Source organism: Cynocephalus volans, chromosome 1 (assembly GCF_027409185.1).
Source record: "Cynocephalus volans isolate mCynVol1 chromosome 1, mCynVol1.pri, whole genome shotgun sequence".
NCBI lineage: Eukaryota > Metazoa > Chordata > Mammalia > Dermoptera > Cynocephalidae > Cynocephalus > Cynocephalus volans.
The window spans coordinates 301,817,282-301,878,229 of record NC_084460.1 but is presented as its reverse complement, the minus strand read 5'-3'; the positions used below and the strand labels follow the sequence as shown (position 1 = coordinate 301,878,229).

General features: G+C 57.3%; 1 protein-coding gene and 1 long non-coding RNA gene across 2 annotated transcripts; one reads left to right on the top strand and one right to left on the bottom strand.

The window, feature by feature from the left end:
• Nucleotides 1-8,988: 8,988 nt before the first annotated feature.
• On the bottom strand, nt 8,989-37,713 carry GPC1 (glypican 1). The gene is made up of 9 exons (XM_063103852.1): nt 37,326-37,713; nt 16,441-16,599; nt 14,308-14,699; nt 13,385-13,550; nt 12,343-12,473; nt 12,137-12,256; nt 11,890-12,023; nt 11,424-11,599; nt 8,989-10,962 (listed from the first exon to the last, which is right to left on the bottom strand). The coding sequence occupies exons 1-9, from the start codon at nt 37,489-37,491 to the stop codon at nt 10,730-10,732; spliced, it is 1,677 nt and encodes a 558-aa protein (XP_062959922.1). The 5' UTR covers nt 37,492-37,713; the 3' UTR covers nt 8,989-10,729.
• A 443-nt stretch (nt 37,714-38,156) lies between these two features.
• On the top strand, nt 38,157-47,941 carry LOC134364581 (uncharacterized). Its single transcript, XR_010021854.1, has 3 exons — nt 38,157-38,307; nt 38,674-38,799; nt 47,801-47,941. It is a non-coding gene; the product is annotated as an uncharacterized LOC134364581 (long non-coding RNA).
• The last annotated feature ends 13,007 nt before the right edge of the window (nt 47,942-60,948 follow it).

Sequence of the window (60,948 nt, the reverse complement as noted above, 5' to 3'; positions counted from 1 at the left end):
CCAGGAGCTGGGAGGTGGGGGCTTGGAGTCTGGTAGGGAGCAGGGAGGACCCACCATCCTTCCCTAGCCCCACTGTACCTGGTTTCCCAGGAGAGTGGACAGCTGTCTGGGGGACAACCAGGTGGCCATCAGGAGAGCTTTGGGAGGAGAGGCTGGGGAAGCTGGGCATGGACGGTGGTGTCAGGGTCTGAGAGGGGCACAGAAGCCAGGGGAGGAGGCTGTGGGAGGCTGAGTGGGCGGCTCAGCTGTGACCAGGAAGGTTGTGATGGAGACAGAGGGCCTGGAACGTAAGGCTGTCAGGGTTCCACCTGCAGCCAGGGAGCTCCCATGTTCTCTGGGGAGGTGGGGGTGGGGGTGGGGCGAGGGTGTGTACTGAGGACAGTGTTGCTGAGGCCAGGAGCTGCAGGTTTCCTTCCCGGGACTCACACGGACAGAGCTTGTCCCAGTCGGCTCCCCTTGGAGCCTGGGGAGGGGGCCTGGCCTCCGTCCCTCCTTTCCACCACCTACCTGCCTGAGGCCTCCTGTTCCTTTAGTTGGCTGTGAGACTGGGAAGCTCACGGCCAGGCCAAGCCTCCATGCTGATTTTGTTTGTGGTTTGTGTTCTTTTTCTTAAAGAGACTGCCCACCAGCAAGAAAGATTCAAGGCTGTCCAAAACCTGGATCTGACCTGGTGCAATATCGCACATTAAAAAAAGAAAAGATAACAATAATCAAAGGAGCCCCGAGCCGCCACCACTCAGGGGACACAGAGGTATACACCGTGTCATCCTGTTCCGATGCCTGGTTTTCAAAGAACGGGAACGAGACGCAGCCGAGCCCACCACCTTCATCCTGTTTTGTGAATTTGCTTTTCATCTGCACCTCCCTGCATGGCATGTGGAATATCTCCCCATTTTAAGATTTTACACACATGATCCATTGGAGCGTTTCTTTTTGCTCTTCCTGGCTAAGAAAAGTTGAACCTTTTGTACACTTATGTATTGGCCATTTGGAGTGCTGTGTCTGTGAATTACATGTGTGTGTGTGTGCGTGTGCGTGTGCGTGTGTGCGTGCGTGCGTGTGTGTGTGTGTGTCGTCTTCGCCCCTTTTCCTGTGAACCGACCTTCCCATTGCTAGTGGGAGCTGCTGAGATGCTCTGCGGCCTGCGTCTCACCGGGCCTTTCTCGTGCGTGCCGTTGCCGCTGTCCTTTTCCCTACGGCTCTCGGTTGTGTGTCTCTGGGAAGCTTGCTCCACCCCAAGGGTGTGCGTGCTCTGCTCTGCTGTCGCCTCCATGTTTTGAAGCACCACTTTCCACATTTTGGTCCTTATTCCATCCATTACATATTTTTGTTGGTAGTGTGAGGTGGGGGCCCTGTTGTGTCCTTTCCACACGTCTAGCCAGGGGCCCAGCATCGTTTATTTGAGATCTCTTCTCCCATCTGCTCTTGTCCCCATCAATTCACCGTGGTTCCAGAGTGTGCTGCAGATGGAGTCAGCGCGAGGTCTTTGGTAGGCTGGGGCTGCGCTCAGGCTGCAGACCTGTTGGGTGTTGGCCAGCAGGCTTTCATCTCTCTTGTGGGGGTCTCAGTTCCGATTCCCACCTCAGTGGGTCTGAGACCTCCTGTGCTCCTTGGTTCTTATGCCCAGACTCCTGCCTGCACAGGCGAGTCCCCAGTGACCCCTGCTCCCATGTGGGGGTTCTGCCTCCCACTGGGGGGTTGTCCCCACTTCAGTGCCACTTGGTGTTTTTTTTCCAGCTTTATTGAGATATAATTGACAAATAAAAATTGTGTCTATACACGGCAGACAACATGATGACTGGATATACATGTACACGGTCAAATGATCACAACCATCCCGCTGATTGACACATCCGTCACTTCGCATCGTCACCTTTGTATGCGTGTGAGTGTGCATGGCGAGGACACTTACGATCTACTCTCGTAGTAAATTTCAAGGACTCAGTGCAGTGTTATTAACTGTAGTCCCTGTGCTGGACCTCACATTCCCAGAACTTACTCGTTCTCAGTGAAAGTTTGTGCTTTTGACCAACCTGTCTCCACTTCCAGCCCCACCCCGGCCGTTGGCACAGCTGTTCTACTCTCTGCTTCTACGAATTCGACTTTTTTAGATTCCACATAAAATGAGACCATGTGGTATTTGTCTTTTTGTGTCTGGCTTATTTTGCTTAGTGTAGTATCCTCCAGGTCATCTATTTTGTTTCAAATGGCAGGATTTTCTTGTATTATGGCTGAATAATATTCCATTGTGTATATGCCACATTACAGTATCCACTGTGTGCGTACCACTGTTACACCATCCGCTGTGCGCGCGTACCACCGTTACACCACCCGCCACGTCTATACCACCATTACACTATCCAATTGTCCACAGACAGGCATGTAGGATGTTTCCATGTCTAGGCGATTGTGAATAATGCTGCAATGAACACAAGAGTGCAGATATCTCTTCAAGACACTAATTTCATTTTCTTTGGAAATATACCCAGAAATGGGATCACTAGATTGGATGGTAGTTCTATTTTTAATTTTTGAGAACCTCCCACATTGTTTTCTATAATGGTTGTACCAATTTACATTCTCACCAAGAGTGTACAAGGGTCCCCTTTTCTCTAACCCTCAACAGCACTTGTTATCTCGTCTTTTTAATAATGGCCACTCTTACATTCAAACAGGTCAGCTAATAGCTCATTATGGTTTTGATTTGCATTTCCAAAATGATTAGTGATTTTGAGCACTTTTCATATACCTGTTGGCCATTTTCTTTGGAAATATGTCTGTTCAGATCCTTTGCCCATTTAAAAGTTAGGTTATTTGGTTTTTTGCTATTGAGTTGAATGAGTTTGTTATGTATTTTGGATATTAACCCCTTATAAGATATATGGTTTGCAAATATTTTCTACCATTCTGTAAACTGCCTTTTCATTTTATTGACTGTTTCCTTTGCTTACAAAGAATTTTTAGTTTGATATAGTCCCATTTATTTATTTTTACTTTGGATGCCTGTGCTTTTGGTGTCATGTTCAAAATATCATTGCCAAGATCAATGTCAAGGAGGATTTTCCCTATGTTTTCTTCTAGGAGATTTACAGTTTTAGGTCTTACATTTAAGTCTTTAATCCATTTAGAGTAATTTGTTGTATGTGGTGTAAGATAAGGGTCTAGTTTTATTCTTTTGCATGCATGTGGATATCCAGTTATCCAAGCACCATGTATTGAAGATAATCTTTTCCCCATTTTGTATTCTTGGTGCCCTTGTCAAAGTATATGCATGGGTTTATTTCTAGGCTGTCTATTCTGTTCCATTGGTCCATATATCTTTTTTTTTTTTTTTTTTTTTTGCCAGTACCATACTGTTTTGGTGACTTTACCTTTGTAATACAGTTTGAAATAGGAAGTGTGATAGCTCCAGATTTGCTTTTCTTTCTCCAGATTGCTTTGACTATTCAGGGTCTTTTGTGATTCCATATGAATTTCAGGATTGTGTTTTCTATTTTTGTGAAAACTGTCATTGGAATTTTGGTAGGGATTGCATTGAATCTGTAGATTTCTTTGGGTAGTATGGGCATTTTGACAGTATTAATTCTTCCAATCCATGAACATGGGCTATCCTTTCATTTATTTGCGTCCTCTTTAATTGCTTTCATCAATATTTAATAGTTTTATTATACAGATATTTTACCTCCTTGGTTAAATTTATTCCTAAGTATTTTTATTCTTTTTTATGCTATCATAAATGGAATTTTCTTAATTTCTTTTTCAGATATTTCATTGTTAGCATATAGAAATGCCACTGATTTTTGTATGTTGATTTTGTATTCTATAAGTTTACTAAATTCATTTGTTAGTTCTAACAGTTTTTTGGTAAAGTATTTAGGGTTTTATTATGTATGCTATATATACATATAAGATCATGTCACCTGCAAATAGAGATAATTTAACTTCTTCCTTTCTGATTTGGATGCCTTTTTGATTATTTTTCTTGGCTAATTGCTCTAGGTAGGACTTCCAGTGATATGTTGAATAGAAGTAGTGAGAGTGGGCACCCTTGTCTTGTTCCTAATCTTGGAGGAAAAGCTTTCAGCTTTTCACCATTGGGTATGATGTTAGCTCTGGGCTTGTCACATATGAACTTTATTATATCAAGGTATATTTCTTCTATACCTAATTTGTTAAGAGCTTTTACCATGAAAGGATGTTGAATTTTGTCAAATGCTTTTTCTGCATCTATTCAGATGACCATATGATTGTTTTCCTTCATTCTGTTAATATGGCATGTCATGTTTATAGATATGCATATGTTGAACCATCCTTGCATGCCAGGGACACATCCTACTTGATCATGGTATATGATCCTTTAAATGTGCTGTTGAGTTTGGTTTGATAGTATTTTTTAAAAAATTTTACCTCTCAAAATACATTGTAGTTGATTTTCATGCCCCTTTACTCATGCCTCTCTCCCCACCCCACGTCATATCTGTTCACTTGACTTAAATAGTTTAAGGAATTTTTGTGGTTATTCCATCTTCTCCCCACCCCCCCTTTATTTGTTTGTGTGTTTATTTATTTATTTTTAGCACCCACAAATAAGTGAGAACACATGGTATTTCTCTTTCTGTGCCTGACTTGTTTCACTTAATATAATTTTCTCCAAGTCCATCCATGTTGTTGGGAATATTAGTATTTCATTCTATTTTATAGCTGAGTAGTATTCCATTGTGTAGATGTACCGCAGTTTCCTTATCCACTCATCAGATGATGGACATTTGGGCTGGTTCCAGCTCTTGGCTATCGTAAATAGAGCTGCAATAAACATTGGAGTATAGGTATCTCTTCAGCATGATGATTTCCCTTCCTCTGGGTATATTCCCAGCAGTGGGATAGCTGGGTCATATGGCAGTTCTATCTGCAATTGTTTGAGGAACCTCCATACCATTTTCCATAAAGGCTGCACCACTTTGCAGCCCCACCAACAGTGTATGAGAGTTCCTTTTTCTCCACAACCTCTCCAACATTTATCATTCTCAGTCTTTTGGATGTTACCCATCCTAATTGGAGTGAGATGGTATCTCAAAGTGGTCTTGATTTGCATTAAATCCCAGATGCTGAGTGAGGTTGAGCATTTTTTCATGTGTCTGTTGGCCATTCATATATCTTCCTTTGAGAAATGCCTATTCAGCTCCTTTGCCCATTTTTTAATTGGGTTGTTTTTTTTTGCTGTAAAGTTGTTTGAGTTCCTTGTATATTCTGGATATTAATCCTTTGTCAGATATATATTTTGCAAATATTTTCTCCCACTCTGTTGGTTGTTTTTTTACTCTGTTGATTGTTTCCTTGGCTGTGTAGAAGCTTTTTAGTTTGACATAATCCCATTTGTTTATTTTACCTTTAGTTGCCTGTACTTTTTGGGTCCTATTCATGAATTCTGTACCCATTTCTACTTCCTGGAGTGTTTCCCCTATGTTTTCTTTAAGGAGTTTTACTGTTTCAGGACGTATATTTAATTCTTTAATCCATTTTGAGTTGACATTGGTGTATGGTGAAAGGTATGGGTCTAGTTTCATTGTCCTACATATGAGTATCTGGTTTTCCCAGCACCACTTGTTGAAAAGGCAGCCTCTTCCCCAGTATGTAGATTTGCTGTCTTTGTCAAGGATAAGATGGCTGTAGGTGTATGGACTGATTTCTGGGTTCTCTATTCTATTCCATTGGTCCATTTATCTTTTTTTTTTTTTTCCAGTACCATACTGTTTTGGTGACTTTACCGTTGTAATAGAGTTTGAAATTGGAAGTGCAATAGCTCCAGATTTGCTTTTCTTTCTCAGGGCCACTTGAAGATCTGCAGTGAGATCGAGGTTGGCAGGCCTGCAGGTCTCTGGGAGGGCTGGGCTGCTTTCAGACTGCAGCTGGGGCTGGAGCTGAGCTACAGGGCTATTTCAGGATCTGTGGTGGGACCAAGGTTGGTAGGCCTGCTCCAGGGGTATGGGCTGGCATGTCTCCTAGCAGATTTTGGACAGTGGTTCTGATGGCAGGACTAAGGCCAAACAGGGCTGTAGCTGAGTCCATAGGGGGATGAGGCCAGGACCCCCTGGGTACAAGCCTACCTTCTCAAGATCCCCTCCTCAGTCTCGAGCTCCATCAGTGCTTCACGACCTCCTACTTGAGTTCCAGGGCTCCCACAAAATCACTGTGTCTGTGGGTGGCTACCAAATTCTCATTGCTATGGGGTAGACAAGTGGCAGTCTCCTCTTCTGCCGCCATGCTGCCCTCCACTTAGTGCTTTTTCCAGTCTTTTTTCTTTTTTTGTTAATTTGAGCTCGTATCGCTGGGGCTTCCTGACTCTGTTTCACCAAGGGAATCTCACTGTAGGTGAGCCTCCCTGGTGCTGTGCTGTCTGCTCGTTATCCACAGTCACCAGCACTGATTCTCTGTGGGTCTGACTGCAGATCGCGAAATGGCCCCGCTCCTCGGCCTCACAGGCTGCATGAGCTTCCTTGGCGTCTCCCTGGCAGTAGGGAGAGTTTCGTTTCTTCAAGTCATCCAGGTCACCGGGGTCTCAGCTCCAGCTTCCAGCCCCCAGCTCCTGTCCGTGTATTTCCCACCTGAGCCCCTACCCTGCAGGGATATTTGTGTCTGATACTCACCCCCAATCACTGTGGCCTCTCAGGGTTTCAATGTCATTTCTTCTTTTAGCACATGGGGTTTAGCCCTTCTGTGACCTCAGATAGGTACTGACTTTGTGAAAACCTGATTTTGCCCAGCATCTTGATGTGCTCGTGAGGAAAGGGGTTATTTTAGCTGTCTGCCGTGTTGCTGGAACATTTGTAAACTAGATGTTTCCTAATGTTTCCTCCCGCTTCTTGTGATTCTCACTTCAGGTTTGACTCCCCAAGTTGGTGCTGCATATTTTGAGGCCTCCTATATGTTTTTGGTGGGCTTGATTCTGTGCTTTCCCAAATTAGGCATAGAAATCGGTTTGTGCTAGAAACTGTGAAGGTCTCTGTTCATATTTTCAGGGCATGTGAAAGGAGGAAGTTTAGATTCACTAAAGTTTCACTTTCTGGGTGAGTGAATCCTCTGTCCGTGGGGTGTGGGGAGGGTCCCTGTGTGCAGAGGAATGGCCGCTGGGCAGTGACTACCGCTGGCTTCTGGCCATGTGGACCTGGTATCTCAGTGAAGCCTATAGGGGTCACCGGCCCCTGGCCCACCCTCTGGCAAGCTCCAGCGGCCTTGTTGCTGGAATATCTGGGTATCCCACCCCTATGCCCCATGTCACCTCCCCTACACTCTGCCTCTTCTTTGATGGCTCCGACATATGCCTGGTTACCTGTCTTCAGTTTCCAGCAGGGATATGAATGACCCGGTGATGATCCTTCTGTGACTGAGGCAGTGATGTGGGGTTGGGGAAGGTGGACTTAGAGGTGGGAATCAGTCCTCCATGCTGAACTAGAGGGGCTCTGGATTGTAGATGATGCTTCTCAGCAGAGGGTCTTGCCCCCAGGGAAAGGAATGCTCAGGGTCACCTGGAGGAGCAGTGTGCATCTGTGCGTGCCTGTGGGTGTGTCTCCGTGAGCACACGGAAGTGTATGTGCACACGTGTACAGGTGAGTGTGTGTGTGTGTGTGTGCTGCAGACACCCATGCTGCCTGCCAGGGCCGCCCACTGCCACTGGACTGGAACGCGCAGGGGAAGCTTTCTGAGTAGCTGGCTGCTCTCTGCTTGTCCGTTTAGGTTGCTAGGATGTCAAGGGCTTCCCCAATGTTCATGAGGAATGCAGAGGGAGCCGAGAGCCAGTGAGGGCAGGGAGAGGCCTCTCCCTGTCTTGAGAGCACCAGGGTGGGTGGGCAGAGCTGAGGAGCTCGAGGGGCATCCAGAGTCTGGCCCAGGTTAGGCAGGGCTGTGAGATAGTGAGGCAGGTCCTGTCCCCGCCCTTCCAGCTGTCCTGTACCAGGCACCCATCTAACCTGTGTCCTTTCCCTTACAGGGAAAGCATATTTGTCCCAGAAAAAGAACACAGAGAATGTGCGGAAGCCCTTGAAGCATCTGGGCAAGGGGGCATCCCAGAAGCCTGAGGTTCTGCTGGGCTGGACGACACGCATCTATTCCTACAGCCACCAGTGAGCATGCAGTCGCGCACCTGCCCCCACGGGTTCTGCTGAGCCGCCGAGGATGCCTCCCATGGGAAACAGAACGTCCCCCCACCCTCACCTCCCAGGGGAGTGGCTGGGCCACTGGGTACCAGGCTTCTCTGGAACTCATGGAGGGGCAGGCGGGTGAGGACACGGCCACCACCGTGGGCCTGACGCTGCAGTGCTAAGCCCCAGTCCTGCCAGAGCGGTGACCCCCGGAGGAGCCACCCTTAGCAGAGCTGTGTTTGCAGCCACGTCTCCCTCTCAGGGGCACGCTGCCCACCCTCTGTGCTTGGGGAGGCCCTGCTCCTCACACTCACATGGGGATAGAGGGTCCCAGCCGCTGGGAGCCCTCAGCACTCCAAGGTCCCAGGTGATGGAAACTGTTAAATGTTTACCAGGCACACCACTGTGGGCTGGGACTCCCAAATAAAGCAGCCCTCCAGTGACATGTGTCCAGGACAGGAGTGCTGCTTTGAGTGCTGCTGTGTTGGCTTTCCAGCCTCTGGCCAAGGACTGAGGACAGGCAGTGTGACCGGAAAGGAACAGGGGCAGGGTCACAGGGCATGCCCTCAAGGCAGTGTGGGGGCTGGCAGCTACACCCCTAGGAGTTATGCAGAACCCTCTGCCTGGGGACACAGGGTGACTGTGGACACACTGGACCATCAGGATATCCCACCAGACCCAGTCCTGCAGTCTTGGGGCCACATGGCTGGGTGCCACCCGTGTCCCAGCCCCTCCCTGCCTCCCAGCAGGCCCTGAGTCATGCCCTGCTTTGCATAGCCACAGGCACAGGCTCACACACGCACATGCCCCGTGGGGGCTGCATGAGGCAGGATCAGAGCGGCTGCACATAGCCTTGTCCTGCTATGGGTCTCCAGCCTTTTATTCACACAAGGACTCAAACAACACACGTCACCGCTGACACCAAGTGGTGGGGACCTTGTGGAGGAAGGACGCAGCAGGCCTGGCCACTGCCCTGACCAGTGGCCACCCATGAGCCGCCCTCTTGTCCCAGAGCTGAGGCCTGGCTGGTTCACCTGAGGGCAGGAAGCCCCAGCCTGCCCGGCACCAGGAGGGTAAGGGTGGGTGTGCCTGGGCCCAACACATCCAAGACCAATTCCAGAGAACACCTGTGCTGAGCCAGGGGACCTGACCTGTGGCCGGAGACCAGCATGCCGTGAAGGGCCTCCCAGCCCAGTGACAAAAAGCGAAGAAGCACTAAGCGGCCTTCTCAGGCCCGCACAGGTCAGGACGTGGTCCCTGCCTCGGCGGCCCACAGCCCCAGGCCCTCGAGGGCTTTCTTGCCTGCGCAGGGCCACTTGCTGCTAGCACACCAGCCCTCCCTGGGCCTAGGAGGGAGGGCCCTGACCTGAGTGGGTGGGGTGCACCCAGATCCCAGGGCCACAGGTTGCCAGGGTCCACAGTGGGCCCCAGGTCTCTCCAAAGCTATTTGGCAGAGCTGAGGCAGCAGCTCAGCAGACAAGGACAGGAAGTGTCTGTAAATGTATGCATGTTCAGAAAAGCCCTTAACTGTCCTCTGCCCACCACAGCTGGCCGGGGTCAGGAGGGGACCCAGGCATCCCCTTGGGCTGCAGTACCAGGTCTCATTGGCCCTGAGCTGAAGTTTCACCAGCACCCAGCATCCCGTGGCCAGGGGTCAGCCAGGGGTCTGGGCGGGGATGGGGGCAGGGGCAAGGAGCAACCAGGCTGCTCCTGGCAGTCGAGGTCCTCATGCAGGCTTGGACTCCAGCACGGCCTAACTCAGTGAGCCTGTGTGCGAGGGGACAGCCCATACCTGCAAAGGGCCCGTGCTGCTGTTCTGAGTGTTGGGGACAGCACCCCACCTCAAACAAAAGCACGACACAGAGCAGAGGCTGCAGTGGCGTGACTGTGCTGGCCACACCTCGTCTATGCATCCAGGGACCCCTCGCAGAAGGTCCTTTGCCTGGAGCCTTCTCAGGATGACCTCGGGGCAGGCTCTCACCCCGATGCCGGGGCCCTTGGTGGCACAGGGAGGCTGGGGGCCTGGCTTTGGAGCCCTCGCAGCATTGGAAGGAATCATGCATGGTCTCAAAGGCCCCACGAGACCTGGAAGAGCAGATACCCCCCGTGGCCCTTGCAGGGCTTCTTGGGGGGCTGCAGGGCAGGCCTCACTTTCTGACGCCTGAAGCAGGCGGGGTCTGGTGGTGAGTCCCCAGTGAGAGGAAGCAGGAGAAAGGCACAAGCTCCTGTGTCTCCAGCGGGACAATGCTAGGCCGCCTCCTCTGCAGCCTGCGGGCCCTGGCGGGGCCGCTTCTGCGGTGGTGCAGGGAGCTGTGGGAGGGGCGGGCAGCCAGAGGTGCCCCTGAGGTCTCTGAAAGACATGGCTTTTGGGGACACTGGCTCCCAGCTGACCTGAGGGCTTCATACAAAACTCTAAGCCAGGCTGGCAGGCGAGGCCAGGCCTGGGGGACCATGGCCCCACAGCCCTGTCCCCAGTACACACAGCCACTGTTCCTCCGGGCCTGCCCCCAGCTTCTTTAGGCCAAGGGAAATTAAATATTGTCTGTTTCTCATTTTGGCAAAGTCAGCCCTTGGCCTCAGTCCCTGGGGTGCAGTTACCGCCACCGGGGCCTGGCCACTGCGAGGACCAAAGTGAGGAGGAGGAGCAGGAGGAGAGTGCAGGGCTGGGGGCAGCCGGTGGCCGAGGCATTGTGCCCCTCCCGTTCCGACAGGCCGGGTAGAGCGTGAGTCAAGGGCGTCCGAGAGCTGGAGCTCTTCTTGCTGGCCCGCCGGCCGCACAGGTCATCCGGGCAGCCTTCGCCGCTGCCTGAGCCACTGCTGTCGTCACCTGGGGAGGAGAGGAGGCTCTGGCAGGCCTGTCCCCACCTGGACACCCTGAGTGCAGCATCCCTCCATGTGGCGCATGTGTTAGGTGACCCCAAAATCCTTGTGGCATGGACGCCTAGAGCCAGCTGCAACCTGACCACAGCATCTTGACTCATGGGAGCCCCAAGGACTCTCGCTCCCAGGGTCTGTCTCCCAGTGGCCCCACTTGAGCCAAGGCTGGACAGATATCCTGGCCCCCTTGCCAGGCCTCAACAGCACCGTGGGACACGGGCGCTTGGTGGCCATGCCCAGGAAGCAGCAGCAGCACCCTTAGGGCCACTGTGGGATCCCTGGGTGGGGGGTCCTGGAGGGCCATCTGCACCCTTCCTCTGCTGGTGGGGCTGTCACACCCCTGGGCCAACCCATGGCTCTCGGTCCCCCAAGACCCTTCCCCACCCTAGCCCCGGTGGGGCCCGCCCTCACTGGCGTCCTGGAAGTCCACATCGTTGCCGTTATAGGCACCGCGCAGCCGGTTGGTCATGATCTTGAGCTGCATGATCTGCTGCCGGATGGTCATGTCGGGCTTGGTGATGTCCACCTCCACCTCGGGGTTGTTGATCTGGTTGGCCAGCCCGTCACCCATCACCTCGGGGAGGTACCTGGGGCAAGGAGGTCAGAGCCCAGGTAACTGTGCCGGCCCCTGCCAAGGTGCACTGCCCTAGCAGGACACGATCTCTGTAGTCCGAGACCCCCAGCAGGCCTCCAGGCAAGGTGCGTGCTGCGGGGAGCCGGCATGGGCGAGGGCTTTCTAGCCCAGCTTTCTGCATGTCATATGTAGGACACGGCCCTGTGCACACAACTCCTGGTACCTTGGGCCAGGCCCAGGGCCCCACTGAAAGCACACAGGGTCAGGGGGCGCGACGTTCGCACCAGCCAGGCAGGCACCTACCGGCCCTTGGCCATCCCATTCCAGCAGCGGTCGTCGCTGGCGGGGCTCATGGCCATCTTCTCACTGCACAGTGTTCCAGGGAGGCTGATCCAGAAATCCTGGACATCACGGAGCTGGGTCTTGGCCTCAGAGACCTGCCGGGCAGCAGTCAGGCCAGTGGGCTGCCTGGGGCCAGCCTGCTCCACCTGTCCTGCCCTCCCACACCCAGGGCATGCCACGGCCAGCAGGCGGGTTGAGGGCCACTCACCAGCTTCTCCAGCGCACCCGTGGATGGCTTCTCCTGCAGTGTCAGCTTGCCCCGGCGCCGTTTCTCCTCGGGCCCAGGGCCCTGGGGATTGACTTTGGGGTTTCCGCAGCCCTGGATGACCTGAGGGGACACCGCAGGGTCCTGCAAGGGCAGCAGGACCATCACTGGGACACCCTTTCCTGCACTTGCCACGCCCTCCTGCTCACCTTGGCTGTGAGTGTGTCCTTGTTGTCCTGGAGGGTGTTGATGGCCTCTGCCAGCCACATGTGCACGCTGCCGATGACGCTCTCGGCACCGGATGGGCCCCAGAATTTGTCGGTGATGATCACCATGGAGTCTGGCACAGGTGTTAACACACGTGCACACACACACACACACACACATGCGTGTCACCATATGTGCAAGTGAATAATACAGTCTTGACAGCATGGGCCAAAGGCCTGGGTTGGTATGAGAGACCCCATGAGTGCACATGCAGGGTGGCCCAGCCTAGGATCACATATGCAAGTCACACGCACTTGTCAGCATGGCACACACCCACCTGTGTGCACATGTGCCCAGGGGCACAGGCTAACATGAACACACACAGAGGATACCAGGCATGCTCACAGGCCTGCTGTATGTCTACATGTGTCTATGTTAACTCATGCAGGTGCTGATGTGTGCTTGTTTGCCCACGTCATATCATATACATGTTAGCCCACATGAGCTGATGTGTTTGCATGTTGGTTCGCCTTGTGCCAGACCGTGTACCCATCAGCACGAGTTAGCTCAGATGCACGCAACCCTTGTGTCACCACATGTACCCACTAACACATGTGTTAGCTCAAATGCACATTGACCTGCCTCATGTCAGCACATGCACATGTAAGCCCCTCCATGTTAGAGCACATGGACACTGGCTCATCGCATCAGTATGTGCACATGCCAGCTTGCACGTGTTGGCACGCATGTGTGCTAGTCTGTCACGTGTCAATGTACATGTGTTAGCTCGCACGTAATGACACGTGTGTATGTGCATGTGTGTATGTCACAGACACATTGGCATACATGCATGTTGGGCCACCCACTCAGTGGGGAAGGACAGGGAGCTGTGACCCCACAGGGCTCCCTCCTGGCAGCTGCCCCAAGTCGCACACCACTCAGGACATTCAAAAGGAATCTCTGCCCTTCAACCCTGTAGCCCTTCCCAGGTCCAGGTGCCCCTGTGACAGGCCAGGCCGGGCCGCTCCGGCCGTGGGGGCTCACCCAGTAGGTTTCTCCACTCAGCGTCCAGGTCGGCCTGGTTGGCGAGGCAGCCCTTGAGCACGTTTCGGCAGTAGTCAGGGCAGGGCCGGGCGCCGGGGACCCCCAGGCAGTGAGCGCAGTAGACCAGCTTCATGACGGCCCGTGAGCACTCAGGGCCCAGGGGCACCTGGGGAGGGAAGGCAGCCTGAGCCTGGCTGCAAAGCCCTGGTGTGTCTGGGGAGCCCCAGTGTGGGAGGCTCTGCATGGAGTTAGAGGCAGTCTCGGCTCTACCTCAACTTGCAGTGGGATCCTGCCTGGCCCCAGCCCTTGTGGGAGCCCTTAGTCTCATGACCACAATGGTCACAGGGACTCACCGTTGTCACTAATCTTCACAGGGAAGCATGAGGACCCACTGGCCATGCAGACGAGGAAAACGAGGCTTGGGGGTAGAGGGTGACTTGCTAAGGACTGCAGCTGGAGGGCGAGGCAGCTTGCACCCACTGAGATTGACCCGCCCCTATCCCCAGGTGGGTCCGGCATGGGCTGCCCAATGGGACGAGGCACCCCACTGGCCCGCCAGCCTCAGGAGCCCCAGGGGTTCCAGCCCCAGCTCTTCTGGTCCCTCCCAACCCTCCCCACTGGGCTCAGCGTTCTGCCCGGACCCTTCAGCCCTTCCCATCCTGCCCTGGAAACAGCCTGGCTGACGATGGGGCTGGGCAGTGGTGGCCAGTCCAGAGCAGAGCTCTCGGCTGCGGCTGTGCTGGCAGCAGGCCCTGCCTGGGCAGCAGCTGATGCAGGAGGGACTGTGGCTGTGGGCCCAGGACCAGGAGGGTGGCACGGAGGCTCAGAGGCATAGGAGGCAGAGTCTGGGGGAGGCTATGATGTGTCTGGGGCAGAGTGTGGGGGCCTTGAGGGACTTTGGGAGTCTGGGCAGTTGCACGCACCTGGGCCACCTTCCGGACCACCTCGCCGGCCACGCCCAGGCCCTGCACAAAGGTGCGCGCCGCCACGAAGGCGCGGGCCGCCCGCAGCCGCAGCTCCCGCGGCGCTTCCCCGAAGGGCCGCAGCGCCTCGGCCTGCTTGCCCAGGCAGTCCAGGTAGTCGTCGGGCAGCAGCAACTGTGGGTGCAGCTGCTTGAAGAGGCGCTCGAGCAGGCGGGCCCAGAACTCGGCCAGCGTGTCCTCCAGGTGCAGGCCGGCGCCACGGTGGTAGAGGCGCAGCTCGGCGTACAGGTCCCGGAAGGCTGCGGCGTTCTGTGTGTACAGCTCTCCAAAGGCGCCAGGGAAGGCGGCCTGCAGCGTGTGCTCTGAGCTGTTCAGCAGCTGCTGAAAGTGGTCTGCGCACAGGGGAGGGGTGTCAGGCTTGGGGCCGCCTCCCCACCCTCCGCCTGCATGCCCTGGCAGCTGGACTGGGATGGAGGCAGCCCTGGAGACCCAGTGCTCCCACGCAAGCTTCCTGTGTGGCCATCCGAGCCCTGGGGCCGGGCTGCAGGGGCTGCATGTACCCTGCGCCCACCCACGGGGCTCCCCAAGATCTCGCTGTCCTGGCCCAGGGTGCAGACACCCAGGTGGAGGGTCTTCTCTCTCAGGACTTTGACTAGACTCCAATGGCCATTTCTGACCTGGGCCTTGGGCACGGGACAGACTTTCTGTGACTCAGTGACCCACTGGGGACAGCGGGAAGGGGCTGCTGGCGGGGTGGGACCACACTGGGGAAAAGGGCTAGAGCATCCCTCAGCCTGTTTTCCCTCCCAGCCGCTCACCTTGTTTAGGCCCGCCTCCCCCTTGTGCCCCATCGGTCCCCAGGACGTTGACCCTCCACCCCCTACCCCGGGGGGGCTTCCTGCCCCTGCCCCTCTTCAGTGCCCTTGCTGGGCTCTTAGCACACCCTCTAGAAGCTGGCGTGTCTCAGGGCTCTGGGGACCTCCAGCATGGGGTCCTCTGGCAGGGGAAAGGGAGACAGGCACAGACTCACTCTCAGAACCCCATGCCTGGCACAGATCCCATCCCCTCTGTGAGACGTCAGGGTCTGTGACTGCTCAGAATGTCCTCAACACTGTGGCTGCCCCTCCCCGACAGGCCCTGGGACCCAGGTTGCTGGGACTCGAGGGTCCACATGCAGGTGCTTCAGGGATGCAGGGCAGGGTGGCTCTGCTCCAAGCCTCAGTGGACGTCAGGCCTGAGAGTCACCTGACCAACCCCCATGCTGATCCCATGCGAGGCCCTGTGCTAGAGGGCTTGCTGGGGCAGCAGACCCTGTGGCAGCCCCAGTCCCCGGGCCCAGCTGGGCAGGAGGAAGGAGGGGTCCAAGAGGAGCTGTGCATCCCACCCCCCATGCTAGGTGGCCAGGGGAGGGTTGGCTCCACATGTCCAGGAGCCGAGAGACAGGAACGCCAAGATGGGGATCCACAGAGCCTCTGGTGAAGGCCACTGCTGGTGTTTCCAAACCGTCCCTCCAGGGCATGCTGGAGCTGCCGCTGGGCCTCAGGGTGCCCACCCTCCCTATTTTCTTTGCTCAGGTTCACTGTCCCCACCCCCCAGCTCTGCCCAGACACAGGGACAGCACTTCAGCCTGGGCCCTGTTCCTTCCACAGAGGCCTTGTGTCTCTGAACTCAGTGCAGATGGACACCCCTGACCCCAGGGCACCATGCTGACTCCTTGGAGGTGCCGAGCAAGGGGCTGAGGAATGAATGACTCCAACACAGCAACCGACCTAGACACGCAAGGCCCACAGGGGGCTGCTTACGCAGGGCCCCCCGGCTCCTGCCCCTGGCTATAAAGGGCCCCAGCTTCCAATCTCGGTCCTCACGCTGAACTCCCTGGAGGCGGGGCAGGCACGATGTGTGCCAAGGCCTGTCCCTCTGCAGATGGTCCCCTCTGACAGGCTGATGGAAGGGCCAGGCCCTCTCTCCCCAAGTGTGCACACGCACGGGGTGAACGCAGAGTCCTGCAGACCACTCCGGGGCCTACACATCCCCTGCTCAGGCCCCTGCACCCTCCTCCGGTCAAATCCCCACACCGGACCTCCCCGCCAGGCCACCGTCCCGCAGGGCCCGAGCCCCAGACTCCCCACTCACCGTCAAAGCTGCGTAGCTGGGCGGCGAGCATGGCCTGCAGCGCGAGGCTGCTGTCGCGCAGTGCGGCCTCCAGCTCCGAGCGGCTGCGGTTGGCCAAGTTCTCTTCCATCTCGCTGGTGCAGCAGGTGTAGCCCTGGGGGCAGATCCGCAGGTGCTCACCTGTGGGGAGGGGCTGGCGTGAGGAGAGGAGGGGTCTTGGGAGACTGAGACAGCCGTGAGCAGCAAGGGGGACAGGCCTTAGGCCTCTCCCGGGCTGCATGGTGAGGACGGCAGACCCGGGATGTGCCACCCTGAGATGGGCACGGCTCAGGTGCCGACTGCCCTCGGGGTCCCCTGGGTGAAGACAGAGGGGAGGGGCGGGCGAGGCCTGGCCTGGGTTCCACAGCTCCCAGAGTGGGACACAGAGGCTGGGCTTCCTCTGCAGGACGCAGGGGTGGGTGCAAGGCAGGGGGCCCCAGTGACAGCAGAAGGCTGAGCCCAGGGCAAGGGTGTTGCCTTGAATGTCCCAGCACCCCGGCCCTGCTGCTACCGGGCACCCCAAGGAAACAGCCAACCTTGGGGTCCTGTGCGGGGGTGGGGAGAGGCCTACCAGACTCAAAGGTCCAGGCAGAGGCTTGCAAACCTGATGGTGCCCCTTGCCTGGACCCATGGCTGAGGACATGAGGGAGGAAGGAACCCAAGTCTCCTCTTTCCCCACGCCAGCTTGGGAGGCACCAAATGCCCCCACGAGGACAGCAGACCTCACCAACTGTGGGGTGCCCAGCGAGGGCAATTCTGCGCTGGCCAGAGGCAGTGCTCTGTGGGAGCCCAGGCACAAGTCTGGTAGGGAAACAGCATGGCCTGTGCCATCAGGCCCTGCCCAGGTCCCCACCCACTGGACACACCCTGTACCCCCTCAGGCGCCCTTGCCGGAGTCCCCTTCTCTACACCCTGTGACAGGCTGCTCTGCTGGTGCCTCAGAGGCATAGTGAGGACGGAGCCTTGCAGCACCTGCAGCACACCACTTGACGCCCTGAGCATGTGCATGGCTGTGCGTTTAAACAGGTGCTCATCCATCTCATAAACCAGGAAACTGAGGCTGGCGGAGAAGGGCCGAGAGCTCTGCTGCCACCCCCACAGAGCTACACTGCTCCAGGGACCCCCTTGCCCATCCACCCTACCCCTCCTCCCAGGCCACACCTCTGCCTGTAAGCCGTGGAGGAGGGGCTCCCTCCTGGTGCTGGCCAGGGTCAGGCACTGTGGACAGGTGGAGGCCGAGCCTGGTGTGTGCCGAGGGGTCGGGTCGAGGGACGGGTCAGCAGGGCTCCCAGACACAGTCCTCAGTACCAGGCACTGCAGGTGTGAGGGCTGAGGCTGGAGCAGGCTGCGAAGCACTGCCCTGGGCTCTGAGGCTGTCATGAGGGGTGGGTGGCTCTGAGGTGGACCACAGAGGGAGTCAGCAGCACAGCGGGCAGGGGTGCAGCCCCGCTGGGTCCCAGAAATCAGCGGCCCAGGACAGGAGTCGCAGCTGTGGCAGAGGCTAGAGTGGCTGGGCAGCTGGCCCTGCTGTCCTGTGCAGGAAGAGTGGGTCACCCACACTCAGACCTGGGACCCAGGAAGCCCCTTTCCACCATAGCCATCTGGTGGTGGAACTGAAGACTAGGTGACCATCCCGGGCCGAGTTAACCCTCAAGTGCCAGTTGGAAGGACGGAGACAGACCAAGAGCGCGAGCCCCCGAGCTCCGGGGAAGCTGAGGCGAGTTCTGCCGTGGAGAGGGGCAGGGCCAGGCCTGGCCTCTGTGCCTGCCGGGCTGGGGGAGGGGCGGGCAGAGGCGGGAAGGACCCCCACCCCCACCCCTGCAGCCAGGGGCTTTCTCAAGTCGGCCTGGAGTGCTCCCTCCGTGCCCTCTTTTCCTGCTGGAGTCTGGAATGTTCTGATGCAGGGAGGTGTGGCAGGATCAGGTGGGGCTGGCTCTCATCCCAGGCTGCCCACGAGGGAGCACGGGCTGGGAACCGGGGCCTGGGAGGGATGCTCAACCTCAGGACAGGGCTGACCTTGGGGCTGACAGTGCCGGGAGCAGCAAGCCCCCGTGCCCTCCCGCTGGTGAGCCCCAGAAGGAGCGGGGGTCTGAGACAGTCTCAGGCCTTGTGGGAGCCAGCGGGGGGCAAGAGATGGAGCTGGGCTCCTGGGTCCATCCTGGCTCTGAGAGCCTGACCTCCTGGTGGAGATGCCCCTGCCCCAGTCCCTGTCTGTCCCCTTTCCTCTCTGACAGATGGAAGGTGCCCCCAGGGAACGAGTGCTGGGACCCAAGAACACCCACCAGGGAACGTCCTTCACTCTGGGCCGCCTTTACTGACTCAGACGTGATGCAGCCCCGGCCCTCCCAGCAGGGGCAGGGTTCAGAGCAGGAACGGCCAGGGGGCCTTTTGAGCTCCCCCCATCCTATGCTGGCCAGAGACACCCTCCCACCTCCCCCTCCAACAGCAGGAGAGCACCCTGGGTTGGCCAGGCTTGTGGTAGTGCTGGGGTGGGTGGTGAGCTGGGCAATGTGCTCTAGGAGAGGAGGCAACCAGTGCCAGCCTGGGGCTTCTGGGTGCCAGCCTGGGCTCAGCTGTGACAGGAGGCACCCAGGCCAGGCTTGCTGGTCATAGGCATTGGGGGGCAAGCCCAGGACTCAGACTGGAGGTCCATGGGTATAAGCACTTGCAGGCCAGAAGGGGCAGAGGCATCCCTTGCCCGGTCCTCCTGCTGTGTCCCTCCCTCCTGATCTCTCCTGGGGTACCTGGTAGACCCCCCAATCCCTCCTCCCCACCATTCAGACAAGGGGAAGAGGCTGAGGAGGGACAAGGAGAGGTGAGGCCAAAAACACCCAAGAAACCCAGGAGGCCCAGGGTGCTCCTCCCAGGTGCAGGTTCTGGGTGGGGTTCCTTGGCACTGCCACCCACCCACCCCTTGACCTCCCCTGCAGCCCCCTGGCCCTGCCTGGCCACCTCGTCCAGCCGGCCCGGTGACCTGTGCTATTCCGGCCACCCCAGCACAGCCCCCGTCCCTCCCTCCCTCCTCGGACAAACACGGGAGTGAAGACACGGAGCCAGAGCCCGGGCACCGGCCTGAGGGCCCCGGGCAGGCTGGGCTGAGGCGGCCCCCTGAGGCCTGCGGCAGGTCAGGTGCAGAGGCGGTTCCTTCTGCGCAGCCCTGGCTCAGCTCAGGCCTGACCCGCAGCTGAGTCTGTTGGTCCTGGACATCAGACGGGTGTAAGTGGGCTCTGCAGAGCACCCCTTGCACTTCCAGAAAAGCAGGCCCCCTTGTGGGAGACTGCCAAAGGGGGGTCAGCCGGCAGGGGCGGTGTGCGAGTCTGGCCCCCGGATTCTATGGTCACCTCAAACCTCCCACCCCCACCCCTATGCCCCCCACACCCCCTTCTTTCAGCTCAACACCTGGACAAAGTGGATGCCTCAGGCAGGAGGGAACACCCCCTGCCCTTCCCCCCTAAAGCCACCCCCACCTCGCCTTTCCCCTCCTCCAGTAAACCAGACAGAGGCATTTTCCCTCTTAAAGGGATGAGCCCACCTGCAGCCCCTCCCTCCTCCCCAGCCCCAGTTGTGGGGGCACCAGCATGCCCCTCCCTCTGAGACCTCCTGTCTACACTGGCGCTGCTCTGGTCAGCCAGTGGCTGTCCCCTTCCTCCTTGACCCTTGTCTGCAGTTGACCTGTGTTTCCAGAGTTCTCCCTTCCCCTGGATTTTGAGATGCTTCGCTCTCCTGATGCCCCAGGATTTTTAGGGGCCGGAAGAAGGGTTGTTTGTCTGATGGCAGGTTTGCCCCCAACCCCAGTCCTTTTGGAGCTCCCCCTCCAGGTCCTTCCCCCAAATCCAAAGCCTCCTGAATTCCCAGGCTCCTGCTCCTCGGCCTGAACTCCCCAGCACTCGTCACCCCCCCCAACCCTGAGGGCGGCTGCTGTCCTGTCCACCTTCTCCCCTCCAGTCAGCCCAGCAGGGGTCACCTCAGACTCTGCTTCTCCTCACTGAGCCCCCACCAGCCTGCAGCGTGACACAGCCGCAGCCCTCGTCCTAAGGCACGCGCAGACTCCGGACAGTGTCCCCACCCGGCAGCTCCTGCCACCCCTCGCCGCTCCCCTCCCCTCATCATCAGCACCATCAACCCACAGCTTTAGCCAAGACCCTCATCCTGATGGCACTCACCAATGTTCCATGCTGGACAGACCTTACTTGCCCTGTCTGGCAGCTGCCTGTAACCGATGGCCCTGGAGCCCTCCCAAGGAGACTGCGGAGCCACGATGGCGTCACCCTGAGCCCATCCCTCCAGAAGCTTCCATGGCTCACACAGGCGGGTGCAGACGGTAAAGCCTGCCCAGCCCACCTTGAGAGCCACGTCCTGGACACTGCGCCAGCGGACCCAGCACCCCTCAATACTCTGACTCAGTGTGGGCAGGTCCGGGCTGGAGAGCCTCCATCACACACCCAGGGAGAAGCCCGGGGCTTCCCAGCCTCCCCTCTACCCAGTTCTGGACCCTGCAGCGGGGGCTTTCCCCAAGCAACAGACCCTCCTCCCAAAGCCCGCGGGCTCCGGGACCCCACCCAGCCCCAGTGCCTGCTGGGGGAGAGCCCCGGACACTGCCCACTGCCCGCTCCACAGGGCCTTCATTTCTCAGCCCGCCCCCCCCACCCCCGGCAGAGCCGCTCCCGAGCCCCCAGTGTCTGACCAGGAGCGCGGCCTCGCTCTCGCCTGGGGACTGTCATCTCCGCTCCTTACCCACAGCAACAGCACCCGTCCCCCACTCCCAACGTGCTGCTCTCCCCTCCCCGACACCCCCGACCCTCCCAAGCCCCTGCCACCATTCCACCCAAATGACAGCGTCACCAGCCTCCTTCACGCACTGGGACCCGGCACCGAGGGGCGTCACCAGCGGACACCTATGAGCTCGGCGGGAGGGGTCCGCCCCCCGGGCCGGACAGGGCTCGGCCACCTGCCGCTGCCCACGCGGACGACGGAACAAAGGCCCGACGGCACCTGCGGAGCCGGCCACCGCCTTGGGGTCCCGGGCGCCCCGGGTGCGGGTCACCAGACGCCATCTGCCAGGGACGGAGCCCCGCACGCCGCCGAGCCCGAGCGGGTGCGCAGGAGTCTGGAAAGCGGGGCGCGGCGAGGAGGGGTCGCTGTGCGGCGACGGGGCGCGGGGGCTGCGGCAGGCGGCGGGGGAGGGGCGGGTGCGGGCGACGCGATTGGCGGGGAAGGGGCTGCCGCAGTGGGCGCGGCCGGCATGGGGCGGGGCGGGGCGCGGGAGGGGACGGAGCGGAGGCGGGAGACGCCGGGGACCGGGATGGCGGGGGCCGGTGCCGGGGGCGACCCAGCCTGGCTCCCGGCTCGGCGGACGGCGGCTCCCGGCGTGGCTCCGGAGCCCCTTGGCGGCGTCGGCAGCTCCCGCGTCGGCGTCCCCGGCGGCGGTGGCGATCTGGGTGCGGGAGCGTGGGGGTCCGAGGGGGCCAGCCGGGAAAGGCGGACGGGCAGGCCCGGGCGGGGGACGCGGCCAGGCGGGCGCGCGAGGACTCTGCAGCCACCGCCGCCCGCGCAGCGCCGCAGCCGCACTGGCGCGCACGGCCGAGGCGGCCGCTCCCGCGCGGGGGCGGGGCCGGGGACGCGCCTCCCCCCTTAGCCCGCCCGCCGCGCTCGCCCCGCCCCCGTCTCCCTGGAAACCGCGGCAGCCGCCCCGCCCCCCCCCCCCCCCCCCCCCCCGCGGCCGGCACAGGCCCCCGCGCTCTCCTGCAGCGCAGCCCCCTCGGGCCGGCCGGGGTGCAGGGCCGCGGGCGCCTCGGTCTCGGCATTCAGAGCCCACCCCAGCAGGATGGTGGGGACGGCGGGCGTCGGGTTTCTCTCGGGATGGAGATGGCGGCTGACCACCGGGTCCCCACTGCCGTCTGGGCACTCAAGCCACCATCATCGCATCACCCCACGTTCTCCACCGAACCTGTCCAGTCCCCAGTTCCACGGCTGCGGGGCCTCCATCCCCATAACCACTTGCTCCCAATATCCTGATCTGCTTCAGAAATACCAAACCCAGCCTGGCCACACCCTTCTACCCAACCCCTCCATGCAGTGCGCAGGTCCCTCACCAGCTCTCTCAGCCAGTCTGCACATGGGAACACAGAGACACCTGCTCGGCAGACAGCTGTTGAACAAAGGTCCCTTGCCAAGGCAGGCCACAGTACCTAAGACCCCCAAAGAAAGGGGCTTCCCCAGGTAACTCGCAAGGCTGCTCTCTAAGCTGCCTGGTCCCTGCATGGGGGGACTCCCCGGGCAGGCCACTCTGCCAGTGAATGCCAGGTTTGCAGGGTGCCCTGGCATGGCAGAGGACCCCACTGGATGGAGGCCGGGTCCCCTCCAGGAGGCCTCCCCTAGCTGCCAGCCTGTGCTGTGGCCAGGCTCATGCTGTGGCCTCAGAACACACCAAGGACCCCGAGTTTGTGTCTATGGAGCCCATGACCAGTGTCTAGCCTGGGGTGAGATGCTCTCCAGAAGCCTGACCCACAGGCCCAGCTCAGCCCTACTTTCTTGCCCCCAGCCAAGCCAAGCTGCAGAGGGCACACACCAGGGGCACATCTACATGCCTGTCCCCCACAGTGCTGAGCGGGGACAGGGTGGGAATTCAAGAGGTGGGGGAGGGGTGGCCCCGGCTGTCCTCCTGGGTCTCTGCACAGCTATTCCGTCAGCTTGTCAACCCACTGCTGGAGCCACAGGCAGCCAAGGAGGCCTAGAAGGAGGACTGGTCCTGCCCCTGCTGTTGCACCCACATGGGACATCCTAGAGCTGCAGAAGGGGATACTGCAGCCTGGTCCCCACAAAGACGCAATGCAGGCCCCGTCTGTCTGCCTCCTGAATGCCAAACAGGCAGAGACAGGACAAACAGATCAGGCTGGGTCTGAACACAGAGCAGACCCTTGGGGACCGTGCTCAGGAGCCCGCCAGGCAGGCTGGGCTTGGGATGGGTGCACCCAATACAGGCCCCATAAGCACTAGGGACAAAACAGATAAGTGGGAAGGGGCAAAGGGACTTGGCCACTGACCCCGGACCCAGCCACTTCCCAAGAAGACTGGTGGCCATCTCCATGGGCCATGGCCACCCCCAGGCCTGGCACCCCAGCCTGCCCAGTGACCCCCACCAGCCTGTGGCTTGCTGCTTCCACCACACTCCCTCTCACAGGCCCTCCCCCTGCCCTGCCCTCCTTCAAGGCCCACACGCCTCCCCTTTCTCCAGGAAGCCTCCCCAGCTCCCTCAGGGCCAAAGCTCCTGCCCAGCCTCTGACCTCCCAGGGTCTCCAGTCCACTCTCCCCCGCAGCTCTGCCAGGGGAGCCTCCACTTCCGTTTCTCGCCTCTCAGCACCCAGGCCAGAGCAGCTGCTGAACAAATACACAAGTATAAATAAGTGTGACAGCGAGAATCTTTGTTCAGTGCTGGCATTCAAGGGAGAGTCCCACTGCCATCATGGCCCTTGAGCCGGGTCTCAGATCTCCCCTCCCCACAAGCCAGCACCTCCCTCCCAAGCAGGAGCAGGACAGCCAGCAGCGTGCGGGTCACACCCACAAGGGTGCACTTATTCCTGGAGGCCCTGATGTCCCTCTGCTGAGATGGAACCCGCACTGTGCACTGAGCACTGGTTTAAGCCCTTTCTGTGGTCTAGAATCATCTAGAGCTGATTTCCCACTCGACCGCTGAGGAAGCCAACTCAGAGCGAGTGACATGCCCGAGTCACTTGGCTAGGAGTGGCAGCACGGGACTCAGCGCCACACCAACAGCCCTGGCCTCCCCGCCCCTCCCAGCTCGGCCTCCCTTGAGTCAGATCCCGGGGGAATCCCCGAGCGGGAGGGAAGGCGGAGGCTGGAGCAGGAGCTGACTCATGACGTGCAGCCCGGAGAGCTCGGGCGGTCTCCCTGGCGGCCACCTGGACAGCACCTGGCCCGCTTGCCCAGTATGGCAGGCGTGTGGGCTTCTGAGCTGGAAACCCAGCCCCACCCAGCAGGCTCGGTTAGGGGAGGGCTGCAGGGACACTACAGCGTGCCAGTTACATCTGAATTTCAGATAAGCAGTGAATTATACTTCAGCATAAAAAAATTTGGCCCCAAAGAACTGAAGCAGGAACATGAACAGATATGTGCACACTCATGTTCACAGCAGTGTCACTCACAACAGCCAACAGGTGGAAAGAGACGACTATGGACAGCTGCTGAATGAACAGGCTGTGTGTCCATACAAGGAACAGCGCTCAGCCTCAGGGAGCAGGGAGATCCTGACACGTGCTGCAACAGGGACGGACCTGGAGGACATCACGCTGACAGAAAGAAGCCGGCACAGGACAGGCCCCGTGCGACTGCTCTTTGTGAGGTCCCCGGAGGAGTCAAATTCATGGAGACAGAAAGTGGAAGGGGGGGGGGGGTGCCAGGGCTGGGGGAGGGGAACAGGGAGTTATGTTTCATGGGGACAGAGTCTCAGTTTTACGAGATGAAGCGTTCTGGAGGCAGACGGTGACGATGGCTGCGGAACAGGGTGAATGTGCTTAATACCACTGCGCTGTGCACTTAAACATGGTTAGGACGGTAAATCTTATGTTACGTATATTTTACCATAAAAGAGCAACCCTCCCTCCCAAAATATTTGGGACTTACTTATACCAAATATGTGGGGCACACTTACACTAAAAGTGTACTTATTTATTTGAAATTAAAACATTTGGAAGACACTACACTACAAAATGTTTCACTGTCTGAAACTCCTGTTTAGCTGGGTGTCCTGCATTTTTATCTGCTACATTTGGCAGCCTTTGCAGGATGGGAGGAGGTGTCCGCCTGAAGTCACACAGGCCTCCCCACCCGCAGCACCTTGTCACCTGCGGGCATCCACGCACACGTCTCCAAGGCTCCCTGGCTCGGGTCCTCAGACCCTGCCCAGGCTGGCAGCAGGAGGAACAAGGTGGGTGTCAGGGCTGGTCTTACCTTCCCCAGCCCCAGCCTCCCTGGAGATCAGTGGGCCATTCCCACAGCCAGCACGATCTCAGCAAACAGGCTTACAGATGGGAAGACTTCCTGAGGATACCGGAGGTTGGGGAAGTTGGGGAGGGTGGGGCTGCCCACTGTCTCACACCTGTCACCTAATGCTGATCTCCTCCGCTAGCCTGAGGGCCTCCCTGTCCTTGCTGAAGGGGAGGACACGAGAGGCCCCGGCTCAGCCAGTGGCCCCAGTTATGAAGATGAGGCCTCTTTTGCAAAACCAGGCCCTGGTGGGCCTTGCCTAGAGCCAGGCCTGGCGGCCCCACGAACCTACTCATCCCCTGTTGCTGAGCAGGAGCCTGCCAGGCCATATGAGGGACAAACACCTGCCCAGTCACTCTTGCTAGTCGCACAAACCCACCCCCAGAAAAGGCCACTCACCAGGCCCCGCTTAGCAAGCAAAGGGCTCCCAGCCTCAGAGAGTAGTAGCCTTGTCCTCTCCCTGCCGGCCAGACTCCCCAGGGGTTGGGCCCGAGCCCTCGCAGCCCGGGGGTCCTGGGGGCCCCCTGTTCCCTGACTCTTCAGCTCATTTCTCAAGGATGCTCAGGCTGGAAGCACCTGATGGAAAAGTGCTCAGTCTCTGTGGAGGCAGGGAGGTCTGCACCCCAGGGCACCTGGTGTCTTGGGCCCACCCTGTCCATACCCAGTCTTGAGCTTGACAAGCAGAAGGACCCGGGACCTGCTGAGACAGCTCTGGACACAGGTGGGGTGGCACCGCCCGTGGCAGGTGCGTCACTGAAGCAGGTGGAACCAGTCCATCCCCAGGAGGGGCCAGAATGACAGTGACAGGGCCTGCATGATCCGGGTGAGGAAGCCCCTTCCAAGTGCAGCTGTCCAGACCCCAGGACCGGCACAGACTGCCCCAGTGATGTCTCCCGTCCCCTCCTTCCTCTCTGCAGGGTTGACTCTGTCCCCTGGGGGTTGCACTGTTGGTTCCCTTCCTGAACACCAGCTGCCCCCCTCCATGGCTGGCCTGGAGAGTGCCTCCTGGCCTGCCTCGGGGCCCTGTCCCCACTGCGCCCTGGGGACACAGTTGTGGGTTCTGCTCAGGAGGGCCTGGCAGTGGGCCCTTCCTGTGATTCCCAGGAGCAAGAGTGTTGACACCGTGCACTGTGGTGGCCGAGGGCAGTGCCATGAAGCAGCGGTGCGGGTGACGATGGCAAGGTCCTACCCCTTCTGCTGGGCTCTCCCTGACTCCTGGCTCCTCAGGCCGGCCTCCCTCCCTCCCCACTTGGGGGACTTCATCCACAGCTGGACTTTAGGATGGGAATTAGAGAAAGAACAGCCTCTTTCTCCAAGAGGTGCCCCCTGACATGTCACGACAGGCACAGAGAGGATCAGCAATCTACCTGAGGTCACATAGCGAGTGAGTGTGGAGCTGGCACCTGAACCCCACCAGGCTGCCCAGCTGGTCACCTCCCTCTGAGCCCAGTGACCCACACGCCAGCATGATGCATACTAGCAGCCCATGACCATCCACGCCGCTCCCTCCTTCGCAGTCTCTGCGCAGACGCCACCTCCCACAGCAGCCCTCCAGACCCCTCCCTTACAGTGCCAAGCCTTCCTGACACTCTGCACAACTGTCTGTCTGCCCCCTGCCACACAGAAGCTCCCAGAGGGAGGACAGGGACTTTGCTGCATTCCGGCACCCGGAACAGCCTCTGCTGCAGAGCAGAGCTCAAGGGATCTCTGCTCACAGATGCGGGGGGTCCCATACGGGACCTCACATTTGATGAGCACAGAGCAGACTTCTGGTAACACCCATCCTGGCTTTGGGGTCCAGCCACCGTGCCCTGCCCCTGCCTACCCGGTAACCAGCCCTCCTCTCCAACTGGCCTCCTGCGTCTGCTGCTCCATACTGAGTTGAAACCCACCCCTTCCTGGACAGCCCTGGGTGCCAGACCCCATGCCGAGGGCTTCAGACACACCAGGCTGGCCTCCCAACACCACGAGGAGTAGACATCCCTCAGCCCCTTCACAGACGAGACGCCCAGGCGCAGGGAGCAGGTCCACCTGGACTCTGACACGTGTTGGGCTCTGCTGCTCCTGCTGGGCCCTACGCGAGCCCTGGCCTCCCATCTGAGCCGGCCTCCCCATCTTGCTGGGGGACACGCATGGCCTCCTCTCAGGAGAACTCAGCCCTCCCTGTCTCTTCCCTACGTGTCTCCTGTCCAGCCCACTTAACAAGCTGGTCCCCAATGCTCCAACCTCTTGGCCGCAGGTTGCAAACTCTTCATATGAGAAAGTGGGAGTCAGCTCCTTGGGTCGGGGAAGAGCCCTGGGTGCCCAGCTCAAGGCCAAGGTCCTGTAAAGGCAGCACAGGAGGCTGGGGCCTTGGTGATGCATGTGGAGACATGGCCCTGCAAACTTCTCAAGCCAGCACCAGGGACAGGGCAAGAGGAGACCACAGCTGCACAGTAAGAGAGTGGTCAAGCAGCACCCGGGGGGTTCTGGTCCTGTGCCCAGCAGGGAGGGTTTGCGTCACTTGTGGGTGTGGGATTGCAAACCTCGTGTGTAGATGTTTAGATTCCAAATTATTTCCCTTTATTGTTAAGTTACATAAGTGACACATGGTCATTGTGGCCAATCAAGGCTACAGTGCCATCTCCAAGCTCACCACGCCCTGTGGGCAGGTGCTCTGTCCTCAGCTGCATTTCAGCACCGAGAAGTGTCCAGCACACAGTAGTTGCTCAAGGAACATCTACCGAATGATTCAGGGGATTTGTGATCTGTCTGTGTCTCCATTGTGCCCACCTGCAGGCGGCTCGGCGATCCTGCCCCAGCTCGCCCCACCCAGACCCCCCAGCCTCCCCACTGCCCACGTGGGCCCCATCGGCCATCTGGTGAAGCCTGCACACCCTTCTCTGGATGTTTGTTTTTGTAGCATAAATTATGCAGAGGACCGAGGAGAAAACACTTGTCGTGCAATAGCTATCGGAGGAGTACGAAGCGAACCGTGACATGGTGATGTGCGTGCTTCTGTATGAACGCATGGTCTCATAAGACCTTGCAGAATTCCTAATACTGGCCAGAATTCCAAAGTGGTGGTGAGTGTAGATGATATTTCAAGCTATCTGCAGTGGTTTCTGTTGGTGACCAGGTCCTAAGCCCAGGGATACCACTGTTCATAGTAGAAGGAAATGCTAAATTTTGATCAGAGTTTAGCAACAATGCAGATGTAATATCTTTCACGGCCAAGTTCATCCACGCACCCGGTTAAGGACCCCAGGCCTGGGATGACCTGCCTGCACACCGTGTTTGTCCAGCAGTTTGTCCATCCTTCTAGAACTGACTCCACCACCCAACCCTGACCCCCTGGAGCAGGGCAGTGTCCACTCCCTCCCCCAGATCCCTTCACCCCTGGCATGGTCCTGCCTAGGGCTTCACTTCAAGCGTTTCTCGTGGGGGTGCAGCTGGCACCTCCCAGCTCTCAGAAGTGTCCTGCACATCACGAGATGTCAGGCTCCCTGACCTCATGCACTATATGCCAGGAGCACCCTTACCCCTAAACTGCCGTGTCAGAAACGCCCCAGGGCAACTGCTCCAGGTTGGGAACACCATCTTATCCTTATCCCTGGCAGGGTCCTTCCCAGGGTATTTCTGACCCTCGGCAGCCCCTCACCCCAAAGTCCCCCAGCCCCTTGCATACACACACTGGATGGGGAGACACCAGTCCTGGGTGTTAGGTCACTTGGAAGGGAGGACTCGGAGTGTCCTGGGTGCAGCAGCCCCACCAGGCTGGGGAGCTGAAGGGTCAGGCATGGTGGGGCTGAATCATGTAAGAGCCTCATCCCTTTACAACCCTTCTCGGTCCAGTGTGTCCCTAGCTCCATGCCAACCTCAGGTACGTGTGGATGCCTGAGCCAACCCTGGAGGCAGGTGGCATCAGCTTCCTCCCCAGGGCCTGGCAGATGGTCACAGGTGGGTGGGCCATGCTCCTGTGGCCCCAGAGCCAGAGATGGGCACTTGGGGCCCAGATGCTTAAGGACACACTTGGACGTCACATAGTTCATCACAGGGATGGGCTCGGATGGCCACAGGTGGCCCTGGACACCAAGTACTCAGACACAAGGATGGGCTCAGATGCCAAGTACTTAGACACAGGGATGGGGTTCGATGGGAACCACAGGCCATAGCCTTGTGATGCGCTCAAATAGCTGTCCTCAGTGTCTGGGGATGTTGTCTGAAGGTGTGTGCAGACCACAGACCTCCCTGTAGGTCCTGATGCTGATAGTGAGTCCAGGAAACATCCCTGACAGGGAGACGTAAGGCCACCTGTCCAGGGCCCCTCTGCTCCCTGCAGCCCATTGTCCCAGGGCGGACCGGTATAGACAGAATAGACAGTGCCTGCAGGGCCGCGGACTGCGGGATCTGGGAGGCTCTGGGAGCCCCAGCTGAAAATTCTCACTAGACCCTGAACTTCCGGGAGGCAGGCACAGAAAGATGAAGGCCCTGAGCCCTGGCCTGGCCCGCTCTTCCTTGTCTCACATGAGGAGGCAGGACGGTGAGGCTCAGGAATTTGATGCCCAGTGGCAGGACCAGCTCTGACCTCAGGAGATCTGCCCAGGTGTGGCCAGCTGAGCCTTACCTTCTGTCCTCCCGGCTGCTGACCAGGTCCCCCGGCAGCTCGTGTCCTCACATGGCCTGACCTGGCTGAACAGGAGCGAGCCATGTCCACAACCCCATGGCCTGCTGACCCCTCCTCACCTGTCTCGGTGCTGCTCAGTCCTCTAGGTCCCCTCTCTGCACCTGTGGAGCAGTCTGTGGCCTGGGCTGCCAGATCTCTGTCCTCTACCCAACCTCACCCCTGTACTCTGCATCCATCCCAGCGCCTATGGGACGGTCCACATGGGGCCTCCCTCACCCCATGCTCTGTGTGAGGCAGGCCTTGCCAGTGGTCAGCGCTGGCAGCTGGGCCCCACCTGGGGCAAACCTGGGCAGAGAAAGGCTGACTCATACAGCAAGCAGGTGTCGGGGCTTGGATGGGGGCCGTGAGGCCTCTAGCCCTGGAGAATCCCTCTGGGACTCAGTTTTTCCACCTAAAAGCTAAGAAGTGGAGCTCAGCCCACCCAGCAGATACCCCCTGGTCCTGCCCGCTCTGGGAGCTACTGGGGCATCTTGGCAGGTGTGAATGGCAGACAGAGGAGAGAGTGGCCTCAATGCCAGGGCTGCCCACAGGAACTCCCTCACCTGCCAGCTCTAGCCAGGGCCTCTCCACGGCCCCAGTGCCCACACTGCTGTGGCTGTGCTCACCCTGTCTACCCGTGGTGCCCACACTGCAGACGCCCACGAGCTGACCAGGGAGGCCTATTTCACGGCGCTGCCAGCTGCTCCTCACCAGTGCTGAGCTCTGGTTTTCTGTGTGCTTCCCACCCCCAGCCCAGCCACAGGGATGCTTTGCAAACGGCCTGGTCTCAGGGCCGGCGCTGCTCCTCCACCAAGGCGCGGCAGGGCAGCGGGTGGGGCTGGGCCTTTGGGAAGCTGAGGTCGGGTGGATGCGAGGGAACAGGATGGCTGGAGCTCCCGGGGGCTGCCCTGTCACCCCGCCAAGCCTCCAGAACTCAGGGAACTTTGAGCACAAATGAGCAGTGTGCATCTTCAGTGGGGCCCCTGCCACCTCCTGTCCCCAGGCCTGTCTCTTCGCTGCCTCCCCTGTCCCCTCCAGCTCCACTCTGCAGCCCCACTGCCTCACGCCAAAGCCCACCTGAGGGCTCAGCCCCCTATTCTGACTGGAGGCTCTCCCACTTACAGGCCTGTCCAAAGCATGTTCGTGCCACTGAGTCACAACTCTCACAGGCAGGTGCATCCCCACCCCACAAGGGTCTTAAGGCCAAGAATCGAGCGGCAATGCCAGGCCTTGGAGTTGAGGCCTCCCAAGGTTGCGGAGACCCGGCTGAGCCCCTGAGCTGGTGCCAGAGACACAAAGAGGCACGGCTCTGTCCTCAGGAGGCCATAATGACGAACACCCAGGGCCTCCGCGGTCAGGTGGGGAGCTGGGGACAAGAAGCAGGTGTGCTGAGCTCGCCACCTGCTACGGCTGCCCTGTATCCCCAAAACTCAAGCACTGAAGTCCAACCCCAGCATCTCAGAATGTGACCTTATTTGGGTATGGGGTCTCTGCAGATGTTAAGTGATTAATATGAGATCAAGCGGTGGGCCCGTAATCCAATATGACTGGTGTCCTTAGGGGAAATTTGGAGACAGGCAGGGAGAAGGCCATGGGGAGATGGAGCCAAGGAACACTAGCAAACCTACAGGCACCAGGGCAGCGGCCTGGAACCAGCCCTGCAACACCTGGATCTCAGACTTCCAACCTCCAGAACCACGAGACAATAGACTTCTGTACTGTAAGCTGCCCAGTTTGTGGTACTTTTTATGGCAGCCCTGGGAAACTCATCCCCTTCCAAACCTCTGGCACCAGCCCAGGCCTGGTACACAGAAGGGACTGAGTCTTTACCACACTGAACTGGCCTGCCCAGACTTGGGGAGCACTGGGAAGCAGGGAGCTCCGAATGTGCGTGCGTCAGGGGACGCCTGGGAAGCTGGGCTATAGATCAAGGTCCTGAGGGAGGACAGTGCTGGGCATGTGCTGTGGGTGGGCATCGGGTGGGCACTGGGAGGAGCTGCTGGGAGGGAGGTATGCGTGTGCCAGGAAGGTGAACCAGCCACGAGCCTCAGACTCCAGACCATTACTGAACCTGGGCCAGAAGGTACGTACCCCTCACACCAGAGCTCCCCCAACACCCATGGGCTGGCCATGTCCTTTATATAAAAATGGGAGGGGGGAAAGAAGGAGGAAGGACCACACCACTCCCAGAGTCTGCACCTCGGCACCCCTGCAGCCTGCCATGCCCGCCCCAGGAGGCTTCACGGAGCTCAGAGCACCTGCCCAGGCCTGTTCTGAGCAAACACCGGCAAGAACGGTGGCCAGCAGGAACAGCGGTGGGGAGCCGGGCTGGCGCCAGCCCCAATCTAGTGCCCCTCATGTAACATGGACACCAACCCATGCCCCACAGGACTGTGTTGATGACTGCACAAGATTGGGGCTAGCTCAGGGCTACAGGCAAGGAGACCTTGGACAGGCCTGGCCTATAGGAGTGCCCATGTGCTCCTGGCCCCCGCCACAGGTTCTGAGTCTGAAATCACCCTAAGCCAGGCCTTGGGGAGGAAAATCTGGCTGAAGGAAAGGTGTCCAACTTCTCTCTACCTGGCCTCTCCAGTCACGGGGATGGCAGATGCTGGGACCCATGGCACAAAGGTGTGGCCTTGGGGGACATGCCTCCTGTCTAGTACCCATGGCTGACACCAATGGGTGCACCTGGGTGCTGTGGTACAGGCACGGGTGTGCCCACACACCCACCAGGCCTTCCTCTCGGCTCTGAAGCCCAGCCCTGCTGCCCAGCCACTAGGCTCTAGTCCCTCTCCAGGGACGCCTCTGAGGCCCTGGCCTGGGCGGGTCTGTTAAGTACGGGCTCACACTGTCCCTAATTAGTGCTGGCAGGAACCACTATTTACCAACAGACTGACCTGTCTTGTCTCCTTGGTGGGGCCACCCATGGACAGGAGATCTGTCCACTACTCCTGGTGGATGTGGCCCAGCATGGGGCAGCTGGTCTCTCTGCTGGAGACATACTGGCCAGCAGCACACAGCCAGGCTGTCTCTGTGCAAACCCTGGGGGCAGGGAGGCCAGGGAAGAGGCTGGGAGGAGCCCATGTTAAGAGTTTAAATCAGCCTGAGAGATGGAGCCCAGGGCCAGGAGAGCTCCTGGGGGAGGCAGCGGGTGGCCCAGGCCCAGGTGATCCCACTCCTGTCCTCTGGGCTGAGATGGCGCTATGCTTTCAGGAAACATAGAGCCCAAGATGGGCAGCCTGACCTGGCTCAACTCGGTAGCAGTTAATGCCACAGGCTTTGGGGTCAACCAGACTGGGCCTGAAGAAAGTTGTGTGGCTTTTCCAGGCCTTGCTTTCCTCATCTGTAAATCGGGTCTACAAAGACGCCTTCTCGTGTGATGCAGGAACTAGATGGTGACGGAAAGCGCTTCCTGTGGAGCCTAGCTCGGGAGTGCTCTCAGCCACTGGGCGTCATCCCCGGGAGGGGCGTGCCTGGGCCTCCGGGGGCGGGGCACAGTGAGGCTGCCCACGCAGTGCCACACCCTCCCCTCCTGGCCCCCTTCAGGGATGGTGCTGATTATTCCCGTTCTCATGAGTGGAGGCACAGAGGTCCAGCGAGGCCTGGTGGGTGCTGGCCTCTGCACCTGGCCTGCAGAGGGCTTCCCGCCTTCCGGAGGAGCACATGGCGTGTCCAGTACAGTGGGAGGCTTGGCGCTCCAGCAAGCATTCAGGCCATTGCATCACGCGGTGGCCCGGCCGGATCACAGCTCCCCTGGGGTTCCCCCTAAGCCCAGTCCCCACACTGGGGATGATGAAACCTCAGCTCCTCGCTTGGTACAGGGACAGAGCAGCAGCACAGCTGGGGGCCGGGGACCACCCAGGGGACCCCCACTGAGCCACACAGGGGCTTCTGCCTTCAGGACAGGACAGGGTACATAGAACCCTCTGGTCTGGGGAGGGGTATGTCTCAGGTGGCTTCTGAGAGCCTCGATGACCAGGACTGAGCGACAGATCATGGGCCCAGCCAAGACATGGGAAGGAGGCCCAGGGCCTCTGAGGACCCTCCCGTCAGAATCTGTGCCTGACACGCAGGCAGTCAGAGCCAGCACAAGAAAAGGTTCCTGCTCAGGAGCTTGAGGGGTGGGTCCTCAGAGCCCTCCAGCGCACGCTGGTGCCCACCCTGGCTGGTAAGGCAGTTACCGCTACGCTGACACAGTCCACAGCCCCCTCTCACTTCCAACCCCCAATGCTGGACCTCTGGGCCCCTCCTCCTCTGCTTCAGGCTGGGAGACCCCGAGAACAGGCTGTGTCTGCTCCAATGAGACCCTCCTCCACCTTCCACCTCCCATTCTATGCCCCAGCACAGCCCAGCACAGAGCGGACATGCACTGACTGAGAGCCGGCTTGGGGCCAGGAGCCAGGCCAGGCTCTGTGGCTGCAACAGAGAACCAGACAGTGGCGGTCTCTGCTCCCAAGGAGCGCGAGTTCCAGGATGGGGGCACTGGAACTCCAGTGAAGGAGCAGATACACCACAAACCCCATCAAGCTCAGGCAACACCTGTGGCCCAGCAGCTACTCTGCCGGCACACAGGCGTGATTCAGCACGAGGCTCCAGCAGTGCACAGGCACCGGGAGTGCCCCTCGGCTGCCCTGGCCTGCCGCACGGCGCCCCGGACAAAATCCTGGGGCCGCCCTGCCGCGGTGGCCTTGGTGCAGCTGTTGCTTCCCCTGCCCGCTTCCTTTCCCAGCTGTCGTCTCTGACACCTGGCTGGGCTGCTCACAGAACGGAACGAAGTCTCCAGCAGGAACCCAGTGCCCTTGGGCATTGCCCTCTCTTATGAGCAAAGTCTCCACTGCCATTTCTGGTCCCTCAGGCAGAAGCTGGAAAGGCCACCCACACACCCAGGGCCGCCCCCTCCCTTCCAAGGACGAGGATGTATCAGGTCTCCACCCCACCTGGCCTGGGCCAGATGAACCCAGAACAGAATCTCTGCAGGCGTCCAATCCCAAGGGGTCCCTATGCTCCTCTGAGGAGAGCCTGCTGGAGAAGTCTGGGTTAAGGGCCTGCAGGAGAGAGGGGACAGAGGGCAGTGTCCACCGGGCCACAAAGGGTCCAGGTCTCCCGGGAGGAGCATGCCACTGAGGGGCCACCAGGGGGCGCCCAGTCCATGGAGGCCAGGCCTAGCAGCACAGAGCAAGAGGGACACTGGGCTTGGCTGGCCCTAAGACTGCAGCTGCCCTGGGAGGGAGATCACCCTGTTTCCCTCAATCCACGTGGCACCCATACTCTCTTTAGTGCCCTGGGCCCCAGAGGGCACTCTCCAGTTCTGGGGGTCCTGGGGTTAGTGCAGCCACAGGGGGCCAGGGAGAACAGGTTCCCCTCATTAGGGCACTAGCAGGGAGCACAGTCCCTGGCCTTTGGGCCTGGAGGAGGGTGGCTGCCGACCCCTGGCAGCAGGCACTGGCCATGGCTGGCATCATGCTTGGACAGCTGCAGGGCGTCCAGGCTCCCTAGCCAGATGGACAGCAACCCCCACACACCATGCACACCAATCACGCAGAAAGAAACAGGAACAGTCTGCATGTCCCGGGTCCCTAACCCACTGCACGTCCAGGTCCGAGGGCCACAGAGCCCAGGCTCTCTGGCCAGCCCCACCTCAGTTTCAACCCCTCACCCTTCCCTCTCTCCTTGCCCACAGCAGCTGCGCGGACCTTGCCGCCAGTCTCTCTGCCTAAGTGGGGACAGTAGCCTGCGGATGCGAGCAAGTGTGGGTGGTCGCTAAGGATGCGAGGCAGAGTGGGTGTGGACCAGCTAAGGGGGTTGAGGGATTTGGGGCCTCCCTGAGGAGCTCTGTCCAAGACCCTGGGCTGGGGGCGGGGGCAGCTGCTCGGCCACCCTGATGGCCACTGTCTGGGGAGGGATTCACCAGAAGGGACAGGGATGCTCATGTACAAGTTCCTCTGTGTGGGGGGTGGGGGGAACAGAAATGGGGGTACCGTACGGACCAAAGGATGCCCAGGACCTGTGCTGCCAGGTACCGAGTGTGCCCTCCATCCCGGACAGAGCCCAGGGACTGCGACAGGGCTGTGTCCACAAAGGGGCACAGGAAACCCTGCCCTGGGAGACTTGAGCTAGGCCTGGCAAGAACCTCAGGTTGGGGAGCATTGGGAATCCTCCGAGGGCGCATCTGTGGGTTCTGCCCCTCCTAAAGGGCGGGGGTCCAGAACTCAGCTGCCTCCTGCCCCCCCCAGCCAGGCAGGGCCATGGCCCACCCCTCACACTTACGACGCACCCACCTCTCTCATTCAGCATTCCCACGGCCGGCTCCCCACGTCACCATTCAGCTTGGACCTTCGCCGGCACTCCCCCCCCCCCAGTTTGGGAGGAGTCCCCCTGTGCCCCCCAGCAGGGACCTGATCTGCTCCTGCCGGTGGTGCCCCGGGGCGCTCTGTACAGACCCAGGGTGGTTCCCCACGCGTTCGAGGGTGAAGCCTGGATCTGGAGGTGTCCTTAGGACACTGTGCCGCACCGCGCACCTTCGCACACGCACACTTCTGTCCCCAGAGCTCCTCAGGGCCGGCAGGGAGGGGCGGGCAGAACCGCGGGCAGCTGCAGGGCTGAGGCGGCCGCGGGAGGGCCGCTGTTCTTACAAAGAAATGACATGGGCCCTGGGCGGGATCCAAGGCGCCGACCACCTGCAGCTGGACTCGCGGCTCCAGGCCGCCCCGAGTGCCAGGCGGGGGCGCCGGGCGGGCACAAGTTCCCGGGCAAGAATTCCCGGGAGACGGCGGCGTCCAGTCCCCGGCGGCACACTCGTCGCTCCCTGCCCCCCGCCCCGCCCCCACCGCGGTCGCGAGGGTCCCGCCTGCGAAACGCACCCAGGACGCGGTGGTTGGGGACCCCGCGGTCAAGAGGTCGGCACGGAGAAGCGGCGGTTCCCAGCCCGCGGCCACCGCCGGCTGCGCGGGGCCGAGCTGTGGCGGCCACAGACTCCCAGCTCGGGCCGCGGCCCGGGAAGAGCGCGCCGCGCGGAGGACCCCTGCCCGCGGCCCGGCGACAACGCTCCGCGGGAACGGGGCCGATGCGCGCGCTGGGGGCCGGGCGCGACCGAGCAGAGCGGCGGGGGCCGGGGCCGGGGAGCGCGGCGCGGGCCGTGGGGTGCAGCGAGCGGAGGCGCAGGGCAGGGCAGGCCGGCGGGCGCGGGAGGGACCCCGGGCGCCGCGGCCTCACTCACCCGAGATCTCCGCCTGGGGCACGTCGCTCAGGCTGAAGCCCTTGGCCCCGTAGACCTGGCGGACTTCGCCGCAGCTGCGGCTCTTGCTGGCCGGGTCCCCGCGGGCGCAGGCGGCGAGCGCGGCGGCCGCCCACAGCAGCCACCAGCATCGGGCCCGGAGCTCCATGGCCGGGCCGGCGCGTCTCTCGGATCCCGGCCGGGCCCCGCGCAGCCCGGGCCCGCGAAGGGCAGAGCCAAGGTCCCCGCGCGCGCCTCGCGGTCCGGAGGCGGCGGAGGCCGAGGAGGAGGCGGAGACAAAAGCCGGCGGCGCGGGGCGCGCGGGGCGCGGGGTCCGGCAGCTCGGTCGGGCCGCCCAGAGCGCGGCGGGGAGCGCGCAGACCCGGCTCGGCACCGCCCCCGCCGCCGGCCCGGCCCCTCGGCTGCCGGGGACAGGGGCGGGGCGGGGCGCGCCGGGGAGGGGGCGGGACGGGGCGCGCCGGGCGCTCCGCGGGCTCCCGGGGGATGGAGGCCCGCCCGGCCCGCGGAGTCTGTCGGTCGGCTGCGGGAGGCGGGAGGGCGCGGAGCGCGCGGGCCGCGGCCGGGGTCCCCGAGGGCGGGCGGGCCCCCCACGCCCGGCGCCAGGGCCGCGGCGCCACCTGTGGGGGCGGGGCGGGGGCGGGGGGCTGCGCCGAGGCAGGGCTTCCCCCGCCGGACGTGACATCACGCCTTCCGCGCGCCAATCAGGGGCTGCCCCGGCCCCAGCCCGAACAGGCACACCCGGTCCCCGCCCGCGCTCGCCGGCCTGGCCTCTGCGCCCCGACCCCGCGCCCCGCGCGCCCGCTCCCTTGCGCTCCGTCCCCTCCGCCCCCACGCCCCCTCCAGCGCCTCTCCCTCGGCTCCAGCCCACCCCGGACGTTTCTGTGGAGGAGGGTGGGGGGCTGAACGCGGGAGAGTGACCGAGAAACCCGACCCCACCCTCTCCCGGCCCAGAGGGAGGCAGCAGGTGACTTAGTTGTTGGAGATCGTCAGCCGGTGTCGGGTTCCCTCCGCCTGGTTCTTGGGATGCGGGAGGAACCAAAGCGAAGGGGCAGAAACGGGCCTATCGGTTTCTGCTGCTGGGCGGTGGCCGTGACCTCTGGAGAAGGCAGAGGGTTGGGACCCGCAAGCGGTCAGCTCGCGAGGGAGCGGGAGAGGAAGAACAGACAGCAGAGGACAGATGCGCCTTTGAAGGGGGCGGGACAGCTGCCGAGGGAGGCGGCCTGGCCTTGGGGTGGGGGCAGGTGCCCTCAGCTGGGGGCCTGTGGGGAGGGATTGAGAAGCCCAGGGCGTTGGTACTCCTGTCTGGAGGGCTTCTCCGTTTCTTCCGCAGCTGTCGCACCCCTCACCCCAAGCCTCCTGCTCTCCCCTCTGTGCCAAGTGGGCAAAAAACCCAGAGACCACCATGCCTGGGCTGGGCGTGAACCCAGACTCCTGCTCCTCGGAAATGGAGGGAAATGTAAGTCCGCACCATTGCCAGAAAACCCCAAGATAACCCTCTTGTGGCGAGAAGGGTTTCGGGACCTCTGGTTTAACCTGGAAGCGGGAACAGGGCCCCTTGGGGTGCTGCCAACAGCCTCTGTCTCCATGCCTGAGGGCTTGTCAGCCACTGCGTGGGGCTGGGGCGGGAAGGCTGGCTCCCCACCACCCACCTGTCCTGGGCTCCTGAGCTGTTGGCCCAGAGGCCTCGGAAGGGCCTGGGGCTTCCTGCCCTGCCTCCCAGAGAAGGCTGCTCCCTTCACCCAGAGACACTGAGTCACTGCTCGAGAGGGAGGCTGTGGGACCCCATCCAAGTGTGCAGATCTGCCCTCCCCCACACCCTCTGCTGCGTCACACTTTGTGACTCACAGACCCCCGTGCAGTGCACGCGGGGGGCCTGCTCCTTCGTGCCTGGGCTGGCCTGGCTGCCTGCACGCCTCCCCCAGGCCTGCCGGCTCCGCCTCATCCAGCAGGGTTGGGAGCACAATGCTGAGCGCCAGCTCGCCCGTGTAGTCTCGCCTCCGACCACAGGGTTCAGGATCTGGCAGGGCGGTGTGGATCTAGGAGCCCGGACTTGGGGTTAAATGCTGGTGGACGCTTAATAGAGTCACCCGTTGTGGCTTGTCACTACCCTGTACCATGCTGCCTCTTAATCTGCCCAGACTGGGCAATTCCTCAGGGCAGGGGCAGTGTCCAGTCCACTTCTGGGCCTCTGATGGCAGCGTGGACAGCAGGCGTGGATGTGATGCTCACAGCCATGGTCTCAGCCCATGTCCTCCTGTGTGTATGATGGCTCTGTCCCCTAAAGAAATTCTTACCACCACCTGCGAGGTTACAGCATCGTTCCCATTTCACAGATCAGAGACTCACAGCTGGGACCCTACCCTAGTGAGGAAGCACTCTGCCCCACCGCCATGACATCAAGGGGGACTGGGTGAATGCAGAGCACGGTTCCCTTTGGAGAGTGGCTGTAAGGAAAGCTGTGGGAGCAGCGTGTGTAGACAGGGCAGGCACCAGTGGCCTCCCTCTCATCCAGGGTCCTCACTGTCTATTCCTCTCTTGGTCCCCTTGGCGTTGGGTGGCTTTGTGAGTGCTCAGCCTCGATCTGAACCTGCGGGGTACAGGGAGGACAGGGTTGGGGGGACCTACAGGGTTTTCCAAGGGAGGCCCTGGTGTGTGTCCATACATCCCCATCAGTGTCCGCACACTTCCCGCTTGCACTGGGCAGCACACCTGATTGAAGGCGACAGAAAGCTAACTTTCGGAAAAAGCATAAGCAGTCTGTGAGTGCATGGTCTCCCTAGCCAGGAGGGCACTTGAGCTAACCTACTGGTCCTGTCCCGAATGAAAGGAAACCCAGGGTGGAGTTTCAGGCCCAGCCCCGACACTCAGCTTCCTCATCTGACCTGTGAGGATCTTGGAGAGGTGCTAAGAGCTCAGCATGAGGTCTGGTCCATTCCATGTGCAGGAGAGAGATGCTGCCGGGACCCAGCTCTGGACCCAGCTTCTGGGTTCCAACCCCCACAGTCCAAAGAGGTCTTGCTTCACCAGGGAGAAGAGCTGCCATGGGCCTCCCACCTTCCACAGTGTCAGCCCATGGCCAAGATGGAGCTTAGGCAAAGGGGCAAGGAGGGATGTAGGCAGGACATTCCTCCTAGCTCTAGATGGGCTGGCACCTGCCAGAGAGCCTTAGTGACAGCAAGAAGGCCAGATGCAGCGGGTAGCTGGCCAGGCAGCAGAATGCTCCCGACCCCAGTGGTCAGAGGATCTGGCTCCAGGGGGCTCTGCTGAAGCTGCCCACGTGCAGGTGACAGGGGCTTCAAGAACACCAAGAGGAGATGCCTCCACCCCCAGTGCATCCCTCCTCCTCTGCTCTCCCATTGTCCCCGCCCCCTGAGACTCCTTCTTTGCTCCCCACTCCGCACCAACCTAGGGCAGCATTTGCATTTTACAGACTTGGGCTAGACAAAGTGCTTCACCCTAGGCCAGGCAGCCTCAGCCGCAGCCCCACGTGCTGCCTGCCTCACTGCTCCTGTGAGAAGAGTTGCTTCTGCCCCGCCCTGCCTACTTGCCGTGCGACCCCAGGCCAAGGAGATTCAGCACCCATCAGGTTGGGGGCTGCCCATTGGCCAGGCCAGGGCACAGCTGGGCACGAGCCACCTGGAGCATGGGGAGCCAAGAGCAGTGTCGCCCCTGGGAGGGGCCATGCGAGTCTGGCCAGGCAGCAGTTTCCCCTTGTTCCCCTTGTTTGCTCCATGTGATGCGCACGTGCCCTCCATCAGCAGGGCAGGAGCAGACCGACTAGCCCGTGGGGGTCGGCATGGGGGTCTCAATGGGGATCTCCGGAAGGGTGGGCATAGCTGACAGGGGACACCCCCACCCTGGGGCCACTCCACACTGAACACATGGGTGGGTTTGAGGACGCAGTTCACACTGCCAGCCCAGCCACCACGATGGCCTCTGTGGCTTCAACCAAGATCACCCCTCCTGCTTTGGGGTCCTCACCTGTCCAGATGGAGGGCACAAGTGTGTGACAGGAAAGAAAAACAGATGAGTGAGTGAGCAAACACAAGGGAGACTCTGTGTTTGTCCCCGAGCGAGTGGGAATGTGTAGGCGTATGACAGACCTGGACTTGCTTGCCTGCTGGCACAGTGGGGAGCTGAGAAGAAAGGGCCGTTGAGGGTTGCCTCCAATGGGGCGAGGCGAGGCAGTGCCCAGCCCCACTGGGTGTGAGGTGACCTCCCCACATCCTATCTGCCTTGAGGAGCGAGCCGGTCCTGGTGCGCTGAGGTCCCCTGCTCTTGCCTCTGGCTAGGGAGGGGTGGGGGTCCAGGGGATACTGAGCCCTGATCCTGTCAGAAGACAGGGAAGCAGGCTGGGGCTCTGGCCCTGAGACATTGGCAACGCAGGCCTGCTGGCCTCCATCTCTTCCTCAGAAACGTCTCGGCTTTCACTGCCTGGCATCCCTGCGAGCTGGCGCTGCCTTTCCCCAGCTGCTGGAGAGTGACAGTTTTCCTTCTCTGTTGGGCTTCACGGTCTCTTTCTGCGACTCCAAAAGCAAGTTTCCAATGAGACTGAGCAGTTAAAGCCACTGCCATGCATTATGTGCCTGCTTGTGAATGTCACTGCCAATGAAGTCCCTGCTGGCGAGGCCCAGTCCTGCCTGCAGTGACAGTCACAGTGGGGGGCAGACACCTGCATGGGGCTAGGGACCTGCTAGGCACCTGGGAGGTGTGGTGGTGCCCTGGGAGGCAGCAGAGGATCAGGGCCACACCCATCTTCAGGGGACTGGGGGCTCCTTGGGCAGTGGCCTTAGGGAGGAAGCCGATGTCACAGGGTGAGGCTGTTGGAGAGAAATGTAGTCCCCCAGGAGCCTGGCAGCCCTGGGCATGCAGGGGTGGGCAGGGCAGCGCCTCCTCTGCCAGAGATCTTTCTGCAGTTGAGGATCGGGATCCATACTGGAGAGAAGGGGACCCTGAGTGGCTCTGCAGAGCACTGGCGATGGGGCAGGGGGCTGCCCTCTGGGATTCCTCTCTCCATTGTTCATGGGCGCTCCCTGTCTCTCCTCTCAGTGGCACTTGGGTCAGCTCAGGGAGCTAGTTATCATCCCTATAGAGGACCTCGGCCCTAGACCACCCCTCAGGATTGTTCCTGCAGGGTCTGTGACATGGGGTGAGGGTCCTGCTTAGCCTAGACCCTCAGTGAGACTCTGGAAGGTCCTCCCGGTCCTGAGCACGGGGTTTGCAGGACACAGAAAACATGGGTGCCGTTGTTCTCCAGGGTGGTCCTGCCTGCACCCCACTCCTGGGCTCTCATCAGACCCCGGCCGCGGGGCAGTCAACTTCAAGGCAGAGCTTTCTGGCAGCCTGCTCTGCTCTGCCAGCCGCTTTGATCAGCCAGGAGTCTGGGCAAGCCTCCCTCGTCAGGCCAGAGGAGGGAAAGTGAGGCTCGGCCCCTCCTTACAGTCATGGGGTCCGCATTTCCGGCCCCTCTGAAAGCTGGTGCCTGCCTCTCTAGTCTGCTCACCCTGGTGGCTAAAGATGACAGCACTCAGCTGGGGCCAGGGCTGGGGCTGAGCCTTCCCTGTGGCTGTTTTCCCGACCCTCCCAGCTGACTCTTAGCCTGGTCTCCGGGAGGAAGGGGGAAGCCTGGACCTGGGGCATACAGACACAGTCTGACATGTTAGGACAAAGCACCCCCACGCCCGGCACGCAGAGGCCCGTGTGCACACAGCCTCGGGTGCACAGGACACCGGGGGCTGGGGCTTTCCTGCTGGGCTTGTCTGCTCTCCTTCCTCAGGTGGCTCCACACGCCCCTCCCTACACTTCTGCACTCCTGGGTAGTTGCTGGCTTCTGGTCTTTCCCCTCTGCCATCTGCACGGCCTGGCTGATCTTTCTAAACCACCATCAGTCAACAGCCTGCGAGGACCTTGCCTGCACAGCAGAGCGTGGGGAGCCCGTAGCTGCTGGGCAGGAGCAGCCATCTGAGCCTCCCACGTCCCATTCCAGGAAGGACGGTCCCATTAAACCAAACTCTCGATTGCTCCCCATTTAGCTCCCTGGTTCAGCCCAAACCTTTCCCTAATCTCAGGGAAGGCCTGAAGTTGCTCCCGGCTCCAGAGGCTTGGGGTGGAAGGGTTTTGCTTCTGCGTGGATGCGGCTACTGACCTTGAGGGATGCCAGACCTTTGCCCTGCGAGACTTTCACCTTCATCACCTTCGCAGGAGGCTGTGGACAGGCCCATGGCAGGCCTGGCCTTAGGGCTTGTTTGGTTCCCAAATGAAGAAATGAATGAATGCATGAGTGAGATGGAGATCACTGCATAACCTCGCGTCGGGGAGGCCATCTGTGGAGCTGTGTAAACAGAGCCGGGGGATGGGGGGACTGTGTCTGGGTGGCCCCAAAGCCCTGGACATTTCCCTCATGGCCCTGGTCCAGGGCAACAGGCCTGCCCTTTGAGATTTTGTCCTCAACATAAAGACTCCTGTTGGGAAAATATAGGAAAATGGTCAGGGCCCCTCAGATGTTCAGAATCTTGCCGAGCATTTGCTGTGAATAGGTTGTATGTGGGTGGAGTTAGTGCGCAGTTACAGGAGCCAAAAGCCCTTGGAAGAAGGGGAGGAAATGTGGCTGTCCTTGAGCATGTGGTGCCCAGTGGCCACTTTTCTGCTGACCGGAGCCTGGCTGCTGCTCACTATGAGGCAAACTGATCGAGATTTGCGGCAGAAAGCAGAGTCGTTGGAAGCACAGATGAATGTCCTGGAGGACGACGTGCAGTGACTGGCCACTCTTGCCTCTCACACCAGGGAAGATGACCAACCCAGTGGTGAGTTGGGGAAAAATGTGCAACTCCAGTTGTCTGGCTAGGCTAAGGCCTGGAACCCTGTTCACAGTGCCAACTGCAGAGCTACTTGTCTCGTTCGTGATGCCAATTGTAATCCTAGGCGACCACGACAGTTTTCAGGCTCTTTTACCTTTACCTGCCAGTAATCCTGCACCGACTGGGCCAATGATTGAGCTAGGGCTGGGTCTGGTGCTCCCAGACCCCTCAAGCCCATTCACAGACTGGGTCACAAACCCTTCACATGCCAGGCTGGGTCCCCAGACAGCACACATGCCAGGCTGGGTCACCAGACCCTTTCATGCAGGTCTGTGAGCTAGGTAACTGGCCAAAAGGTCCCTGGAGCCCTGGGTTGGAAAGCATGGCTGTGCTGGGTAGACGTCCGAGGCTGATGCCTGCCCACCTGCTTCACTAAAACTCTCTCTCTCTCCCCCTCCCTCTCTTTTTGAACACAAGAATAGCAACAAAACAAAACTAAAAAGATACATTGGCACTCATGCACACTAATTCCACACACACACACACAATTTGCTTACAATGGATGTGCTAAAATCACACCCAATGGGACCTGAGGCGAGGGCCCTGACCAAACTATTCTATTTTCCCAACACCAGGCAAGATCTGTTCTGCACGAGAAATTGAGACAGAAAAACAGCAGAAACGGGGAGCCCCTGGCTGCTACAGCTATGGGACGTAGGGGTGGATGGTGTAATGTGCTCTAGAGACGATGTAGTAAACGCATGCTGCATTTGTCTGAAGGCAAAAGGCTGGAAGGGTGTCAAAACCCGATGGCCAGCCGAGTGCCGAATAAACCCAAGAAAAGAGTGCCGCATGCAGATCGGCAGATGACCTGAGGATGGGTGCCACTGCAGAATCTCAAGTATGTTTTCACCTGGTGAAAGGTGGAAAAAATGTTAGTCTCCATTACTACATGCCTGTCTTGGTGGGAGCGGTTACAGGAGAGCCGCAGGTATGCACAAGGGCAAGGCAGCCACTCCTTGATGGACTGAGTGAATGCAGCTGTTTGAACTGTGTGGGTGAACACTGCAAAAACTGCCCCAGACTGAGTGAATAGCTGGTATAAGCTGAACTGATTGAGGTAATTCAAAAGCTGGAGAAAAACGCAAGGGTAAAGCAGATAAACTGTTTGCTAAGGACATTATCTTGGGTGAGGCAGCCAGATGCTAAAAACCAGGACAATAGGGAAACTGCCCTAAGGGCATTTGAGAAGTCTGGATGGGTGCCCCACCCATCACAGGCCCTGAGAGTAGGTGAAGTTTGGGAGAGCACCCCTCCCATCCTAGGAGAACTGAGTTGTCCAGAGGACAGACCTGAGGTGTCACTGCCCTCGGCAAACTGCTCCCTGCAGCCCAGCCGCTCTGGCTGGAGCAGTCCTGCCTCAGCACCGCCGAAGAAAAAAAGCTGAAAACCTTGGTGGCGTTCACGTTGTGTGAAGTCTGCAGGCCAGCAGTATGTGAGAGCAGTGGAGGCGTGGCAGCCTCCACCCAGATCTTGGAAGATGTATGAAAAAGGCGGGACTCTCCAGCAGAGACCTACTGCAGGGGTGGAGCCACTGCAGAGGTCATCCACGGAGCGATGCGGAGCAGAAGCGTGGGGCTGGAGCCCCCACAGAAAACGCCCACTGAGGAAATGTCTGGTGGAGCCAGGATGGCGGGACTGCCACCAGGAGCCCAGAACCGTGGGGCTGCTGGCAGCATGCAATGCCAGCCTGGAAAAGCTGCAGGCGCCAGGGCAGCTCAATGGGCTGCATCTGGCAGAGATATAGGAGCGAGGTTGCCCAACGCTTTAGGGGTCCAGGTGCCCCAGTGTGCTTAATGTTTGCCCCGTTTGGGTTTTGGATTTGCTTGGGGACTGTTTTTCCTTTCTATTCCTCCCTCTGGAATGGGAATGTGTACCCAATGTCTGTCCCACTGTATCCTGGAAGTAGATAAACTTGTTTTTGACTCTTTTCAGGTTCACGGCTGGAAGGACTTTTGCTTTTGGTCTCACAGGAGACTTTGGACTTTGGACTTTTGAGTTGGTGCTGCAACAAGCTAAAAGACTTTTGGAACTGGGATGGAATGTGTCACGTGTGAATGTAAGGGTCATTTATCCTCCCTAAGGGAACATCACAGGAGATTCTGAATGTGTAGACTATATGGTGAGGGACCGTGAAGGGGTGGGTTGTTGGGAAAATATAGGAAAATGGTCAGGGCCTCTCATGTTCAGAACCTTGCCAAGCATTTGCTGTGAATAAGTTGTGTGTGGGCAGGGTTAGTGCGCCTGCACGGTGCCACTGCCTTGGCTGGCGTTTTACTGCCTTGGGCAGTCGCCGTCGCGCAGTCATGCTTTTCCAACCTACAGCTTCTAAGCACCTGTTTGCTGGTTACCTAGCTCATAGACCTGCATGTGTGGGGTCTGGTGACCCAGCCTGGACAACAGGCTTAAAGGGTCTGTGAGCCCCAGATCCAGCCCTAGCTTTACAACTCCAAATGGCTTATTTATTCATCATCAAGGGCCTCTCGTGTGGGGACAAGACAACCCCCTCAAGGCTGTGTTTAGAATAATGCTCAAGGTAACACATAGAAAGTACAAAGTTGTCCGTCTCTGACAGAGTGGTTGGTCACCAGCCAGCCTGCTGCTGTTGGTTGCCTCCTTGCCTCAGGACTACCCCAGCCCGCAGCCCCAGACCCACTTCCCCTGGCTTCAGGCTCCCTTCCTGCCTGCAGATTTTGTGGAAGGAGCTGTTCTTGCCGAATGGAACGACCACTTCTACTGCAGCACCTTCAAGCTGTCCAGAACTGGGCACTGCAATTTAATTGCAGTTGTGAGAAAATGCATTTCAAAACCACACATAGAGACTTAACTTGCTGGACGATGACCCTCCTACTTTCTCTAGTGGTTGGAAACACCAGACCCACACGTAGCAGCTGGGTCGAGTGGAAGTCGACTCTGCAGTGTGTTACCTGGAGCGTGTTGTGCTTGGGTTAGTGGGAGGGCTTAACCCTGGGATTTAGGCTGAACACGCCTGGTTTGCAGAGGTGAAGGGTTTCGACCATAAACCCAGTGCATTCACTCAGGGGGGTCAGCTGACAGCGGCATGTGTGTGGGGGGGGGGGTGCGGTGATTGCTGAAGGAGGCAGAGCCAAGTCGTGCAAGATCTAGTTCGTGTGACCAACAATCAGAATGTGAAGCTTTTTAAAAACTTAAAAAAAGAAAAAAAGCTCTATGAATGCATGACATATTAGTCAGGGTTCTCCAGAGAGACAAACCAATAGGACATAGATATAGATCTAGGTGACGTAGACATAGGTATATGGGAGGGAATGTGTTAGGGGAATTGGCTCATGTGATTATGGAGGCTCAGTCCCATGACAAGCCGCCTGCAAGCTGGAGACCCCGGGATGACGGCAACGTGGCTCAGTCCAAGTCTGAAGGCCTCAGACCCGGGGAAGCCCATGGTGTAATTTCCAGTCTGAGGCCAAAGGCCTGAGACCCCTGGGGGCTGCTGGTGTAAGTCCTGGAACCAAAAGTCTGGGAGCCTGGAGTTGTGGTCCAAAGACAGGAGAGGAAGCGTGTGTCTCAGCTCCCGCAGACAGATTGACATATTCACCTTTTCTCTGATTTTGTTCCCTGCAGGGCCCCCCACATCAGCAGACCAGATGGTGCCCCCCCACCTACCCACGTGGAGGGCTGACCTTCCGAATCTCATCCACGCGGGCTCGTATGTGAATCTCCTCTGGAAACACTCTCAGAGACACACCACAAAATAACGCTTTACCAGGTTTCTAGGTATTCTTTAATCCAGTCAAATTGACACCTAAAATTAACTGTCAACACGTGAATATATGATTGTTAAAATAAAACAAAACTCCAAATTCAGAAGTATATATATAAAAAAGAAAGTCCCTGTTGACACCCCCAAATCACGCCCTTCACCCGAGTGACCAGGTTTAGCAGCTCTGGCACGTCTTTCTAGAACTTCCTCTCGGTTCTCCTGTGGGCATGTCCGGGAGCCACGTTTAGTTCAGGGGCATTGCCCACATCGTTGTGCGGTGCTTTTTTTCATAACTGAGCCCTAAGTAAGTCCTGGAGGTCTCTCCACGTCGGTACCTACAGCTGTCCTGCGTTCTTTTCAATCCGTTGTCTGTATTCCAGAAAAGAGGTGCACCCCTCTGTTTAACCATGCCTCTGTTCAAGAGTTTTGTTATTTCAGAGTGACATTGAAACTGCACCTGTGGTTTTATGTGAGCACGTGTGAGCATATCTATAGAACAGATTACTAGAAACACATCTGCTGAGTTACAGAATGTACATTTTAGTATTTTAAGTAGATAGGGCCAAATTGTCCTCTGAAAGACGAAGTCGAGTGCAACACCTGCTTGCTTATGCTCTTGTCAAGAGATGATCATACATCTAAATTTTGCCAGCCTGAGGGGTGAGAGGTGCTATCTCCTCAGTGCTTTGATCTGTCCTCCCTGTTGACTGGGAGGTTTGAACATCTTTTCCTAAATTTACCAGCTACTTTTATGTTTTTGTATGATCTGTCTATTCAAGTCCATTGCTATTTTTTTACATTCATTGTTGGTCTTTTATTGTATTGATTTTTGAGGAGCTCTTTATGGATTAAGAACCAGGCTCCTTGCCTGGAATCTATGTTGCAAAGATTCCTTCCTTCCTCTGTTCACTTATGAAATGCCAGTACGTATGCATTCTGACACACACGGGTCTGTTTCTAGACTCATTCTTTGATCTCTTGCATATATCTGGGCCAAGGCCACACTGTTTTAAGTGACGTAGATTTATACAACATATATTTCTTATTTATCAAAATTTCTTGGCTGTCCTTTAAAATGTTCTTCTTCATACAATTGTTGGATTCATCCTGTCAAATCCCATAAATAGTAGATAAGAATGGCCCTGAGTTTATAGATTAGTTCTGGGAGAACTAATTTTTTTCTCAAAATTGACTTTTGACATCCCAGAATTCTATGTATTCCAAATCAATCCCTTTATTTTAGTTTTTAAATTCCTTTTCGGTAAAGTTTTACAAATTTCATCTTCTAAGCCTTTTTACATTTTTTGGTCTCTTTTCATGTTTTAAAAATTGTGGCTATTATGAGCAGTACTGCTGGCAACATATTTCCATTGGTCATTACTGTGCGTAGAAAAATTATTGAATCTTAATCTTTTACTAAACAACATTACTAAATTATCTACGTAGTTCTAATAGTTTTTCAGCTGATCACTGCTGTGGAGTGACTGTCCCCCCATCTCACTGAAGCTTGACCCCGACTGTAACGGTGCTAAGCAGGTGGGAAATCCAACTGTGATATTTGAAAGGGGGGCCTTTAAGAGGTGATTTTGTAGATTGTGAAGACACAGTTTTCTTCTTAGCATGCATTTCTGAGTTCCCTCTTTCCCGCGGTAATTTGATATTTTGAACTTTGGTTACAGGGCAAGATGACACTATTTATAAAAATGTAAAGTTGTTCTCTAGTCAGCCTGGAGCTGCAGACTTGCCATGAAACGCCTACTATCCAGACCCTGAGAAACCAAGGAAGACATCAGTAAAGCTGTGCTGATTCCACCCCAGATCAGGAGCCTGAGGCAACATTGAGGACGGAAGCAGAAACCAGAGGAAGCCTTGGCAAGACCTTGCACCTGGCTCCTTGCGTGGAGCCCCCACAGCTCACATCCCTCTTCCTGCTTTTCGTTCCGCATATTCTCTTCCCTCAGTCTCCTCTTTAAAACCCCTCAGTAGATCTGAGTCTTTGAGATGGTTGTGGTCTGGCCATCCTCTTGCAGGCTTACTGGAGAGGTGGGTTAGCCTCACATCTCTCTGTCCCGGCCTGCGGGACAGATAAGAACGTGGGCTCAAGGAGGACTACCTGTAGCTGGTGAAAAGGGGGAGGGACAGGAGACACACAGAATGGAGGCAAGACAAGATTCTGATCAAGCCTCAAAATTTTATTGTTAGGCGATTGCTTATATACATAGTGAAGAAGGGGCGGGCTGTCACAGAGTGTGGCAGCTTATGATAGGCAGAAAGGCAGGGGGGTGATAGTGGTGTGGTATGAGAAGAGGAGGTGGGAGGGGTGTTGGCTTGGCGAGCGCGGGCTTTTCTGAGGAGGAAGAGAAAGGCTTACATAAAATGGCTGTTATTTGTTAAAAATGGTGGCTATTGTTAAATATGGCTCCCGACATCTCTCCTCAGGTCACTGATATTCCTGAATAAAAGCTGACTTCCTACTCCACTAACAATTTGACTTTTGGGTCGTTTGTTTTTGTTTGGGGCAGGCAGCTAGACTTGTGTTCAGTAACAAGATTTGGGTGAACCTCAGCCAGGAGCAGAATGCCCTGGGTTCGTAACAGATTTTCATTGGCAGAGCCAAGGTTTTTGTTTGGGGAAGGCAGTGGACTTGGGTTTATTTCCATGATCATATTTTTTTCTTCCCACTTCATAATATAGTGCATTATCCTTATAGATTTACTGCTGTTGAACCATCCTTGCATCCCAGGATTAAACCCTACTTGAAATGGAAGCATTTTCAGTGTCATCATGGATATGATTTTCTAAGGCCGGCTCCTAGGCCCTGTCTGTTCTGATAGTTACAGGGGCCTGTCCTGCTCTGGTGGTCTTCTTGGGCTTAGGGAATGTGTCCGCATTCCTTGGTATAGCCCAGCAGGCACAGGTGTCACTGTCCCTGCCTTGCTCTGGCTGCTGCTCAGCTGAGGTGTGAGTAGAGGCTTTCCTGGCTTTCCTGGCATGGGAAAACTGGCTGGGCCTGGCCTCCTTGAGCCAGCTCTTCTGGCACTGTACGTCCTACAGCCTTGTGTGTGCCCTGGAGAGCTGGGGCCTGCTCCCATACCCACCCCCTGACATCCACACAGCTGAGGTTCAGGGGACCTGCAATCTTTCCTCCCGCAATATCTTCTTAAGGTTGGTCATTTGGCAGATTGCACTTGGAAAGGCATGACTGAGCACTGCCTGAGGGTTGGAGGGTGGAGGAGGTCTCCCTGCATGAGGCCTGGGTGCTGGTTGGGCCTCTTGTGGGCCCGTGTGCCTGGCAGGCCTCTGCGTGCTGCAGCAGTGCTCCTCGGCAGCTCTGCAGAGTGGGGCACCTGCTGGAGGTGAAGACGCCCATCCCTTAATCCTCTCAGAAACCACCACTTGAGATTGTCAGTGTTGGCTCCCATCCCTGGTGAACAGGATCAATGGCCTTGTCATTGCACACTAGAATGTGGCTCAGTAGCAGCCTGGGTACGGTACCCACGTGCAGGTGGTGGCGTCCTGCAAGGACCTGGCCAACCTCCACTGTGGGGCACGCAGAGCTTGTGAGGACATAGTCAACATGTGCTGAGTGGGTTGGACAGTAGGAGGCAGCCCTGGGACCCTGCTTGCCACCTGAGACTCCAGCCAGGGGCTCAGTCCTCTGTCCAGGGCCAGCTTGCACTTCTGGTTTTGGGGCCATCTGCTCTCCCAAGAGGCCATCCTTCCATCCTTTGTCCGTCAGCCTCCAGTTCTCCTGGGGACCCCACTTCCATGGTAAACCTCAGGCCAAGCATCAGCTGTGCCTCTGAGGTCTTCCCCATGTCCCCAGCTCCCTGCCCCTGAAGTGGACTAGCCCCTCCATATGTGACCATATGTGACCATATGTGCTGAGCTTTGGAGGCATGTAGGTGGTGTCTGCTTGTCTGTGTTTGTCCCTGGCACACCCAGCGACTCAGGACAGGGTGCTGGATGTCTGAGCAGCCACAGCCTCTGAAGCAGATGAGCAGAATGGAGATGGGGCTCAGTCCATGACCCCCCTCCTGAGCGTCCATCAAATCAGAAGCCCCTCACAGGCTGCCCGGCCTCTCTACCCTCCGCTGGGCTCTGCCTGGCCTACTGGCTCCCAGATGCTCACCCTGATGGCCTGGCAGTGGGGTCTCTGCAAGCCTCACCTGGACCTGTGGACTGGGCAGCACTGGTGCTAACTCCCTGCAAAGATTCTGCCTCATTGACATATTAAAAATAAAGCAAAATAAGATGAAATGAAATAAAAATTTACAATGCCTGGGACAGGCTCTGCGAGGCTGTTGGGACACAGCGTAGATTCTCCGAACGGTGATTTTGATGACTGTGGCAGAGTCGGCAGCATGCAGACCACGTCTCCCTTGGAATGCACAGTGGTTTCGTTTTCTGTGCTTTTTTTCTTCTTTAAATTATAGGAGAAAGGAAGACTTGGCAAAGTACAGTTTTGGACTTGCCAAGCCCAAACTATTTGAAAATGAAAATCACAAGATTTTTGCCTAAACTCCAAAAAGGCTTTGATTCTGCTTGAAATTTGAGGTCTGTGCAAACGGTCTGAAGACAAGCTTGGCTACTGGGTGTGGGGGAGCCTTGGGTGGGGCCACCCAGAGTGACCACAGTGTGGTCCTAGGAGCCAGCTAAGGCAGGACTCTACCCCTCCCTCAGCACTCTCCCCACCATACCATTTTACAGCTAAAGAAACTGAGTCCTAGAGGGGTCAGTGGCTTGAGCTCGTTTGGCTGTGTACAGACCCCATGTTCACCCCATCGCATGAACACACCCTGTTTGTTTAAGAGGAGCAAGGGGTTGGTCTCCAGCTGCCCAGACATCTGGAGTTCCCTAGGATGTCAGTATGTCTGGGAGGTGGGGTCTAGGGTGGGGCCTTGCCCAGAGTTTGCCGAGTACATGTTAGAGAAGACAGTCCACAAAGCCTCCCCTCCCCTCTGACAGCAATGGTAGGTTCGAGGGCCCTGAGTCCACTCTTGAGGTTCAGTAATCTGCTAGACGAAACTCAGTGAAGCTGGTGTACTTGTGGTGTGGTTTTTACGGGAAAGCATCCAGGTTAGAGGCAGCCAAGCAAAGGAGCTCACAGAGCAGGGTCTGGAAAGTGCCAGACTCAAAGCTCCCTGCTCTCTCCCCATGGGGTCAGGACAGCACTGCTCTTCTGCATCCACGTGTGATGGCACATGGAGTACTGCCAACCCAGGAAGCTTGCCTGAGCCTCTGTGTCCAGCGCTTTTACTGGCTCCAGCACACAGGCACTGCTGATTGACTGTCTGGGTGGTTGATTTCAGTCTCCAGCCCCTCCAGAGGTTGACTGAAACCACATGACCCACTCACCCTAAATCACACTGTCACCATGTGGATGGCCTAGGACCCCCAGGGAAACAAATACAGTCTTATTAGGAAAGACATTGGAGGCTGAGAGGTCACCTCCCAGGACCTAGGGGTAAAGGTCAGGCTGCTTTTGGAAAAAGTTCAGTTCTTTACCACACAGGCCTGTCCTGGGTGGAGAAAGCTCTGTTGGAGACGAGAACGTTTTCCCTGTGCCCCCAGATCATGTGGTTCCACAGCCCATCCTGTGTTTATTCCCAGTTGTAATCCCCAAGCCTTTTCTAAAACCTGCCCTCAGGATTCCCTGGAGGAGGGGGTTGGGAAACCGAGCACGTGGGAGGCAGACCCCCTGGGTTGTGTTGTGTGCTGGGGGCTCCAAGAGGCCTGTCAGTGTGGCTCGGGGTCATTTTTCAGGGCCGGCCATGGAGGGCCCAGCTGTGTGCCACTGAGGTAGGCAGGCAGCATCCTCTGAGTCCTGCCGGGGGCGCCACAGCCAACCCCTCCTCCTGCAGGTCCCAGACAGATGACGAGGAACATCGTCAGGGTCTCAGGGAAATAATGTGGACCCTGTTAAAAAGTAAACTGAGGCACAATACAATTTTAGAGTGTATCTGAGCAAACAGCAATTTATGAATCTCAGCAGCTCCAAGCCAGTAGTGGTCAGGAGCTCCAGGACGGGACAGGGGAGGCTTTTGTGTGACAGACACAGAAGTAAGCAAAGAAACTGTGTGAATGGGTACAGTTACTCAGGAACGGCCCTAGTTAAATAATTATATGCATTTGTTGGCTAGTTCTGATTGGTTGAGCTCAAGTTCTGTTTTTGTTTTTAATACGGGCATTTACAAGAAATGGCTCAAGTTAGATTCTGCTTATGTTTGCCAATCAAGCAAGGTCGAGGTCACTTATGAGGCTTAGCTGGTTTTATCTGCTCAGGATTCTTCAGGCCTGGTTAGCACTATCGAGGTAGCCACTGGAAGAAAAAGTGACGTAGATCCCATCAGCAGCAGCAGTTGCATCGAGACACAAGGTCACGTGGAGTGGTCGGGCAGCTGAACTCTCCAAGATGTCCAATCCTGCCGGCCGTCATTTGATGTGCCAGTGGCTGCTGGGACGTGTGTAAACCCTTGAGAGGATACAACACACTAGGAAGGTAAATAAAATAAAATGACTACAAGGAGAGCAACAGCCAAGGACTGAAAAGTTGCCTGGAGCAGAGATTCCCAGGAGCCAAGATTCAACCGATGAAATACGTCAGCGGAGGAGGCAGCACCCATCTGGAGAGACCTGTGTTTGTTTCTTAAGTGACTTTAACTTTTGGGCAACAGTTTCTAACTTATTAACCTAGAAACAACATTTTTTTATCAATAAGAACACGAGCCCCTCTTTGTTAAGTTGCTGAGGTATCGAGAGCTTCTGTCTTGGGTGCGACTACAGAGGTTCATTATGCACGTCAGACCGTACGGCTTGAAGAGAATTCAAGGTAGCTGCGGTGGACTGAGTGGCCCCCAAAGTCACTGAATCTGAACCCCGCTGTACTTGTCGAGGGCGGGAAATCCAGTTATGATGATTGAAAGGTGGGGCCTTGAAGTGCTTAGGTCGATGGTTTAATGGTGGTCGTGGACGTGGTTCTCAGGGCTTTAAAAGAAGACACGTGAGAGTCCCCCTCTCTCTCTGCTCCAGCACGTTCTGCCATGTGAGACCCTGCGTTGCTGTAAAGCCACCACCAGGGAAGACCCTCCCCAGCTGTGTTCCCTACACTTTGGACTTCCCAGCTTCCGAAACCATGAGAAATGAATTTTGTTTTCTTCCAAATTACCCAGTTCCAGGTATTTTGTTATAAGCAACAGAAACTGACTAATATAGTAGTGTTCCATGGAAACAAAATAAAAACAAAGGTTAATATCTGGCACAAATTATGATCTGAGTTTCTCAGTCTGGAGGATAGCTAGCTGCGGAGATTTCTAGACGTGCGTCTGAAGCATCTTACAGGTGGGACGAGGGTGGCAGCCACACCCTGATGGGTCTTCCTGGCGTGCAGTTCGAATGTCTCTGGTGATGTCACCGGGTCTCTGGTGACTCTCGCTGCCGCTGACCCGCACAGCAGCAGGTACGCAGGCTGTGCACACACGGTCTGCCGTCGCGGTTTTTCTGGAGTGAAGTCATCCAGTGTCAGCTTTCAGCATGAGGGAGAGGGAAGTTTTACAGTTTCTTGAGAAACTAGAAGAATTCAGGATTCAATCCGGTTTCCTTACAGAGGGTAATGAAACCTCAAAGAAAATGAACAGGACTGGAATTTGATAACGGGCACACTGCAGTTTTCTATTGAAATATAATCTTTTTTAGAGTCACTACCATTTTTACCAAAAATAATCATAGTTACGTTTTTTTTTTTTTTTTTTACAAAATAAGTCTAGTTTCATTAAACTTGTTCTGATGACATATAAATACAATAAAAATAGTAATTGTATGTATATTTTAAAATATGATTCTTTGCTCATATCCAAGGGGCTTTATTTACTTTGTATCAGTCAACCTTAGTATTTTAAAACTATATGTGTAAGAAATCTTAGATCAGACCTTGAAAAACCTCTCTAGGCTAAGAAGCCAAGCCAAGGACTTGCTTGTCCTGTTACAAGGAGAGCAGATTCTTATTGAACCTAGGCACATATCCACACTGCCATGAAAATAATAATATTGGATAAGAGTTTTCAATTTCTGGAGCAATCAGATAGGGACAAAAAGAGAGATATTTCATTTTTGTTTACAAAAGCATATTTTATCAAATTTCTGTAAGTTACGGACAGCTTAAAAGAGAAGGGAAAAGGGGTTCTTAAGTCTGAAAAATAAGACATTAGAGAACCAGCTATGTTTCAAACAAAAAGTCATAAAAATTATAATTATTTTCATAAGTAAGTCAGCCCCCTATAATTAATTTTTGCTGTGCTTGATGTTGGCTTAGTAGTTTTATGAATCCATCAGTTTTTCATTAAAGTTCTGGGAATTCTTACCCAGTCCAATAGTATGATCTTAGAGTTATTAGAAACCTGTACTTGTCAGAGTCTTTTCATAAGTCTCTTGCAATTTTGTATTGTGCAACTGATGAGAAAATTTGCTTGTTTTGGTGACTACAACATTTTAACATAGTAGTTTGAATTATGAATGATTGCCTTATACCAGGACATACCAGATTTCTAAGAATTTTACATAATTTCCGGAACACTTGTATCAGTAGCAAATGTAACCTAAAGAAAACTTAGCATCACTTATTATCTGACAACGCCTCCCATGCAATTTAACATACCAAATAAGCCTACTTTAACATCTCTCTTTTTATAAAGACAGAACATAAATTCCTTTGAGATATTCCAGAGACCCTTCTGGAAACTCCCAAAAGTTAATTCAAGGTCAAAAAGACTGAATTTATGATTTGATCTTGGGAAGCTGTCAAAAATGTCAGAAGTTTAAAACACTTGAGAAAGTAGGATTGTGAGTCACTGTTAAATAATACCCAAGTAACAAAAGATTTAAAAAGCAAATACAGAAAGTTATATAGTTGTAAAAAACAAACCTTAGCTTTTTTAATATTAGAAAGACTCACTTTTCTTACGTGATAAAGATCTAAAAAAAGACAACACGTAACGTAAGAAATTATGCTGATAAAACACAAACTCTTTGTTTTCTAGGCCAATTACTTAAAAGGTAAAGAAAAAAAAAAAAAAACCTTTCATAATCAAGAGCAGACTAGTTCTCCAAGAAAACTTGGTCTTTTTGACAGAGAGAAAACCCAGTTCTAGTTCTGCATCAGTCCGTTTCTGAGCTTTTTTCTTTTAGAGCCTTATAAATAAGATGTGTCTCATCTCCGTAGTTTGACCGCACGCAATACTCCTCTTCTGCAGACCTTCTACAAGTTTCTACATCTGTTCAGCTCTTGTCTTGCTTCTTTTCTCCTTTTATTCTGCAGCAACCATTCATCTTGCCATGAGAAAAAGCTACTCTTTTTCCCTTAATTGAAGCACATACCTTGTATATTTTTCCTTATTAAAACCACATCCTACTTTCTTTATACATTTTTATATACAGTTGTTTTCTTTCATCCTTATTAGTTCTAGTAGTTTTAATTACATATATTACTTACAATTCTTAACCCTTAGTAACCTTAATATCTAGGGAAAATTAGGAAGTGCATGATTTCACAATTTTTAAATAGCAGGTGCCTCCTCGCGGCACAGGCCACGCTCGCCAGCGGGCCCAGATAAGTGCCGTTCCTTTCTAATAAGGAGCCCGAAACACCTACGCCTGGGCCCCCTCAGCCGTGCCCGTGGCCAGCTCGGTCGCCTCCTCCCTCGGACGCAGTGCCTCCTTTTGGACATAGATGAGATTTGACCTCATCAGTAGTTTGCAAAGTTTATTAGCAGCATGAGCTTAATTAAAAAACCCCCCAACTTACATAGACCCCCAGCCCCAGTCTATAAAACGGACAAAGCTGAGGCTCTTCGGGCTGGGGCAGGGAAGGGACCACGTCCTACCCTTTGAGCCCCACTGCCCTGTTGGTGACCCCGGGGTCTGCCTGGAGGGGCCTGTGCACTCAACACCCAACAGGTCTCTGGTTCCCTGGTCCTCAGAGCCAGGCGGAGGCACTGAACAGTGCTGCCCACTTGCCTTGCAGGGCTCTGCCCAGGAGTGGGCTGGGACCCTCGTCCCTTCTGTCCCTTGGTGGGGGCTGGCCCGAGCTCCCGTCCATCCAGTGGACTCACCCAGGGAAGTTCTTCCACCTGCCACGGCTCTGGAGGGGCAGAGAGGAGCAGACCCCACACCTGGCCATGCCCAACCATGGACCCTCTTCACCCCTCCCCAATCCTCCTCATGGGGAGAGAAGCTCAGATGTCACATCAGGGACAGCCACCCCCATGAGGACACAGCAATTGAGCCAGGCAGAGGGAGGGAGGGAAGCAGGCTGGTGGGGTCATTGTGAGTTCCCGCTGTATCGGGTGTTTCATGAGAACCTCTCCCTGATGTGATGGACCCGGCCCAGGGCTGACCCTGCACTGGACCAAAGGCCCGCCACCCCCAGAGGGCTCTGAGCCTGGAAAACCTACTGTGGCAGACATCCAGGAGGCAGTGGCAAGGTGGGGCTGCACCATCCATGAGCGCACACTGCGTCAGGACGGTGCGGCCACTGTCCAGCCACATGGCAGTCAGGGGAGGGTGAGGTCTCAGCCATCTTCTGCTCTGCCTGAGGGCACGTGAGAGCTGAGTGAGTGCACCAGGGACCTGCTTGGCCCTGCGCAGTGTCCTGCGTGCCCCGTCCACTCCCCAGTGCCACCCCAGGCAGCGGGCCAGGCTCCCAGCCCAACTCAGCCACGTTTGGACTTGGTGGGCAGTGCAGGCACCCATCGCTCCTTGTGATGCTTCTGTTTCCACCCTGGCAGCCTTGGGCCCCTGTGAGCTGGCGTCCACCCCAGGGTGAGCCAGGCCTGGCCCCAGCCCCTCCTTGGATGCCCTGGCCCTGGGGGGAGGTGGGTGCAGCTTGGCCTTGACCCTTCTCCGGCTCCACTCTGGGTCTTCAGGGGGAGGACTGTGTCTGTCCCCGAGAGCACTGCATGTCTGGGGCACTCTGGACAATTGTCCCTTCAGGATGGTCTGGGGCCCTCGTGCACAAGGATGGCCGAGTTACGCTGCAGTGGCTTCATCTTCAGAAGCTCTGAGATAGCGCGGGAGGTAGGAGTGACCTTCTGTCCTGGTGTGGGTCAGGCCACACCCTGGGGTGGCAGGACTGGGGGGGGCCGGGTCAGGCCCCTGTCAGGAGCCCTGAGCATCAAGCCAGGGACCACGGTGGCCCAGTCACAGCTGGGTCAGGCAAGGCTCAGAGATGGAAACAGCCAGAGATGGGACTCTGGACTCCGACCCCAGCCAGGCCGGGCACTGAGCAGGCCCCAGACGATAGCCCAGGCTGGAGGAAGGGCTGCAGAGCTGTGCGTCCCCACAAGAGACCCTTCCTTGGCCAGCAGAGGTGCCCCTGGCCTGCCAGGGTAGACGGCACTTGTCCAGCTGCTCCAGGCCCAGGGGAGGCCTGTCTGGTCCAGCTTTCTGCCCCCTCCCGGAGGGCAGCTACAAGGAGCCTTCAGAGGGATGGAAGCCTGGCCTGGCTTGTCCCGCTCCTTATCCCGATGCCTTTCAATCAGACCCAGCATCTCCTCAGCATGGGGCCTCCAGGGCTTGGGGACGATTCTTCTGAAGTCGCTTTCAGCCAGCCCCTGCACTTGGCCTGGATTCCTGAGCTCACACGGAGCCCGCAGCACCGCTGGGGGTGGGAGCAGCTATTGCAGCCTCTGCCCCGACTCTTGTCGCGTGCTTATGTCCTTCCCCTCCCCGCCCCCCTCTGACCGTCAGGCTCAGGGGAGGAGCAGCCACAGGAGCAGCCTCGTCCCGGGGGTCCCTGGTGAAGCCACTGGCCTCCCTCTATCAGGTTTCAGAGAACTGTGCCCAGTGGGCAGGGGTGTCCCTCTCGGGGTGCAGACGAGTGGTTGGGAGACATGGGGTCTCCACAGAGGGAATGGGGTGTCATAGGCCTGGCAGGTCCTGGGCAGCCTTACCCTTCGGAGCTGCCCCAGGGGTCTGCCATGGAGGTGGCTGGACAGACCTCAGGGAGGCACAGGCTGGGGAGGAGGGACAGGCCATGGACCCTAAAATGCAGCTGCCGGCTGGGAGGCAGCATCAGATGCTGGCAATGGGGCGGGGGTGGCGCCCTGGAGGGTGGGGACAGGTGGGGCAGAGACAACCCTGGCATTTGTGTGCAGATTTCTCTCACTGGTGGTCAGGGTCATCCTGGGGTTGGGTCCCCACGTGGCAAGGGCCCCAGAGCTGGTTGTGGTGAGAACACACCTGCCACCCTCCATCAGACCCAGGCCTGCGTGGGGGGAGTGGCCACCCTTGTTCTCTGTGTCCCCCTGGGTGGGGTCACCGGTGACAGTGGGGGGGTCCAGCCTCCCCTGCCTGGGGGCTCTTCCTTCTACCCACGGCCTTAGGAGCTTGTTCAATGCCATAAAACATCAGCTGCTCCTGCTTAGCTGCCTGGCTGTGCTGCCCCGGGGAGGTGGCCAGTGCATCTCCCCCCTCCGAGTGGCCCTTGGGTTCCAGTGCACCCGGCTGTCTCGCTGCCCCAGCTCCCCTGTGGGCGCCAAAACATGATCTCGAAGGCTTGTTCTCGTCAGGGTGGGAGTGATGCTGTCTTGTGACTTTTTCTATCCTAAGAGAAGCCAAAGCCCCCCTAAGTAGTTGATTCGTGCCAACTTGCTTACGGCTTCGAGATTTTGTCTCGTGTAGAAATGTCTCACTCTCAGATGTAGATGCATAAAATTCTCTCGTGTTTTTTTTCTTTTTAATGCATTCCTGGTTTCCCTGTTTATATTTACGTCTTTGATTCTGGTGCTGGATGTGAGATATACATCTAGCCCTTTCCCACAGACGATCCTGTGGTCCCAGTGTCACTTATCACCTGTTGAGCAGCACAGGCTTTTCCCACGCTTATTTCTGACACCTCCTTGTCCATGGAATGAGAATGTCACATTTTCAAACATGGAAATGTGTGTGTGAGTTGACATCCGGTCTTCCCAGTCTAACCATTTATCTGTTTTCTCATGTGACAGCACCACACGGT

Excerpts from the sequence above, each read along its gene's own strand:
- GPC1 (XM_063103852.1), bottom strand. The coding sequence starts at position 37,491 with ATGGAGCTCCGGGCCCGATGCTGGTGGCTGCTGTGGGCGGCCGCCGCG. Across the intron at positions 14,700-16,440 it reads CCAGCTACGCAGCTTTGACG|ACCACTTTCAGCAGCTGCTG; the intron begins GTGAGTGGGGAG and ends CCCTGTGCGCAG. Across the intron at positions 12,257-12,342 it reads AGGACACACTCACAGCCAAG|GTCATCCAGGGCTGCGGAAA; the intron begins GTGAGCAGGAGG and ends GTGTCCCCTCAG.